This window comes from Apium graveolens, chromosome 6 (genome assembly GCF_009905375.1).
Source record: "Apium graveolens cultivar Ventura chromosome 6, ASM990537v1, whole genome shotgun sequence".
Classification (NCBI taxonomy): Eukaryota; Viridiplantae; Streptophyta; class Magnoliopsida; order Apiales; family Apiaceae; genus Apium; species Apium graveolens.
In genome coordinates, this window is record NC_133652.1 from 84,702,842 (window position 1) to 84,774,930 (window position 72,089).

The 72,089-nt window shown below is 37.2% G+C and overlaps 2 protein-coding genes and 3 non-coding genes across 5 annotated transcripts; 3 read left to right on the plus strand and 2 right to left on the minus strand.

Moving 5' to 3' along the window:
• The first annotated feature begins 2,725 nt into the window (after positions 1–2,725).
• On the plus strand, positions 2,726–2,832 carry LOC141669690 (small nucleolar RNA R71). The gene has a single exon (XR_012553958.1). It is a non-coding gene; the product is annotated as a small nucleolar RNA R71 (small nucleolar RNA).
• A 6,212-nt stretch (positions 2,833–9,044) lies between these two features.
• On the minus strand, positions 9,045–9,151 carry LOC141669809 (small nucleolar RNA R71). Its single transcript, XR_012554067.1, has one exon. It is a non-coding gene; the product is annotated as a small nucleolar RNA R71 (small nucleolar RNA).
• Positions 9,152–21,343: 12,192 nt separating this feature from the next.
• LOC141670194 (small nucleolar RNA R71) lies at positions 21,344–21,450 on the plus strand. Its single transcript, XR_012554436.1, has one exon. It is a non-coding gene; the product is annotated as a small nucleolar RNA R71 (small nucleolar RNA).
• A 10,743-nt stretch (positions 21,451–32,193) lies between these two features.
• On the minus strand, positions 32,194–33,093 carry LOC141665277 (uncharacterized). Its single transcript, XM_074471258.1, has one exon. The coding sequence runs from the start codon at positions 33,091–33,093 to the stop codon at positions 32,194–32,196; it is 900 nt and encodes a 299-aa protein (XP_074327359.1).
• A 3,485-nt stretch (positions 33,094–36,578) lies between these two features.
• On the plus strand, positions 36,579–39,523 carry LOC141667705 (protein CURVATURE THYLAKOID 1A, chloroplastic). Its single transcript, XM_074474305.1, has 5 exons — positions 36,579–36,839; positions 38,190–38,284; positions 38,534–38,641; positions 38,777–38,848; positions 39,295–39,523. Exons 1-5 carry the CDS (start codon positions 36,698–36,700, stop codon positions 39,358–39,360), a joined length of 483 nt encoding a protein of 160 aa, XP_074330406.1. The 5' UTR covers positions 36,579–36,697; the 3' UTR covers positions 39,361–39,523.
• The last annotated feature ends 32,566 nt before the right edge of the window (positions 39,524–72,089 follow it).

A 72,089-nucleotide genomic window follows, 5' to 3' on the forward strand; every position in this document is an offset into this window, starting at 1 on the left:
GACCTTATGCCCAAGGATAATGCCTTCACGCACCATAAAATGACATTTCTCCCAATTAAGCACCAAATTAGTTTCCACGCATCTTTTGAGTACGGCGCGCAGATTATTCAAACATTCATCATATGAGTGTCCAAAGACGGAAAAGTCATCCATGAACACTTCGACGTTATTTCCAATCATGTCAGAGAATATAGCCATCATACATCTCTGAAAGGTGGCCGGGGCGCCACATAACCCAAATGAAACTCTACGAAAAGCAAATGTGCCAAATGGACAAGTGAAGGTAGTCTTTTCCTGATCCTCTGGTGCAATACAAATCTAATTATACCCGGAATAACCATCCAGAAGACAAAAATACTCATGTCCCGCCAATCTGTCAAGCATTTGATCAATGAATGGGAGAGGGAAGTGATCTTTCCTTGTGGCTTTGTTCAATTTTCTATAATCCATGCATACTCTCCATCCTGTAACTGTTCGAGTAGGGATGAGCTCATTCTTTTCATTTGCGACCACAGTGATACCTCCTTTCTTAGGTACACATTGCACAGGGCTCACCCACGAGCTGTCAGAAATAGGATAAATGATGCCTGTATCTAGCCATTTCAGAATTTCTTTCTTCACCACCTCCTTCATGATCGGGTTCAGTCTTCGCTGCTGTTCCACAGTCGGCTTACTACCTTCTTCTAACAGAATTTTATGCATACAATATGAAGGACTTATCCCCTTGATGTTTGCTATGGTCCATCCTATAGCCGATTTGAATTCTCTCAAAATCCTTAAGAGCTTGTCTTCCTCACTACCTGAAAGGTCAGCTGAAATAATAACAGGTAACGTAGATGAATCACCTAAAAAAGCATACCTCAAGTGTTCAGGTAATGGTTTGAGCTCCAAGGTAGGTGCTTCCTCTATTGATGGTTTGAGCTTCCCTTCAGCATTCTTAAGGTCAGAAGTACCAAGAGATTCAAATGGTATGTCGAGCTTTCGCTTCCATGGAGAAGCGTTCAGATATTGTAATTGCTCGTTGCTATCTTCATCATCGCTGTCAAAATCCCCCACTAAGGCCTTTTCTAATGCATCAGATATTAGCATGTGATCGAGTTCCGAAGTAACTGCGGAATCAATCACATCCACTTTTAAGCACTCCTCATCTTCTGTAGGGAATTTCATTGCCTTGAATACGTTGAAGGTCACATCCTGATCTTGGACCCGCATAGTGAGTTCCCCTTTTTGCACATCTATCAAGGTACGGCCAGTAGCCAAGAAAGGCCTCCCCAAGATTATGGGAATCTTCTTATCTTCCTCAAAATCCAGAATAACAAAATCTGCAGGAAAGAAGAGCTTATCCACCTTGACGAGCACATCCTCAACTATGCCCCTTGGGTAAGTAATGGAACGGTCCGCCAATTGTAGCGACATGTATGTGGGTTTTGGATCTGGCAGATCCAGCTTTTTAAAGATCGACAAGGGCATCAGATTAATGCTTGCTCCCAAATTACAAAGGCACTTGTCAAAAGTTAGATTGCCAATGGTACAAGGAATGTTGAAGCTTCCTGGATCTTTCAGTTTTGGTGGTAACTGTTGTTGCAGAACAGCGCTACATTCTTCCGTGAGAGCAACGGTTTCAAGGTCATCCAGTTTCACCTTCCTTGAAAGAATAGTCTTCATAAACTTCGCATAACTAGGCATTTGTTCCAGAGCCTCAGCGAAAGGTATATTGATGTGAAGTTTCTTGAACACCTCCAGAAACTTCCCGAACTGTCTATCCAGCTTTTGTTGCTGCAATCTCTTAGGAAAAGGTGGTGGAGGATAGAGCTGTTTCTCCCCTGTATTAGCCTCAGGCAGAGTGTGTTCAACAGTAGTCTTCCTTGGTTCCGCCACTTTCTCCTTTTGCTTAAATTCTTCATCTCTAACTTCAGCTTCGACTTCTTTTGCCTTTTCAGCATCAGCTACTTTTCCAGACCTTAAGGTAATTTCCTTGACTTGCTCTTTAGCTTCCTTCCTGCCTGGTACTTCCGTGTTACTGGGAAGAGTGCCAGGTTGATGATTGAGCACTGCATTGGCTAATTGACCGATTTGATTTTCCAAGGTCTTGATAGAAACCGCCTGACTCTTGCACAACAGCTTAAGTTCCTCAAAATCAGCACTAGTAGGTGCAGCTGTACTTCCCTGTTGAGGATATGATTGCCTTGTAGCATACTGCTGTGGTTGCTGGAATCCAGGTGGGTTAAACTGTTTACTCACTCCTTGCTGATATGGTGGCTGAATAGCATTCTGATTATTTCCCCAGCTGAAATTTGGATGATTTCTGTTGTTAGGATGATAGGTTGCTGGCACAGGCTGCTGTTGTCGCTGATAATTATTCACATACTGAACAGATTCGTTGACAAGAGAACACTGATCCGTAGCATGAGAACCTGCACAAAGCTCACAAACCATAGCTATTTGATTAACTCCATACGTAGCCAGAGAATCAACCTTCATTGATAGCGCTTGGAGCTGGGCTGCAATAGCGGTGGCTGCATCAACTTCCAGAATACTTGCGACCTTGCCTGACGTCATCCTCTGAGTTGGGTTTTGATGCTCGTTTGCAGCCATTGTCTCTATAAGATTATACGCCTTAGTATAGCTTTTAGCCCATAAGGCTCCTCCAGCTGCTGCATCGAGCATGGGCCGAGATTGGGCCCCCAAACCATTATAAAAACCAGTGATTACCATCCAATCCGGTATTCCATGATGTGGACATTTTCTCAACATTTCCTTGTAGTGTTCCCAAGCCTCGCACATAGATTCTGTAGGTTGCTGCGCAAACTGAGTAAGAGCACTCCTCATAGCAGCAGTCTTTGCCATTGGATAAAACTTCACCAGAAACTTTTGCGCAAGATCTTGCCATGTAGTGATGGACCCAGCTGGTTCAGAATGTAACCAGTCTTTAGCCTTATCCCTCAGTGAGAATGGGAAAAGCCTCAACTTGATAGCCTCATCAGTCACGCCATTATACTTAAAAGTGCTGCAGATCTCGACAAAATTCCTTATGTGCATGTTGGGGTCTTCAGTTGCCGCTCCTCCAAAAGAAACAGAATTCTGCACCATCTGAATAGTGCCCGGCTTGATTTCAAAGGTGTTAGCTTGAATAGCCGGATGAAGGATGCTTGACTGAATGTCATCAATTTTAGGCCGAGAAAAATCCATAAGAGCTGGATCAGCTTGAACAATACGATCTCCCATGTTTACTGGTTCTTTCTGCTCAGTTCCTGAATCCGAATCCTCAAAATCTAACTTCTCCGAAGTATCAAGAACTTCGTCTTTCTCCTCGCTGTATCTAAAGTCCTCTTGCGAGCACGAGAACGAGTTTGCATAAACGCTTGCTAAAGTACCTGAAACACGACCGAAAAGAGTAATTAACTACTACGTCCTAATCACTGAGTCCTAATTACCAATGATGGTAAGTACATAAACTAAACAAATACGCCGAGTCCCCGGCAGCGGCGCCAAAAACTTGTTAGGGCGAAAACACGCGCTAATATTCACGCAAGTATACGCGTTCGCAAGTAATATAGAATACTTTCTAGTTCGTTCCCTCAGAGACTCAGACTAAGTTATTGTCTAATTAAACTCACTCACCAATGTATGATTACTTCTCAATGTTAAGATAACACTTAAAATTGTTGATTAAATATTAACTATAATTAACTACTTAATTAACCACTTAACTAACACTTCAATTTATCAATAATAAAACACTCATGAGATCACAACTTCATTATTACTTCCTTCTATAGCCATTGTTATTACCTTTAGCATGTGACAGTGATGATATTAATCGAATAACACGGAACTGATAAAAGCCAACTTTCATTGTACTAATACCATTCTACCAAACATCCACAATTAAGATAGAAGTTGAATAGTCATCAATTATGTTGAGTTCCTATATGTCTACAGAAATTGACAACACAACGATTTAAGCACAAGTTATTCCTTTTGATTACATAGGGCAAATAAAACTGTTAGAGTTACCCACTAATCATGCACAACGTACATGAACCTATGCTAGCATGGCAAGTTCTAAATCTCAAGATCCACCGTCGCTTCACAAGAGATTAACACCCTATCTTATATGTTCGCGACGCACATAAGACGAATTCGCACAACCAATACTAGATATCATGCAATCATCACACACTAAAGTATTAGACAATTAACTAAAGAATTCCATAATAAATCCGTTGCAACCCCATGATCACGATTAGCCCATAATAGAACTTATCGCCATCATGGGTTCATATGAAATCATGATAAACAAACACAAGAAAATAATAACTAAACTAATTATATTAAAACAGAGTACGTCACAAGAGTAAATAAGTCAAAGCAAGAAAACTAGCATCCAACGTTACAACGAAACAAGAATCACAAGAATATATGCTTCTTCTTCGTTGCAGTGTGCTAAATCGGTCTTCTTCCTTATCTCCTTCGCTTCTTGCGCAAAACACAATCTAAAACATAATCTCCTTCCTTATCTCCTTCGCTTCTCTCTGTGAAAACGTCTCAAATCTACTTATATAATAGTCCCATAAAACTCAGATTACATAGAAGTTGGAAGCCAAACAGAAGTAGAAGTCTAAAATAATTTATCCTTTTCCCCGACCCTGCGCGGCCGCTCAGCATTTCTGCGCGGGCGCGCAAGGCTGCTGCGCGGCCGATCAGCATTGCTGCGCGGGCGCGCAGGACCCTACTGGAAAAAATCCAGGTTTGCTCCGTTTCTTCGCCGTAATCTGCCCGTTCTTTTCCTCTCGCAATGGTGAACACATGCCAAGGCTTATTCTTGATGATTCCTCCTCCGAAATGCAACTAATACCCTGAAATGCATAAACACTAGAAAAACGCATCAAATACACAAAATACTTGATTTCAAGACACCAATTTAAGCCATTTTAAGACGTTCTAAGTGGTATAAAATGCCACTTATCAGAATAATGGGTTTGATTTGGAGAGGGAAATATGGGATGTGGAGAAGGGAAATTCGGGTACAAATTGAATTTGTATTGAAGTCCCCGATTTTCTGCTATTTTCTGCCTTATATTTTTTTCGACTTCAGTGACCCTGCGAGGCCGCCCTACCTGGCAGCACGGGCATGTCGTGCTTCTGGAAAACCAACGTGGCCGCCCCGCTTCTCAACGCGGCGTACCGTGCTATTGACTTTTCAGCGCGGCCGCCCCGCTTCTCAGCGCGGGCGCGCCGTGCTACTGTAGTTGGCACTGAATTTTGCTATTTTCTGATTTTTTTGTGTTTTTCTCCTTTTTTTCCTTCTTCATCTATCTACTAAAGTACAACAAACTTGGGTTGCCTCCCAAGAAGTGTTTGGTTTACGTCGTTAGCTTGACGTAGAATCTCAAGATCAAGTAGACTATAGAACGGCACTAACCACCTCACAGTTTGCCATATCCCCATAGTAGTGCTTCAACCTCTGACCATTCACTTTGAAAGCTAGGCCTGGATCATTCTCAAAAATCTCCACAGCTCCATGCGGAAATACGATTTTGATTATGAAAGGTCCGGACCATCTCAACTTCAATTTTCCAGTAAAGAGACGGAGACGAGAGTTGAACAAAAGAACTTGCTGCCCTGGCACAAATGATTTAAGCACCAGACCCTATCGTGTTACCTCTTGACTTTATCCTTATACATTTTGTTGTTTTCATATCCTTGAAGCCGAAATTCGTCGAGTTCATTCAATTGAAGCATTCTTTTTTTACCAGCTGCATCCAAATCAAGGTTCAACTTCTTCAAAGCCCAATATGCTTTATGCTCGAGCTCTACAAGCAAATGACACCCCTTACCATAAACCAACTGAAATGGCGACATTCCTAATAGAGTCTTATATGCTGTTATATACGCCCAAACAACTTCGTCAAGCTTCAAAGACCAATCCTTCCTTGATGGACACACAACTTTCTCTAGAATATGCTTAATCTCTCTGTTAGACAACTCAGATTGACCATTAGTGTGAGGGTGGTAGGCTGTAGCAATGCGATAATTCATCTTATACCTTTGCATCATAGCAGTGAACTTGCGATTGCAAAAATGTGATCCCTCGTCACTGATTATGACTCTTGGAGTCCCAAATTGTGTGAATATATGCTTATGAAGAAAATTAAGCGCTACTTTCGCATCATTTGTCGGTAAAGCTTTAACTTCAACCCATTTCAACACATAATCGACTGCCAACAAGATATACTGATTATTGCAAGATGAGACAAATAGTCCCATGAAGTCGATTCCCCAAATATCAAAGACTTCAACCTTGAGAAGCACATTAAGAGGCATCTCATCCCTCTTGGACATATTACCCACACGCTGGCATCGATCACAATTCAAAATAAAGTGATACGCATCCTTAAACAATATAGGCCAAAAGAATTCCACTTAAAGGACACGGGTTGTTGTCTTCTCTCCACCATAGTGGCCTTTATAAACAGTCGAATAATAGTCTCACAAGATCCCCCCCTTGTTTCACAGTATGGAATACATCTCTTGATGATTTGGTCAGCTCCTTGCCTAAACAGATATGGTTCATCCCACATGTACCACTTCACCTCATGAAGAAACTTCTTCCTTTGAGCATAAGACAAGTCTGGAGGCATGATATTACTCACAAGGTAGTTCACAAAGTCTGTAAACCATGGTTCTTCTTCTTGTACCCCAAACAGCTGCTCATCGGGAAAAGACTTATTTATTACTTTCTTATCTTGTAAAGTTGCATTTGGGTCTTCCAAACGAGAGAGATTATCAGCGACTTGATTCTCAGTACCTTTGTTGTCCTTGATCTCTAATTCAAATTCCTGAAGCAAAAGAACCCATCTAATTAATCTAGGCTTCGAGTCCTTCTTCGAGACGAGATATCGAATCGCAACGTTGATAAGTGGAATTTTACACCACTCAGAACGTCTTAAAATGGCTTAAATTGGTGTCTTGAAATCAAGTATTTTGTGTATGTGATGCGTTTTTCTAGTGTTTATGCATTTCAGGGTAATAGTTGCATTTCGGGGGAGGAATCATCAAGAATAAGCCTTGGCATGTGTTCACCATTGCGAGAGGAAAGGAATGGGCAGATTACGGCGAAGAAACGGAGCAAGCTTGGAATTTTTCCACTAGGGTCCTGCGCGCCCGCGCAGCAATGCTGAGCGGCCGCGCAGCAGCCTGCGCGCCCGCGCAGATATGCTGAGCGGCCGCGCAAGGTCGGGGAATAAGCTGAATTATTTTAGACTTCTACTTCTGTGTGGCTTCCAACTTCTATGTAATCTGAGTTTTATGGGACTATTATATAGGTAGATTTGAGACGTTTTCATAGAGAGTATTAAGGAGATTATGATTTAGATTGTGTTTTACGCAAGAAGCAAATGAGATAAGGAAGAAGACCGATTTAGCACACCGCAACGAAGAGGAAGCATATATTCTTGTGATTCTTGTTTCGTTGTAACGTTGGATGCTAGTTTTCTTGCTTTGACTTATTTACTCTTGTGACGTACTCTGTTTTAATATAATTAGTGTAGTTATTATTTTCTTGTGTTGTTTGTCATGATTTCATATGAACCCATGATGGCGATAAGTTCTATTATGGGCTAATCGTGATCATGGGGTTACAACGGATTTATTATGGAATTCTTTAGTTAATTGTTTAATACTTTAGTGTGTGATGATTGCATGATATCTAGTATTGGTTGTGCGTATTCGTCTTATGTGCGTCGCGAACATATAAGATAGGGTGTTAGTCTCTTGTGAAGTGATGGTGGATCTTGAGATTTAGAACTTGCCATGCTAGCATAGGTTCATGTACGTTGTGCATGATTAGTGGGTAACTCTAACAGTTTTATTTGCCCTATGTAATCAAAAGAAATAACTCGTGCTTAAATCGTTGTATTGTCAATTTCTGTAGACATATAGGAACTCAACATAATTGATGACTATTCAACTTCTATCTTAATTGTGGATGTTTGGTAGAATGGTATTAGTACAATGAAAGTTGGCTTTTATCAGTTTTGTGTTATTCGATTAATATCATCACTGTCACATGCTAAAGGTAATAACAATGGCTATAGAAGGAAGTAATAATGAAGTTGTGATCTCATGAGTGTTTTATTATTGATAATTTGAAGTGTTAGTTAAGTGGTTAATTAAGTAGTTAATTATAGTTAATATTTAATCAACAAATTTAAGTGTTATTATCTTAACATTGAGAAGTAATCATACATTGGTGAGTGAGTTTAATTAGACAATAATTTAGTCTGAGTCTCTGAGGGAACGAACTAGAAAGTATTCTATATTACTTGCGAACGCGTATACTTGCGTGAATATTAGTGCGTGTTTTCGCCCTAACAAGTTTTTGGCGCCGCTGCCGGGGACTCGGCGTATTTGTTTATTTTATGTGCTTACCATCATTGGTCATTAGGACTCAGTGATTAGGACGTAATAGTTACTTACTCTTTTCGATTGTGTTTCAGGTACTTTAGCAAGCGTTTATGCAAACTCGTTCTCGTGCTCGCAAGAGGACTTTAGATACAGCTGAGGAGACAAACGAAGTTCTTGATATTCCGGAGAAGTTAGATTTTGAGGATTCGGATTCAGGAGCTGAGCAGAAAGAACCAGTAAACATGGGAGATCGTATTATTCAAGCTGATCCATCTCTTATGGATTTTTCTCGGCCTAAAATTGATGATATTCAGTCAAGCATCCTTCATCCGGCTATTCAAGCTAACACCTTTGAAATCAAGCCGGGCACTATTCAGATGGTGCAGAATTCTGTTTCTTTTGGAGGAGCGGCAACTGAAGACCCCAACATGCACATAAGAAATTTTGTCGAGATCTGCAGCACTTTTAGGTATAATGGCGTGACTGATGAGGCTATCAAGTTGAGGCTTTTCCCATTCTCACTGAGGGATAAGGCTAAAGACTGGTTACATTCTGAACCAGCTGGGTCCATCACTACGTGGCAAGATCTTGCGCAAAAGTTTCTGGTGAAGTTTTATCCAATGGCAAAGACTGCTGCTATGAGGAGTGCTCTTACTCAGTTTGCGCAGCAACCTACAGAATCTATGTGCGAGGCTTGGGAACGCTACAAGGAAATGTTGAGAAAATGTACACATCATGGAATGCCGGATTGGATGGTGATCACTGGTTTCTATAATGGTTTGGGGGCCCAATCTCGGCCCATGCTCGATGCAGCAGCTGGAGGAGCCTTATGGGCTAAAAGCTATACTGAGGCGTATAATCTTATAGAGACGATGGCTGCAAATGAGCATCAAAACCCAACTCAGAGGATGACGTCAGGCAAGGTAGCAGGTATTCTGGAAGTTGATGCAGCCACCGCAATTGTAGCCCAGCTCCAAGCGCTATCAATGAAGGTCGATTCTCTGGCTACGTATGGAGTTAATCAAATAGTTATGGTTTGTGAGCTTTGTGCAGGTTCTCATGCTACGGATCAGTGTTCTCTTGTCAACGAATCTGTTCAGTATGTGAATAATTATCAGCGACAACAGCAGCCTGTGCCAGTGACCTATCATCCTAATAACAGAAATCATCCAAATTTCAGCTGGGGGAATAATCAGAATGCGATTCAGCCAACATATCAGCAAGGAGTGAGTAAACAGTTTAACCCACCTGGATTCCAGCAACCACAGCAGTATGCTACAAGGCAATCATATCCTCAACAGGGAAGTGCAGCTGCACCCACTAGTGCTGATTTTGAGGAACTTAAGCTGTTGTGCAAGAGTCAGGCGGTTTCTATCAAGACCTTGGAAAATCAAATCGGTCAATTAGCCAATGCAGTGCTCAATCGTCAACCTGGCACTCTTCCCAGTGACACGGAAGTACCAGGCAGGAAGGAAGCTAAAGAGCAAGTCAAGGCTATTACCTTAAGGTCTGGAAAAGTAGCTGATGCTGAAAAGGCAAAAGAAGTCGAAGCTGAAGTTAGAGATGAAGAATCTAAGCAAAAGGAGAAAGCGGCGGAACCAAGGAAGACTACTGTTGAACACACTCTGCCTGAGGCTAATACAGGGGAGAAACAGCTCTATCCTCCACCACCTTTTCCTAAGAGATTGCAGCAACAAAAGCTGGATAGACAGTTCGGGAAGTTTCTGGAGGTGTTCAAGAAACTTCACATCAATATACCTTTCGCTGAGGCTCTGGAACAAATGCCTAGTTATGCGAAGTTCATGAAGACTATTCTTTCAAGGAAGGTGAAACTGGATGACCTTGAAACCGTTGCTCTCACGGAAGAATGCAGCGCTGTTCTGCAGCAAAAGTTCTCGCCAAAACTGAAAGATCCAGGAAGCTTCACCATTCCTTGCACCATTGGCAATCTAACTTTTGACAAGTGCCTTTGTGATTTGGGAGCAAGCATTAATCTAATGCCTTTGTCGATCTTTAAAAAGCTGGATCTGCCTGATCCAAAACCCACATACATGTCGCTACAATTGGCTGACCGTTCCATTACTTACCCAAGGGGCATAGTTGAGGATGTGCTCGTCAAGGTGGATAAGCTCTTCTTTCCTGCAGATTTCGTTATTCTGGATTTTGAGGAAGATAAGAAGATTCCCATAATCTTGGGGAGGCCTTTCTTGGCTACTGGCCGTACCTTGATAGATGTGCAAAAAGGGGAACTTACTATGCGGGTCCAAGATCAGGATGTGACCTTCAACGTATTCAAGGCAATGAAATTCCCTACAGAAGATGAGGAGTGCTTAAAAGTGGATGTGATTGATTCCGCGGTTACTTCGGAACTCAAGCACATGCTAATGTCTAATGCATTGGAAAAGGCCTTAGTGGGGGAATTTGACAGCGATGATGAAGATAGCAACGAGCAATTACAATATCTGAACGCTTCTCCCTGGAAGCGAAAGCTGGACATACCATTTGAATCTCTTGGTACTTCTGACCTCAAGAATGCTGAAGGGAAGCTCAAACCATCAATAAAGGAAGCACCTACCTTGGAGCTCAAACCATTACCTGAACACTTGAGGTATGCTTTTTTAGGTGATTCATCTACGTTACCTGTTATTATTTCAGCTGACCTTTCAAGTAGTGAGGAAGACAAGCTCTTAAGGATTTTGAGAGAATTCAAATCGGCTATAGGATGGACCATAGCAGACATCAAGGGGATAAGTCCTTCATATTGTATGCATAAAATTCTGTTAGAGGAAGGTAGTAAGCCAACTGTGGAACAGCAGCGAAGACTGAACCCGATCATGAAGGAGGTGGTAAAGAAAGAAATTCTGAAATGGCTAGATGCAGGCATCATTTATCCTATTTCTGATAGCTCGTGGGTGAGCCCCGTACAATGTGTACCTAAGAAAGGAGGTATCACTGTGGTCGCAAATGAAAAGAATGAGCTCATCCCTACTCGAAAAGTTACAGGATGGAGAGTATGCATGAATTATAGGAAATTGAACAAAGCCACAAGGAAGGATCACTTTCCTCTTCCATTTATTGATCAAATGCTTGACAGATTGGCGGGACATGAGTATTTTTGTCTTCTGGATGGTTATTCCGGGTATAATCAGATTTGTATTGCACCAGAGGATCGGGAAAAGACTACCTTCACTTGTCCATTTGGCACATTTGCTTTTCGTAGAGTTTCGATTGGGTTATGTGGCGCCCCGGCCACCTTTCAGAGATGTATGATGGCTATATTCTCTGACATGATTGGAAATAACGTCGAAGTGTTCATGGATGACTTCTCCGTCTTTGGACACTCATATGATGAATGTTTGAATAATCTGCGCGCCGTACTCAAAAGATGCGTGGAAACTAATTTGGTGCTTAATTGGGAGAAATGTCATTTTATGGTGCGTGAAGGCATTATCCTTGGGCATAAGGTCTCTAGCAAGGGTCTGGAGGTGGACAAGGCCAAGGTGGGAGTCATTGAAAATCTTCCCCCACCCAATTCTGTGAAAGGAATCCGTAGTTTTCTTGGTCATGCGGGTTTTTATCGGCGATTCATCAAGGACTTTTCAAAGATATCTAAGCCGTTGTGCAATTTGCTTGAGAAAGATGTGCCTTTCAAATTTGATGATGAATGTTTGGCAGCATTTGAGACTCTCAAGAAGAGTTTGATCACTGCACCAGTTATTACAGCACCAGATTGGACAGAACCGTTTGAGATGATGTGTGATGCGAGTGATTATGCGGTAGGTGCAGTTCTGGGACAGCGCAAGAAAAATATCTTCCATGTGGTCTACTATGCGAGTAAGACTTTAAATGGGGCCCAATTGAACTACACCACTACTGAGAAGGAGCTTTTGGCTATAGTCTTTGGCTTTGAGAAATTTCGATCTTATCTGCTTGGTACGAAAGTAACAGTATTCACTGATCATGCAGCTATTCGCTATCTGGTTTCTAAAAAGGATTCGAAGCCGAGACTCATTCGTTGGGTGCTTTTACTTCAGGAATTTGAGTTAGAGATCAAAGATAGAAAAGGTACTGAGAATCAAGTAGCTGACCATCTCTCTAGGTTGGAGAATCCCGATTCTACTTCACAAGATAGGACGTTAATCAATGAATCTTTTCCGGATGAGCAGTTGTTTGCAATTCAGGAGGAAGAACCATGGTTTGAAGATATTATAAACTATCTCGTCAGCAATATAATGCCTCTTAATTTGACATCCGCTCAAAAGAAGAAGTTTCTGCATGAGGTGAAGTGGTATATGTGGGATGAACCATATTTGTTTAGACAGGGAGCTGACCAGATCATCAGGAGATGTACCCCGTTCTGTGAGACGGAGGGGATATTACGAGACTGCCATTCCACGGTTTATGGTGGACACTATGGAGGTGAGAAGACGGCAGCTCGTATTCTGCAAGCAGGTTTTTTCTGGCCTACTTTGTTCAAGGATGCTCATCAGTTTGTTTTAAGGTGTGATCGTTGCCAAAGAGTGGGAAATTTGTCAAGGAAGGATGAGATGCCATTAAATGTGATGCTTGAAGTTGAGGTCTTTGATGTGTGGGGAATCGATTTCATGGGGCCTTTTATCTCGTCTTGCAATAATCAGTACATCTTGCTGGCAGTCGATTATGTCTCAAAATGGGTCGAAGTTAAAGCTTTACCGACAAATGATACAAAGGTAGTACTAAATTTTCTTCATAAGCAAATTTTCACAAGGTTTGGAATGCCTCGGGTAATCATAAGTGATGAAGGATCGCATTTTTGCAACCGTAAGTTCACTTCTATGATGCAGCGTTATAATGTGAATCATCGAGTAGCTACTGCCTATCATCCGCAAACAAATGGTCAAGCGGAAGTGTCTAACAGAGAGATAAAGCGTATTCTAGAGAAGGTTGTTTGTCCGTCAAGGAAGGATTGGTCTTTAAAGCTCGATGAAGCTGTTTGGGCTTACAGAACAGCATACAAAACTCCACTTGGGATGTCACCGTTTCAGTTGGTGTACGGTAAGGGATGTCATCTACCGGCGGAGCTTGAGCATAAAGCCTACTGGGCATTGAAGAAATTGAACCTGGATTTAGATGCAGCTGGTAAGAAAAGAATGCTTCAGCTTAATGAACTTGATGAATTTCGACTTCAAGCGTACGAGAATAACAAAATGTATAAGGAAAAGGTGAAGAGGTGGCACGATAGGAAGCTACATCCTAAGTTATTTGTGCCAGGGCAACAAGTTCTGTTATTCAACTCTCGGCTCCGACTTTTTCCTGGGAAGTTGAAATCAAGATGGTCTGGACCTTTTATTGTCAAAACTGTGTTTCCATATGGAGCGGTGGAAATTTTTGAGAATGATTCGGACCAAGCATTCAAGGTTAACGGTCAGCGGTTGAAGCACTACTATGGGGACATGGCAAACCGAGAGGTGGTTAGTGCCATTTTGTTGACTACTTGAGAAAGGTACGGAACGTCAAGCTAATGACGAAAAAGAAGCGTTGCGTGGGAGGCAACCCATGAATTGTTGTTACAGGAACCCTTAGAAGTTAATAACCTATCCAAAAACACAAAAAAATCAGAAAACAGGGGCGGAAATTTTTTTTTTCCAGAGACCCTCTGCGCGCCCGCGCAGCTTGCTGCGCGCCCGCGCAGAAATGCTGAGCGGCCGCATAGGGGTCGAGTTCCATAAAATTTTTTACAGTTCAGAAAAAAAAAAAAAACACAAAAACAGTTTTAGCCCATAAACCCACGAATTGTTCCCACTACCCCATCATTTTAGCCCTTAATTCCCAAACCCTAATCTAATCCACACCCTATATATACATACACCTATCCTACATATCTCCCACAAAACTTCCTACACTTAAACCCTCTCACAAACATCAAAAATCAGTTCTTACACACTTTTATTCACGAATCAATGGCACCCAAGAGAGCACGCACTATTGACAGCAGCAGCACAGTTCCTACTGCTGATTCATCGAGGGGTACTGCTGCAAGACCTCGGTTAACTGACAGAGCTGCGGAGGAGGAGTACACTAGGCTGTTGGGGAAGCCGATTCTGAAAGAGAGGGGGTTTTTACCATCAGGGAGGGATGGTGAGTTGTTGCCCATGATTGTAGAGAAGGGGTGGATAGCTTTTTGTGAGTCACCCGAAGCAGTACCGATGAGCGTTGTTCGCGAGTTCTACACGAACGCGAAGGCTGAAAATAATGGGGTTTCTGTAGTCCGTGGGCTAACAGTTGATTATCATCCTGCGGCGATTCGCCGTGTGATCGGACAACGAGAGAGGAAGCCCGAGGAGGAGAACTGGAATGAAAAGACTGCTGAGGATTTTGACTTGGATTTGATTTGTGCGACTCTCTGTCGACCGGGCACAGTTTGGAACCGCAGTCCAGCCAATAATGAGTATCGTCACTTTCCGGCGATCGCCATGAACAGGTATGCCCGTGCATGGAATGCATTTATATGTGCTAATATTTTGCCTTCTTCACATGCACACGAGGTCACAGTTGAGAGAGCACAGCTGTTGTGGGGAATTCTGAATGAGGAATACTATGTGGACCTTGGTGAGTTTATCTACCAAGGAATTCTGAAGTTTTTGAGGGGAGCAAAGCATATGAACATCCCTTATGCATCCACGGTTACGAAGCTATGCCGAGCAGTGGGAGTGAACTGGCCGGCTCATGAGCAGTTGCAGTTGCCAGCAGCTCCGATAGATTCTGGCACTCTGAATGGGATGCAGGAGTGGACCGGTGGTGAGCCTGAGGAGCATGGGCTGGGTTATCGTCTTCCAGGAGGGCGTCCAGCACGAGGTGCTACTATAGCTAGGCCAGGGCATGGTGAGGCTGGTTCGTCGAGAGCTCAGGAGGGTGCTGGGATGGGTGATGCCCAGTATAGGAGGCTTTCACGGCGGATGGATGCCATGTATGAGACGCAGAGCAGGTTTGCTCAGGAGCTCACCCTTGCGTTAGGGACTGCTTTTCGAGGCCTTGGAGCTGATATCCAGTGGCCAGTTTTTGGTGAGGACTCTGCATACCCACCGCCTGATACTCCACCCACTGAGGGTGATGATGATGATGACTCCGAGTAGATATACCCTGTGTTCCTTTCTACTACTTTCACTGAGGACAGTGAAGATTTTTAGTTTGGGGGTGGTAGTTAAGGAATATTGTGTGTGTGTCATTTAGTTGCATATTCATGATAGTTTAGTTCATATAGTTGCATAATTTATGCCATATAGTTTTTTTTTATGAATGTCATGTAGTTCATGCATTTACTATGATCCCTTTTGTAATGATTTATCGACTGAATTGTGATATTGATGCAAGTGTAGTGATAGCATTAAAGTGATATTAAGTTGTGTAGGTTGATATGCATGCTAGAAACAATTATAAGTCCACTAAGTCTTAAAGAAGGCGTAAGGGCTAGATTGTTGTTATGATTTGGTTGTTTTCAAGTTCAATCTATTTATTATGCTTAGAATTCTATTATAGGTTCTTAGTGATAAAGACATGAAAAAAAGAAAAAATTTTGGAGAAAAAAGTATGGAAGTTGTTGCTAGTTGTGGCTAGGCGTCAAATGGCTAGTAGCCGGCTCGCATATGTTGCGAGTAGTCTAGGGTTGAGCAAGATGGAGCGAAACGCACTTGCTCAGAAGTTAAAAAAAAAAAAATTGCATAATTGATCAAGAGTGGGCTCTTTGGTATTCGAGTTATTAAGTTCTTAGGGGACTTTGTGCCTAGTGACCTAAGGCTTTTAGAGTCTGGGATCCGCTAACCTAACGCTCGTTACATGGATACCATTGTATAAGTCTTTTGTGGACCTCACTCATTGCACGGTCAAATAAGCATTTGAGTTGTAAATAAAAAGTACGATTCCGTAGTAAGCTCCAGAGTTCTTGTAGTGTTGTATATCACTTTGTGCCTAGAATTTTTTATTCTTTGTATAATCGTAGGATTGCCTTGAAGATAGTCTAGTCATAGTAATTGGTCTAGTTCCGAAGCATATCTGTTAAACATTTGCACACACCACGTTTCTGGCTGTATGTCCGTTTGCATGAGTTTATTGATCTTTAGTTGTCTAACTGCATTCGTTGAGAGGTAACAATTTGGTTGGTTAATTATAGTAAGGGGGATCGTTGTATTTTCATATAGATTGCATTCATGCATATTTGTATTTGTTTTTGAGTCTGTGACGCTTGAGGACAAGCATCGATTTAAGTTTGGGGGTGTGATAAGTGGCATTTTACACCACTTAGAACGTCTTAAAATGGCTTAAATTGGTGTCTTGAAATCAAGTATTTTGTGTATGTGATGTGTTTTTCTAGTGTTTATGCATTTCAGGGTAATAGTTGCATTTCGGGGGAGGAATCATCAAGAATAAGCCTTGGCATGTGTTCACCATTGCGAGAGGAAAGGAATGGGCAGATTACGGCGAAGAAACGGAGCAAGCTTGGAATTTTTCCAGTAGGGTCCTGCGCGCCCGCGCAGCAATGCTGAGCGGCCGCGCAGCAGCCTGCGCGCCCACGCAGATATGCTGAGCGGCCGCGCAAGGTCGGGGAAAAAGCTGAATTATTTTAGACTTCTACTTCTGTGTGGCTTCCAACTTCTATGTAATCTGAGTTTTATGGGACTATTATATAGGTAGATTTGAGACGTTTTCATAGAGAGTATTAAGGAGATTATGTTTTAGATTGTGTTTTACGCAAAAAGCAAAGGAGATAAGGAAGAAGACCGATTTAGCACACCGCAACGAAGAGGAAGCATATATTCTTGTGATTCTTGTTTCGTTGTAACGTTGGATGCTAATTTTCTTGCTTTGACTTATTTACTCTTGTGACGTACTCTGTTTTAATATAATTAGTGTAGTTATTATTTTCTTGTGTTGTTTGTCATGATTTCATATGAACCCATGATGGCGATAAGTTCTATTATGGGCTAATCGTGATCATGGGGTTACAACGGATTTATTATGGAATTCTTTAGTTAATTGTTTAATACTTTAGTGTGTGATGATTGCATGATATCTAGTATTGGTTGTGCGTATTCGTCTTATGTGCGTCGCGAACATATAAGATAGGGTGTTAATCTCTTGTGAAGCGATGGTGGATCTTGAGATTTAGAACTTGCCATGCTAGCATAGGTTCATGTACGTTGTGCATGATTAGTGGGTAACTCTAACAGTTTTATTTGCCCTATGTAATCAAAAGAAATAACTCGTGCTTAAATCGTTGTGTTGTCAATTTCTGTAGACATATAGGAACTCAACATAATTGATGACTATTCAACTTCTATCTTAATTGTGGATGTTTGGTAGAATGGTATTAGTACAATGAAAGTTGGCTTTTATCAGTTTTGTGTTATTCGATTAATATCATCACTGTCACATGCTAAAGGTAATAACAATGGCTATAGAAGGAAGTAATAATGAAGTTGTGATCTCATGAGTGTTTTATTATTGATAATTTGAAGTGTTAGTTAAGTGGTTAATTAAGTAGTTAATTATAGTTAATATTTAATCAACAATTTTAAGTGTTATTATCTTAACATTGAGAAGTAATCATACATTGGTGAGTGAGTTTAATTAGACAATAATTTAGTCTGAGTCTCTGAGGGAACGAACTAGAAAGTATTCTATATTACTTGCGAAAGCGTATACTTGCGTGAATATTAGTGCGTGTTTTCGCCCTAACAAACGTGATCAGTGAAAACTGTCACCTTCGTCCCAAGCAAATAAGATCGAAACTTCTCAAAATCGTAGACAATGGCCAAAAGTTCTTTCTCAGTAGTAGTATAATTCAGTTGAGCACCATTGAGGGTCTTACTAGTATAGTAGACCATATGAAATATGTTGTTCTTTCTCTGCCCAAGAACTTCTCCAACTGTATAGCCACTTACATCGCACATCATCTCAAAAGGTTCATTCCAATCAGGTGCAGTTATGATAGGTGTCGTGATCAAACTCTTCTTCAAGAACTCAAAAGCAGCTAGGCACTCATCATCAAAATTAAACGGGACATCTTTCTCCAGAAGATTGCACAAGGGTTTAGAGATTTTAGAGAAGTCCTTGATGAACCGCCTATAGAAACCCGCATGACCAAGAAAGCTGCGAACCCCCTTAACAGAAATTGGTGGAGGAAGATTTTCAATGACCCCCACCTTGGCTTTGTCCACCTCAAGACCTTTACTAGAGACCTTGTGGCCAAGAATAATGCCCTGTCGCACCATAAAATGTCATTTTTCCCAGTTGAGAACCGGATTGGTCTCAACACACCTTTTAAGAACGGCGCCAAGATTTTGCAAGTACTCGTCAAAAGGATCGCCAACAGAGAGAAATCGTCCATAAATACCTCCACATTCTGACCAATCATGTCAGAGAAGATAGCCATCATGCATCTTTAAAATATGGCAGGTGCTCCACACAACCCAAAAAAAACTCTTCTGAAGGCGAACGTACCAAATGGACAAGTGAAAGTTATCTTTTTCTGATCTTCTGGGGCAATGCAAATCTGATTATAGCTCGAATAGCCATCCAGAAGACAGTAGTAATCGTGCCCAACCAATCTGCCAAGCATCCGATCAATAAAAAGCATAGGGAAGTGATCCTTTCTCATGGCTTTGTTTAGCTTCCTGTAATCCATGCAAACTCTCCATCCCGTGACTATCCGAGTAGGAATGAGCTCATTCTTCTCATTAGCTACAACAGTGATACCTCCTTTCTTCGGCACACACTGAACCGGAATCACCCAAGAACTGTCAAAAATGGGATAGATGATCCCTGCATCTAGCCCAGTCACTTGAGAATTTCCTTCCTCTTAACTTCTTTCATGATTGGATTAATCCATCTCTGTTGCTCAACAATAGGCTTGCTACCTTCCTCTAGCAGAATTTTATGCATGCAATAAGAAGGGTTGATTCCTTAATATCTGCTATAGTCCATCCAATTGTCGATTTGAACTCTCTCATAATTCTTAAGAGTTTTTCCTTATCACTACCTGAAAGGTCAGACGTAATAATCATAGAAAAAGTAGATGCATCACCTAAAAAAGCATACCTTAAGTGTTCAGGAAATGGTTTAAGCTCAAGTGTAGGAGCTTCCTCAATAGATGGCTTGAGGCGCTTTGGAGATTTGTTCAGCTCCTCCATTCCAAGAGATTCAAAAGGCATATCTATCTTCCGCTTCCAGGGAGAAGCATTCAGATATTGCAACTGCTCCTCACCTTCATCATCTTCGCTATCTAAATTCCCCAACAAGGCCTTTTCTAAGGCATCAAACCTTAGCAATTGATCAAGTTCTGAAGTAACCATAGAATCGACCAACTCCACCTTTAATAAGTCCTCATTTTCCGTAGGGAATTTGATGGCATTGAACACATTAAAAGTTACATCCCGATCCAGCACTCGCATGGTAAGCTCACCCTTTTGTACATCTATCAAGGTTCAGCCAATAGCCAAGAAAGGTCTTCCCAAGATTATGGGAATCTTCTTATCCTCCTCAAAATCAAGAATTATAAAATCAGCAGGAAAGATGAGTTTATCCACCTTGACCAAGACATCCTCCACAATGCCTCGTGGATATGTAATAGAACGGTCGGCCAACTGCAAGGAAATATAAGTCATGTTTGGATCAGGTAAGTCTAACTTCTTGAAGATTGACAAAGGCATCAGATTGATGCTAGCTCCCAAGTCACATAGTCACATAAGCATTGGTCAAATGATATTTTACCAATGATGCAAGGAATAGTGAAGCTTCCAGGATCTTTAAGCTTCGGAGGCAACTTCTGTTGCAGCACAACACTGCATTCCTCCGTGAGAGCAATGGTCTCTAAGTAATCAAGCTTCACTTTTTGAGAAAGTATACCTTTTATAAACTTCGTATAACTAGGAATCTGTTCAAGAGCTTCAGCGAAAGATATGTTGATATGAAGTTTCTTGAACACCTCCAAAAACTTTTCAAACTGCTTATCCAACTTTTTCTTCTATAGCCTCTTAGGAAAGGGAGGTGGAGGATGAATCCGCTTCTCCCCTGTATTACCCTCAGGAGGAGTGTGTTCAACAGTAGTCTTCCTTGGTTCCACTTCAACTTCCTTCTGCACTTCTTCTCCAGCCACAGCTTCTTCATCCGAAACTTGAGAGTGTTCAGGATTTGCAACCTTCCCAGACCTCAATGTAATTGCCTTTAACTACTCCTTAGCTTCCCTCTTTCCTGGCACTTCAGTGTCACTAGGGAGTGTACCAGGTTGACGATTTAGCAAGGTATTGGCAATTTGTCCAATTTGATTTTCCAAGGTCTTGATAGAAACTGCTTAGCTCTTGCACATGAGCTCAACTCCTCCAATTTAGATTTTTCATTAGACTGTTGCAGCTGGAGTTGTTGTCTTGTTGCATATTACGGTTGCTGAAAACCAAGAGGGTTGTACTGCTTTGCTGGATACTGCTGATAAGGTTGTTGAACCGTATTCTGAGAATTGCTCCAACTGAAGTTGGGATGATTGCGGTTGTTAGGATGATAGGTGGCTGACACAGGCTGTTGCGACCTCTGAAAGTTGCTCGTGAACTGAACTGATTCACTAGAAATAGCACACTGCTTCGTCTCATGGGCACCACCACAAAGCTCAAAGAAACTAGTGATCTGATTAACTCCATAATTAGCCAAAGAATCCACCTTCATCGTCAAAGCCTTAAGCTGAGCAGCTTTAGCGGTAGCTGTATCTAACTCCAGAATTCCTGCTACCTTGCCCTGAGATAGTCTCTGAGTAGGATTCGGGTATTCATTAGCAGCCATCAGTTCAATCAATTCATAAGCTTCATCGTAGCTTTTAGCCCACAAGGCTCCTCCTGATGTTGCATCAAGCATGGGTCTAGAAGTAGCACCCAAGCTATTATAAAAATAGTTAATGATCATCCAGTCAGGCATCCCATGGTGAGGACACTTTCTAAGCATCTCTTTTTAATGATCCCAAGCCTCACATAATGATTCTCCAGATTGCTGAGCAAATTGAGTAAGTGCATTTTTGATCGCAGCAGTCTTCGCCATAAGAAAAAATTTAGTTAGGAACTTTTGAACAAGATCCTCCCATTTGGTGATAGACCCTAGTGGTAGAGAATGTAACCAGCACTTCGCTTTATCCCGCAGAGAGAACGGGAAAAGCCTCAACTTAATAGCATCTTCAGAAATTCCATTAAACTTGAAAGTGTCGCATATCTCGATGAAATCTCTGATGTGCATGTTGGGGTCGTCTGTCGGAGAACCCCCAAACTAAACTGAGTTCTGTATCATCTGAATCGTGCTCGACTTGACTCAAAGGTGTTAGCCGAGATGGCTGGTCAAACAATGCTAGACTGAATATCATTAACCTTCGGTTGAGAGTAATCCATCAAAGCCTTCAGATTTGCTTCTGATTCTCCCATTGAAATAAGTTCTTCTTCTTCCTTCTCAACTAATATTTCTTCTTCAACTTTCTCCTCAACTACAACTTCTTCCTCAGCTTGATCCAGTGTTCTCTTACGAGACCGAGAACGCGTATGCATACACGCTTGCTAGAGTACCTGAAACACGACAAGGAATTTAATAAGTAACAATGTCCGAGTCACTGAACTTTAACGACCAATGATGACAAACACATAAACTAAAAATTAACATCGAAGTCCCCGGCAGCGGCACTAAAACTTGTTAAGGCTAGAACAAGCGCTAATATTCACGCAAGTATACGTGATCGCAAGTAATATAAAATTAATTCTAGTTTATTCCCACATGGACTGGTTTAGGTTAATTTTAATCAATGTATTTATGCAACAATGGTATGGTTATTATCCAATGCTAAGACGAATAACAAATTAAGGTTGTTTTAAGTATGTTTAACTAAGAGATTATACTAATAAACATAAACTAAGAGAACAAAGAGAGTTGAATACTATATGACATAACATGGGATTCTAACTTCATTAAATACTTCATTCAATAGCCTTTTTATTATTAACCTTAGCATGCAATGGTGATGACACTAATCAGATAACACGAAACTGATAAACGCCAACTTTCATTTTACGAATACCATACTACCAGACATCCACAAAAGAGATAGAAGCTGAATAGACACCAATTATATTGAGACTCTGTATGTTTACAGGATTTGACAATATAACGGTTTAATGCACAAGTTATCTATCGTGATCACATAGGGCAAGTAAGATGGTTAAAATTACCTACGGATCATGCATTTCAAATACATGAACCTATGCTAGCATGGCAAGTTCTAAACCCCTAAATTAACCTTCGTTTCATTAGAGATTAACACACTATCTTATAAGTTCGCGACGCTCATAAGACGAATAAACACAACTAATACTAGGATATCATACAATCACCACACACTAAGGCATCAAAATAAATTAACTAAATAAATCCATAAATAAATCTGTTACAACCCCACGATAACGATTAGCCCATAATCAGACTCATCATCAACATGGGTTCTGATGAAAGCATGATATAATAAATATAGTCTTTATACTGAATAAATAATAAAATCAAGTATGAAACAAGAGTATAGGTTCACAAGTAAGAATACTAGCATTCAAAGTTACAACTAAAAACAAAAAATCACAAGTATAAACTAGATCCTCTTCGCCTTGGTTGAATTGGGCTCTACGGCCTTCTTACGCCTTCTCCTTAAGCTCCGGTACGTCTTGTTATGAAAAATGAACATAAGTTATGTTTATATAGCAGCCCATGCAGATTAGAAGTCTTCTGGATCAAAATTAGAGTAGAAACAAGATTCTTTAAATTCGACCCGGCGCGGCCGCGCGCTTCACAAGTGCGGGCGCACTGTACTTTTGCAATACTGGCACGGCCGCGCGCTACTACAGCGCGGGCGCGCTGACTCTCTGGAAAAATTTCTGCTTTTTATTTTCTTGCTGGTTTGAGTTGGTCTTTTCACGAGCAATCTTCTTGACACCATCCTAACACCATATTAGCATCAAAACAATGCTAGATCACCTGAATCCCGATATAAGCCTGAAATGCAAAAACACTACAGAACACGTTAAAAACAGCAATTCAAAGCTTTATGGAGCGTTATAAGATGACATAAATGCCACTCAACAATGTTCGGCAATTCCATATCAAGAATCACTATGTGGTGGATATGTATTTGTGGAGTAGTATGTATGTGGGGGTTCGTATCTGAGAATTCAACAATCAATGGTTTAAAAAAAATGAGGCTTGCGACTCAAGATCAATAAGAATCAGGGTTTAGGGTTGAGTCCTTCAAAGTACTTGTAATATAGAAAAAGAACGATTAGGAATACTTGTAATTATACTACAAGGAAGAGTATAAACACTTGTCTTATCAATCCGCTTTTACTTTACTAGCACTGTTAATTGGTTCCCACTCACTGACCACTTGTTTTCCCTTTCTACGTATCGCCTCTTCTATTAAACATCACATGTACTTATCAATACTACTTCTCTTCTCATTCTATTCATTACAAGCTTCTATCTACCCTTCGTTTCACCCAAATCCGACGTACGGATTGAAAGTTAAAGTAAAAATAGTCAAACAATGCACGTACAATTATATTATACAACAATCGAATCATATATAACACATAACACGTAAGATATTCAATCAGAATAATTATTCAAAGACGATTCGGGGTTAAAATGATTTTCCAGATATTTAATACGAATTTTTGAACATTTTTCGAAATTAAAACGGGTATCCGAATCATTTTATAATTAAATAATAGAGTTCGAATACCCGAATCTGACTTTAAAATGATTTAATAATAATTATTGAGTCTTAAAAATAATTTTAAATAATATTTTAAAGCTCAAAACTATATTTCAAAATTTTTTAATCAAAATAAATAATTAAATAATAAATTAAAATTAATTAATAACTAATTAAATTAATTAATCAATTAATATTTAAATTAATTAACTAGTTAAATAATTAATTATTAACTAAAATTAATTAATTAAATAATTAAGATTTATTTTTATATTAAAAATAATTTTTAGAAAATAAATAATGAATTTTGGAATTTTTAAAATAATAAAAAACAATTTTTGGAAATAAATATAAACATAATATCATTTTTATAAGTTTTATAAACAGGAACCTAACATTTGTAAAATTCTGAAACTTCAGTGACTGAATTGCAAAAACAGGTTTTCAGAATTGTTTTTGGAAAAATTTGGATCAAAACCGGGTCAAAATCGACCCGAACGGGTCACCCAAGAACTGCAGTACCCGCCGGAAGAACACCGATTTCGACGAGTCGAATTCATGCAAAATACGAATCGTTTGACACAATTTCATATCTCAATTAATTCCTAAACATAACAACAACTCAGGGACGACCTTATTTCTGGTTTACAACCCCTGGACGGAGTTTCCCGGCGAACTCGCCTTAACGCCCGTGAGCTCGAACGTTTTCTGGCCACCCCGATCCAGACTTCCAACAGAGCAGTTAAATACATGAATTGATTTGTTTTTGGATGATCTAGAAGCTGGTACCATCCAATGAAGCCCATAATCAACAAATCAAAAGTTCCTAAATTTTAATCAAGAACATTCAAAGTATATAAACCCTAATTTAATTAATCCGAGAATCAAACTCAATTTTCTATATGTATTTGAACTCCAAATCAGTCATATAATATACCAACATGATCAGGAAGAAAAGATCTACATGATTCAAACATTAAATCACACAAACAACAATAAGAACAAAAATTCCTATTTTAATCATTAAATAATTTGAAGTAAAACAATTAAATAATAAAATCACCTTGATTTCTACACTGAAAGGGATGATTGATTATGAAAGAATCGATTTGATATATGGCACGCTTGCATCTGAATTCGATAACGCCTTCATTTGTGAGTTTGATTTTCAAGAATGCAGTGTTTTATGGGGTTTTCTCTGTATTTTATCGGTTTTTACTGGTTGATTATGGTTATACGAATAAAATGAAATAAGAAAAGGGATATTTATATTTATGGAATTTTAGTACATGTTGGATCGTGTTGGATCGAGAAATAAGTTACTTAGCCGCTAAGTAACTACAAAAATGATCCGACTGGATAATGTTTTGGATAACTATCAACCTGTTTTGGATAATTATCAAAACTTTTGGATAACTATTAAAACTTTTGGATAATTAACAAGATCGGGCTTCTTATAAACACTTTATACAAAGATAATGTTATCGAAATGATTATCGTATCAAAAATTTTGCGCCAGGACGCGTACGGGTTAAACGGTAATCTGAATTGAAAAAGTCAAAACACTGAAAATGTCTGGAATTATCATATTAGGTTAGGAAGGAGTTTTCCGAAGAGTTTCGGGTTGTAAAAATGTAAAAACGGTTGAAGTTGGACGATTCCCGGTTTTATAAAATAGTTTTGTAATTATTCAGAAAATAGTTAATAAATTCATAAATAAATATAAATTCATTTAACAGTCCAAAAATTACAAGAAAAATACTGTAATTATCTATATTTTATTCTGGACATAATAAAATTAACATACCTATACTTTACCACATATAAACATCCACATATCAATATCAATCATCAGATAATTCACCAAAAATCACATAATAATCATATAATAATTATTTATTGATAAAAATAATTACACATTATGTCCCGGATATTACAAGCCATCTCCTCAAATTGTGATAGCAGGGCCATATTACCTGTCATATGTCTTAATCATCCACTATCTATGATCCATATGACCTTCTTCACTTTTCCCTGCACACAATGAGGATTAGGTGTGTTTAGCAACCCAAGAAGTGTTGGGTACTTTCTTCTTATTAACAGATTTGGTAGAAGTGGAATTTGATGATTCAGAAAGAATAGAGTTCATTGATTGATGTGCATTTTCCTTTTTAGCCGAGGACTCAATACTGACTTCCTTGAGATCTACTCTCAGCTTGTGGTAACTTGTCATTACTTTCATGTTGCAAGGTATGCAATCAAACTTGTCATATAATGAGTTGGGATCATCAGCCTTTGCTTCATTATACTTGCATGCTCCCAATCTTGGCTCACTAACAGCCTTTTTATAAAGGTGAGTTAGATGATTTGTAGATCCATATTTCTGACACTGTTTCCTAAGAGCATCTGCAACAAATACAAAATTATTGCTTTTGTTTATTCCAACCTTCCTATTTCTGTTTTTCTTCATCTTTCCCGCATTCTCAGTCTTAACTTCCTTGATTGGTTTCTTGGAAGTTTGGTTCACCATGGGCTTCTTCCCAGCTTTAGGAGTTGGAGTTGTTTCTGTGCATTTATTCTCATTGTCCTCATCAACAAGTTCTTGCTTTATGATCAAATCTTCTTCACTAAAATTTACTTCACATGCTTTGAACAGTGGTGAATAAACCTTTCTCAGCATAGCTGGGACATCTTCATTTACAGTTGCCATTCCCTTGTCACCTTCAACATTCTTGTTGTTGTTCAATGCATCATAATCCAAGCCAATAGCTATGTTAGCACATAGCTTGTTTTTCTCATGGTACTAACCAACTAGCTGAGATGCATTTCTGAATTATTTTAGTTTCACCTTATTCTTCTCTATCTTTTCTCTTAACACAACTTCTATTTCACTAGCACACTTCAACTTGTTCTTTAGATATTCATTCTCTTGCTCTACTGTCTCAAGCTCCACAAACATTAGCTCAAACTTTTGTTTCTCACTCTCAAGCTTCTTATTAGCTTTTGATAACCTACTGACCTCTTCAGTAGCTGCTACCATGCTAGTATGGATATAGAACATTTCTATGCTCATCTTTTCAACAGTCTCCTTATATTGACTTTCATATAAATCAATAGTGGTAAGAGTTGGTACCTGTATTTTTGATGATGATGACTCTCCTTGCTCCAAGGCCATGAGTGCATAGTTTCCTACTTCCTCATAATCATCATTATCTGAATCATCGCAACTCTTTCCTTCTGCAATATAAACTTTACCATGTTGCTTTCTTAGAAGAGACTCATACTTTCCCTCCAATTCAAGATAGGACTTATCCTTTTTCACCTTCTTAGGCTTCCTGTATTTTGTAGCAAAATGGCCCAATTCATCACAATTGAAGCACCTGATCTTTGACATGTCAACAGATCCTATCTTGTAGCCATTTTTGATGCCAGAGTTGTACAGTGCCTTTGCCTTCCAGTTATTGTCCTTGTTGGATGTTTGTCCCTTATTTTTGAAGAACTTTGGCTTCTTTACTCTAATGTTAGAGAATTTCCTTGCTAAGTAAGCCATGGACTGATCTAACTCATCCAGTTCATCCAAGGTATAGAATTCATCCTCTTCAAGTTCAAGAATAACTTGCTTCTGTGGTTCCTTGTTCTTTTGATCATTACTTGAAACAACTGGAGTCTGGATTTCTTGTTCATCATCGGATGACTGGCTGTCATTAATAACTAGAGCACTTGATCCATCAACAATGTGCCCTTGACCAGCTCTTAAAGTTTTTCTTTGAATCATTTCCAGTTCATATATTTTTAAAATACCATATAAAACCTCCAATGTCATTCTGCTCAAGTCTCTCCCTTCTCTAATAGCTGAGATTTTATGTTCTACATGATGAAAGGGTGAGCAAAAATTTCAAGTTAACCTCCTCAGCTTCATAGTACTTGTCATGAAGCTGCAAGTCATTTATCAGCTTATTAAATTTTTTAAAAACATCAGTTATACTCTCCTTTGGTTTAGCCATGAAACCCTCATACCGAGATACCAAGATCCTCCTTTGATTTGACCTAACTTCCTCTGTTCTGTTCCCTCACATCGAATTTCTATTTTCTCCCAGATCTGTTTGGCTTTGTTACAGTTGATAATGTTATTGTACATTACATTGTTAAGTGACTCTATCATAATTAGTTGCAAGCCACTATCTAGAGAGACTTTCTCATTTTCAATCTCAGAGTACTTTGAGGGATCCTTAGGAGCATAATGATCTGGGATGACCAAATATCCATCTATAAATTCCTCAACTCTATTTATGGGAGTGAAAGGGCCATTCTTGAGAATCTGAACATATAATGGGTTGGCTATCTTTATAAACAACAACATCTTCTTTTTCCATAATGTATAGTTGGCTTTGTCAAAGGCTTGTATCTTGATACCACTTAGCTTCTGCATATTCATTCTTCCAAGATCTTTAATATGTTTTCTTTCATATTTTGCTCTAATACCACTTGTAAGGTAATGAATATAACACAGAGGGTGAATGTGTTTTGGATATTTTTAAGGCTTTTTGAATGTTTGTTACTTGGTTAACAAAGCAGATTAGAAATGCGGTAATATTATGTTGGCTGAAAGTAAACAGTGCACACAATATTTCAAAACTCACTTAATTTTGTATTAAAATCAAGCTAGTATTTTGCTACAAATCCTGGATTCTATGTAATTAAAGAACTCAGCTTCTTCCTTGAGAGAGTTACAAGAAAAACTAGATCTATTTGATATAATTTAAAAGCAAAGGACCAGTGTTTACTTTATAGATTAGTAAATACAGGTTTACATAGCATGCAATAAGATGTACTAAACCATACTTTAAGTTATTTCTAAAGCTTTCCATTTATGGCTTAGTGAATCCTTGCATATTCTGTAGATCTGTGACTTTCATTTGTCAGTTAATCTTGGCCTTTGATCTTGTACTCTTCAATATGCATTTGTAGACTTTCAATCTAAGTGATTAGATCATTTGTTGATTGATAATCTTGAATCTTTTAATTTTTCTGCATTCTATACTTGAGGTTCATATTGAGATCTCCATTTTGATCTATAGAGAACTAACATCTCGATAAGTATAATGGCTTATCGAGATCTCTGAGTTCTCTATAAGTGTCTTTGACTTATCGAGGTCTCTGAGTTCTCTATAAGTGAACTTGGCTTGTCGAGGTCTCCAAATTTATGCATATAGGAATGACTTGTCGATATCTCAAAGATCTCTATATATATTTTGACTTGTAGATATCTCTGAGATCTCTAATGATAATTTGACTTGTCGATATCTCCAATCTTCATGTCTTCATTTTGACTTGTCGATATCTCTGAGTTCTCTAATGCATAAATGACTTGTCGATATCTCAGAGATCTCTATATACATTTTGACTTGTAGATATCTCTGAGATCTCTAATGATAATTAGACTTGTCGATATCTTCATTCTTCATGTCTTCATTTTGCTCGATAAGTCATTCTGGAGTTCTCGAATGACTTTTCTATATGCCTAGATATGTGAGTTGTAGATATCTCGACTTAGAATATTTTTCCTAAAACAGATTTATTCAACTCCAAGTTTCTTCACAATTTCTCCGAGGCATAATCTTCTTGATCTTCTTCTAGAGTTTATTCTTAGGCTTGAGACTGTTTAAAGAAAAATACTGCAGTCTAATCTTTTACATCTTTACAGACTCAAGTAATACAATACAAAATACAAATTTAGATTATCATACAACTAATTCTTAGGGCTTTCAATTTGACTTATTCTTGTTATGATACATGCATGTCTTGCACAACATTTATAATATAAAAAATAACTATATTCACTTTTACATCCGTTATACTCATTTTATACATTAAATATTAATCAGTACTGACACTTATCCATTTTTACTAATTTTTTTTACTAAAATTATATTTTTCTTTTAATTTTCGTGTCACACCTACTATGCATATTAATTAACGGGACAGAGGAAGTATTATTTTAGAGAGGTTAGTAATTTATAAAGTATTAATTTATGAAAAGTTAACTGTATTTAGTAAATAGTCAATACGCATCCCCATGTTAATAGTAGTGGTAATAACAGTAATAGTAATATTTTTTAAGTTATAATAATCTTGTAATTACTTGAAAATACGAGGATTGATTAAGAACGCATAAAAGTGCAAGCATCTTTTCCAGCGCGGAAAGCACTCTTTGACCGACGCATCATCTTTGAATATACTCACCTCCTTTTTTCCAATCCCAACCGTTAATTAAACGGACGATAGATCCAATGTTTCATATACGTCATGACATGTGTACAATCCGGGATCGTTAAGGCAAAAAAAAATCATCAACAAAATCAGACACTGGGTCCCACCAGCACCAATATTTTGAAATATCGAATTGCTTTCATCCAACGACTGATACTTAGCCACGACTGTTACACAAATACATCCAACAACGTAGATAAAATTTTATAATTAAAAAATGACAAGCCAACCTAGTGGTCCGCGGGGACCATAATGACGTGTTAACTGCAAGCTAATGACCGGGTCCCACCTCATTTTTGGATGGTGAACAGTCCGGCTCATCATTATCAGAAGACTTTTGTACACCGGTCCCACGTGTCCTCGTGAACTCATATGGGTGAGCCTACGTATAAATCTTATATGAATTATTTATTTATTTTTATTACAACATGTATTTGAATTTAATAATTAATATTTGAAGGAAAATTTGTTAGTACGTGTTTGCAAATTGTTGATTACTTGTGTGCTAATATGCCATAATACACGAATATTTCTATTTCTATTTGTAGATATTTAATCCAATATATAATATGTTTTTACTGATAAGATTAGTTATACAAATAAAATATTAATGCATACTTTCACTTAATATTTTAAATATTTAAGCATGGCATCTACCCTAAATAAAAAATAATTGGATACATCAAACTCATTTCCTCACGCTTAATTTAGAATCTGGTTTTCATACTAAATTAAAAAAATGATACTCGATGCAGAAACGACTTTTCTAACATAGGTACACTAAAACTTGAATGAATAAATATTTAATAAATGAATAATCTTCTCAATGTAATAAAGATAATATATTTTAATTTTAACAAGAAAATAATCTCGTAAAATAATTAAAAAATTTGATCCCTAATTTATTTATTTTTATGGAGGTTAAACAGTATATCTTCTTTTTCAATCCACTTCAATAGTACTATTCAAAAACTCAAAATTGAAATGCAGCATGAAATCTTAGTTTGGAGTATAGATTTTTTTTTCTTGACATGTACTAGGCCTAATAAGTACAGGTTCGTTATCCAATCCTAGGAATAGTTTGGGCTTCTCGTATTTGCTATTTTATTTTGGTAAATGGCCTGAAACTATCAAGTGGGTAGCCCGGAAAATCCTTGGGCAATGCTCGTGCCTGTTTAGCAGATACAAGAACTTAAGTTCGATATTTATATTTTGTTACCATACCATACTAAAGATAATTTCAGTGTCACTTTTTTTTTCTAGAGGAGCCAGATGGATTTGCGGACACACATTTATGGGGCTAAAACTGGCTACATCGGTTGCTAACTTGCTAGTATACTTTTAATCCATTTTTCAAGTGGCAAATCTGGTTTCGATAAAATTGATTGCAGAACTCGTCATAAGAATGATGCATCATAGTCTAATCAAATGCTCAAATATGCTTCTTCCTTTTCTTTTTTAAGCAAAACAATAACATAACGCGATGCTAATAGTACATCTATTATATTTGGATATTAATCCTACATTGCTAGCTGCAAAATCTCCCAAAATTCATCTTTTTAATGCATGTACAAATAACTTGATGTTTTTGTATCATTTTTTGAGAGTTCTGACTTATGAAGGTAGTGCAGGATTTACTAATTTTTATCTCAAACTAACAAATACTGGTATGATAAAATTGGAGCATGAAATGAAAAACGTAACAAGTAAAGAAAACAAATATAGATAGATATAAGAAATAATTTACAAAATGATGTTAATCAAGGAAGATAATCATTTTCAAGAATAGGTTGAGTTCTGATCCCACCAGCTGTTGGCATTTTACTTCTTCCAACCCAAACTGAATCCAAAGCCTCGCTCCTTTTCGATTGTAATTGCATACTCTTAACTTTCTTCTTTCTAGCACAATTACACAGCAAAATCCCCACCAGGATCCCCATAAATAACAATCCAATTCCCACTCCTATTCCAATTGCCCACCATTTATTTGTCTGCTTCTTCCAAAAGGACGTCGATCTCCTGTCAACAATGGCAAAATGGCCTTGACCACGAACGTGACATAAATTTGATGAAGTCACATTACTAAATACAATATTCCCATTTGGACGAAATCTAACACATCTCTTGGTTAATTTCTCACCTTTCTTGAGTGAAATACTCTGGAATCGGACTAAAATTTTATTATTTCCCTCAAGCTTAAGTTTCTGAATTGAACTGCGATTTGCTGGTGTGTTTCTGTCAGCACTATAAGTAGTAAAGCCTATAACAGGGGTTAAAAATCTATGATTCGGAAGACTGTAGTAATACGATGACAAATTGCCGAGATTATGAAAGACAATATCTAGTCTTTTTACAGATGGCCTTATTCTAGTTTTCGGTGGGATGTGAATCAGACTATAATTTATTCCTCTAGCCCAAATATTTGTGGTTTCGATCTGCACATATGAAATTTCCAGACCTGAATAATTAGAATGGAGAGAAATATTATACAATGTACCTGTACAGGGCAATTTTACCACCTTTTGTGCATAATCATGCAAAAACTTGTCTAAAGAACAAGGATCATGATCACTCTGTTTTTTGGCCAATGTCCCTCTGATGATCAAAAATGGTGTCAACGATACGTAAAACATCATCCAAATGATGTTTCTTGACCCCATTAGCACTAATTTATTGGCCCTCTTGGTGTCTTCATGCAGAAAATATAATCAGTGTGTTGAATTGTCATATGATCATATTCGGCAAAAAACAGGTTTATCAAAACACTGCGAGACAAATATACAACAATTCTATGATGCTCGGAGATAATTGGGTTTCCTGATAAACCAACAAAATTTTGGATGATTGTTAACTCAACAAGAACATGTATTATTGAATAAATAAGAGATTTGTTAGCTAATGTATAATAATGAAATGACTAATGAGTAAGGGATGTTTGGAAATGTGGAATAGTTCAACCAAAGTTGATAAAATTGTGTCAATATTTTTTGGTACTTTGAAGATTCGGTAGAGATAATGAAAGAAGAGGGTGGTGGTGGTGATGCTATGCATGTAGTGGTTCTCTTTCTAATTCACACCTAATTACACGGATTTCTTTAGTTGTCTAACTTACACATGGTGCCCGAGCTTTAATATTTTAAACAAAATTAAATTAGAGCAATTAAATATAATATTGGATTAGTTACGATGTGAATATGCCTAGGTTTGTTTACAACTTTTATATAATTTTACTAAAATAACCTTAAAAGGCACAAGGGTATATCTTTACATGAAAATTTTGGTCCATATTCCAAAAATTTAGACAATTTTTTTTTGAAATTCAAGTTTAAATTTATATACTAATTTTAGTTTGACCGTTCCGAAATTATTTGAACTTGGAACTATTCAAAAAACTAAATCTAATTATAATTAAAAATTGATCAAAATCGAACAATAAATTATCTCTACTGAATATGACTGAAAAGGACCTAAAATATATCTGAATTATAAAAAATTAATAAATTAAATTTTAGTTTAATCATTATAATTTGAACGAGGCATAACTCATTTTTTTCACTTTTAAATTAATAATTATCTATTTATAAGCAAAATTTGTATTTAAGACAAAGTTCTGTAAAAGTATAACACAAGTATTCAATCAAATATGATACATTTTCACCGTTAATATATTTAATAACAAGACATTTTTAAATTTTCATAATTTTAAAAAATGATTCAAAAATAATAAAATTTTATCCAATTTTAATATAAATTTCATCCGAGTTAAATTCAAATCTACTTAATTTTGACCTGATCCTAAACTTTATCTAATTATATGATAAGTGAAGGTTAGTTTATTTCGATATAAAATTGATCAAATAATCCCAGTTATCAGTTCAGATATATCCAAGAAATTTGAAAATTATCTATAGCCTGTGGGGCAAGAAAATACGGAAGTATCAATTATACTTCATTGCCCTAAAAAAGGCTTTATGACATTTCAAACATTTCATTTTTTCAGGAGCGGTATCTTTTTATTTTGTTTACAAATTCAAAAATTATATGTACATCATTTAAGTAATTTTTTCTTTCCAGAACAAAAAAGAAAATAAATCTTCAGCATATATTGAATTGTATAAAAAAATTCTTTAAAATAAAATGGGATGAAAGAACGAAAGAAAATATTTGATTTGTCTGTCTTTAACGTTTCTAAAGTACTTAAAACTCATATCGTAACTTGACAAAAAAAACTCGTATCGTAAAATTGGTACTAGAAGATTAGATTTTGAAACATCACAATGTACAAGGAATCAAGCAGCAGCAGTGGCGTTATTTTGTTGGCATATATGGAATGGTCCAAACAAATGGGTATTAGAGCGTATCAATATGTCAGTGTATGGCACTAAGGCTACAACAACAAAGTTATTGGAAGACCGGAAGAATGCGTAACAGGAAGAAAGTAAGCAGAGTCGAGGACAGAGAACGGGTAGTAAGGTGTGGTATAAACCACTCATGGGGTGGGTTAAGATTAATATGGATGTTGCAGTCATACCTGGTACTCATCAGATTGGAACTGGAGCAGTGATAAGGGATGAAGACGGTCGTTTTCTGCATGCGAGATGCATGGATATTGCAGGTGAATGGAGTGTTAAGGAGGCCGAAGCTCGTAGCCTCAGAGATGCTGTTGGCTAGACGGTGGCACTGGGATTTAAGAAGTGCATTTTCGAGCTTGACTCAAAGACTGTAGCGGATGCTTGTAATGGTGGTTATGGTAGATCAAACTCTTGTTCCATTATAGCGGAGTGTGTTGAAGATTTTAAGCACCTTGATGAGGTTAGAGTGCAATTTACTTGTAAATCGGCGAACGTAGCGGCTCATACGTTAGCTAGAACCTCTATTCTTATGTCAGGTTTTCATGAATGGAAGGGGAATGCCCGTGAATTCATTAGTGATGTATTGAACTTTGATTTACTTTAAGTAATGCAAGTGCTTTTGATTTAAAAAAAGATTAACATTTGAAGTTTTGAAAAATACGAAATTTGTTAGTATTTTTAATTGCAAAAACAAATTTTTTAATTTTTATTTGCATATATATGTGTGTATATATATATTGAAAAATACTACTTTACACATAAATGCAATAAAAAAATTTCAATTATTTTTAAAATAACCGCAAAAGAAGTTTAATTTTGTTGCGAACAATATTTTTGAAAAAAATAGAAATTAGTAAAATTACTATAAACAATAAAAAAATTATAACCGAAATGATAAATTTGTATTCAACCCAATTTCAAAATTTACAATATAACTAAAAACCATAAAAAATTAAAATATCCTCACTTTTAAGTGTTCTAAAAATCGGTCGATTAACCGATTAATCGGAGTTCGGACCGATCTCGTCTCGATTAATAAAAAATTGGGTCAAGGTATTTTTTTTAAAAAAATCGGTCAAAAGTCGGGCGATTCGGTAAAAAACCGGTTGGTCAATGAGTGAAATTTAATAAAAAACTATTTTTTAAAAAATTGAAATTTAAAATAACAATTAATATTTAATAATAATTTATTGATTTATATTGACTATCACATGCACCTAAATCCTAATATCTAATAACTCAATAAATTTCTTCAATTATATTACTCTTATTTCTCTTAAAAAATTACTAACTCAATTTGATTCATTCATTTCAAAATCTTATATAGCTTATTTGTCATGTAATTAATTTTAACTCATAACGAATTTATTTATATATAAGAGGTACTAACTTTATATCTGTTAATCAGTGAACATTAATTATTATGTATAAAATATAAAATATCTATCAAACAAAATATGTTTAAACCACTTAAATATCAAATATAAATTATTTATAAATCTTGTGAAAGCTAAATGAGATTTAAATAAAATTATATATTATTATTTATTTGATTAAACTGCTTACAATTATTGCTCTATTTAATCAATTTGATTAATCACTGAAAAATAATTTCATCGAATAATAACGATTTCTGAATTTTACACTACCTGATATAAAAATTGTAGTCATGTGATAATATTCCAAGTTAAATGGAGTATATTCTGGTAAGTATACATTTTGAGTGTATGATAAAGAAAATCTGAATTAGGATTTTGAAGATAGGGAATCCACCAATCATTTTCCATCCACTAAAACAACACACAAACCCAAAACAATATTAGAAAAAGGGGTCTGTAAACCCAAACTCTTTCTTGCTTACACCTCTCACCACAGCTCATTCTACATTTGTTTGGCGACCAATCCATCTAAAATGGCGACGGCGACGGCGACTTCAATGGCAACCACCGCCGTATTTACTCCTCAGTTACCTACCACCCATTGTTCTGCTTTGCCTTATCTCCCACTTCGTTTCTCCAACTCACCCTTTTCACCTTCACTTAAGCTGTCTTCAGGTATAAAGTTTCTATCTTTATGATCTTTGCTTCATTTCTTGACACCCCTTTTGTTTATTTTTGGTTTAATTGTTGTTTGAGTTGTAAAGTTTTAATTTGAGACTGTTTTTGCTTACTTTCTTGATTTTTGGTAGCTGTTGACCTTAGTTTTGTAATGTACTATTAAATTTTTACTTTTTTTTAATTGAAAAATACTAAGAAAGCTTGGTTTGGTTGTGAGGATATTAACTAGCATACTTATTGTTTAGTGCTAAATTTAGCTTGATTGTGAAATCGAGTAAGTGGAAGTTGACGGTGATACTTATTTTGGATTTATACTATTAGTAATTAGTTGTTGTGATAGTTGAAGATAGTGTGGAAATACAAAGCTACTTTGGAACTGGAATGCTGCTTTTATTTTGGTGTTATGTACTGTTTAATTCTTTACATTTGTGTTTTGTCTTGATTGCAGTTACGATATAATTTATTCTGAAAACAGGATTTACCATGCTAACATGTCTATCTTTGTGCTTTTAATTTGTTGCTTCCTCTTAGATCTCTCTATTTTTTCGATAAAGATAGATTTGGAAAGCTGTCTTATCTGTGTTCTGATTCGGTGAAGTTTGTTAGTTGATCGTAAAAGGAATGAGGTTTAGATGAAACAATTTTTTGCTGGGGTTTTTTTTTTTTTGGGGGGGGGGGGGGGTTGGAAAATTTTAAACCTTTTCTGTAGTTCTAGATTTCTGGTCTCAACAAATATATATATGATGACAAGAAACAAAATGCATTAAAAAAGAAGTTTAGGTTCTGGATATTTATAGTTATTAATTGATTATGCACATATATGTTTATAAGCTACACTCCTCGGCTGTACCATAAAGTACGAGCCTTTGTCATGAGGTAAGACCAAATATGGAACGCCTCTGCTTGTGATGCCAAATTGCCTATAGCTGTTCTTTATTTTATATTTCATTCTTTTTTCTTCGTCTTACTTTTATTTTTCTAAAGAGGGCCAATTCCATGTTTCCAAAGCTCAGAAATATTTTTCCCTCCTATTCATTACTACTGCAACTGACTGAGAATTTTCTTGAGAATTAGTTAGAAATGTGTGCTAATACAAAGGTACTTGAATTTGATTTTTACCCTGTCCGTGGGATACCATAACATGCCATTGTATCGTATCTATAAAAGGTCTTTTTCAATACATTGAACTCGTATTAGTTTACTATCAAATGTCTGATGATCCAATAGCATGTTGGTTGAGTATCACAATTAGAGCATATTAACATATTATATTAGATTTCACTGGTATTTAGTTTTGCTATTGTTTGCAAGTTTAGTAAGTTCTTTGTATTTTCTTATAATTATCAGCCTCAAAGAGATATGCTGGTTTCCAAATCAAGGCTACATCACAGGAGAGCTCTCCCGATGATGGTGGAGAGATACTCACAGATCTAAAGGAAAAGGTAAATTGAAACCAACCCATCAAGGAGGTTCTTGTTAGTCCCTTCTACTGTTCTAGTTTTCATTTTAAGGATTGTTTCTATTCGATCATCTCCCTATATATCTCCCTATATATATAGGTATAGGGAGATGATCAAATAGAAACAATTCTTAAATGAAAACTAGAAACTAATTTAAGCCCTTATATTTATATATTCTGTCTGCATCTCTAAATCCAACTAACAAGTTGTACACACCATTGCGGTCAATAGTGGGATGCAGTTGAAAACAAGTCAACAGTGCTTCTCTATGGAGGTGGGGCAATCGTCGGTGTCTGGCTATCTGCTACACTTGTTGGTGCAATCAACTCCATTCCTTTGGTAAGTGATAGATGCTAATTTTTTTCCCGTCAGTCCAAGTAACAGTATTACTTCTAGTAGGATTTAGATTCTTTGTTAGGTTTTTCTCTGTGGTCTAATTTGATTATAATCCTCTTTATTGTTGATGTTAACTAGCTTCCGAAGATTTTGGAGTTGGTAGGACTTGGATATACAGGATGGTTTGTGTACCGATACCTTCTCTTCAAGGTACACTAGAATAATCAGTGAATACCGGATATTATTGGTTCTTTCCTTTCAACTCTGTATTAGTTAGTACATGACATGATTTGCACAATCTTGCTTTTAACAGTAGTGTGTAAATAAATTGGACTGCCATTTATAAGGGCAGAATTGATAACTCTGAATTATTTTTTTGTCATTACTAAATTGTCAGATGCATTTGAATGCAAGCTTTCAGAATCTTGTTAATTTGGCAAACAGAAAATCTTTCTTCTACTGTCTTTCTCGAAGATTTTGTATCACAGTTGATTTTTTTCTTTCCCGCTTTGTTTAATGACCTTATGTAGTAGATTTTGTATGCATGTCAGTTGTGCATGATTTAGAATGCGATGTTGTGAATAATAGATCTGTGATTTTCATGTGGCTTGCCTTTAAGTTGACATTTTCCTCTTATTAACGTTCTCTTCTCCCAGTCAAGTAGAAAAGAGCTAGCAACGGATATCGAGTCATTGAAGAAGAAGATTGCAGGAACGGAGTAGTAATCATTTGCTCCGAAGTCATCCAATGTCCATTGTTTTGTTGAGTTAAATTGTATTTGTGAATTCCTGTATTACATGTCTTGTAAAATAGTGTAGTTTAGGTTCTTGATACATTCCTACTACTGTTTGTGCATCTTTTAATAAATAAATTGCATTTTGTTTACATTAACCAAATGGTCCTCCAATGCCAATTTCTGAACAGCTACTACTTTTTCCAGAGGAACTGGAGCATTAGTAACTTTCCTACATTACATAGAAAATAAGGAGAAGTCAGAGACTCGAGGGTCTAGAATGGAAGAGGCAGGTTCAGGATGGACTTGAGGAGAAGTCAAAGACTCGAAGGTCTAAAAAAGACATGATAAAAAAAATGAATCCATCTAGTCTTAATTTAAAATGGACAAAACTTAAAAAATAAAAAAAGCATTCATTGGTTGGCATGGGAAAATATAAGTATGGCCAAGTGTCAAGGTAGATTGGGATTCTGAAATCGTCAATAGGTTTAATTTGGCCTTGCTAGGGAAGCATTGTTGGAATTTTATCATTAATCGAAACTCCCTTATTGCATGATTATATGAAGCGAACTCCCTTGTTGCATACAGAGGCGGAACCACAGGGGGCTGCTGGGATCATCTGCCCACCCAAACTTCTCTGTGGTGTCCTGTAATAAATCAGCAAAACTAGAAATTTTGTTTTTTTATACTTTGTGTCCATCCAAATTTTCACCTCATATTATATACTCTTCTACATATTTTTGAATACAGCTTATTTTGATCTTTAAAAATTAAGTTGGAGATATATACATATATAGAGGATATACTATTTTTATACTTTCAAAATTAAGGAGAAAGGAAAAGATAAGTTCAATAGATCTTGTTGAGGGCATTTGATTTTAAAGTTCATACAAGATAATCTACCATTTTTATAATTGTCTGCTAAACAACTTTGTTGTAACATTAATTTTAATAATTTTTTTAAAAAATTGCCTCAAATTCGTCCCTCCTATGTTCATTTTCTGGTTCCGCCACTGATTGCATATGAAGCCGATAATTTTTCAGATAAGCATTTTCTGCATGCATCATGCGAGGGGTGGCAGTTTTATATCGTCTGAAATTTGGAAAGCTAAAGAAGAGTTGAAGAAAGGCATCATGTGGGTGGTGGGTGATGGAAAAGACATTGATGCGTATGGAGACCAGTGGTTACGAGATAAACTAGACTTCCGAGTCAATATTGATCACACTAATGTGCACCGGATTGACAAAGTGGCTACTTTGCCTCTAATCTAAGAATTGGGATGTTCAAAAGTTACGGAGTTCGTTTCACAACTGCGATGCTTGAGCCATTTTGGCAATTCGCATTCCTCAAAGTACGAGTGAAGGACAGGGTGGCTTGGATGCACTCAATTAATGGCAAGTATAGCGTCAAAACATGATATCAATGCTGGTGATAGGTCATAAGTAATCGGGTCCAAAAGAAAATTACAAAAATCCTAGGAAAGGACATCCCAGACCCAAAATGGGATGGTCCCCGGGATACGTGACGGGCGGTTAAAATGTCAACTGTCCCATATTACCAGAAATGAAACAACACCATCATAGCCATCCATGTGTGTAAATCTCAAGGCACCCCAACTGCAAAAGGACAGCTGGACCCTACTAGCAATCTAAACCATCCAATTATTCACCAACCAAAAATCATCAAGTGCTAGGATGAAGAGGTACAAACCCCTAAAACCCTAAATTTGGGAGCATATAAAAGGCCCAAAAAAAGGGGTTTAGGGGTTGAAAAATATCTACTGGCTCTAGACACATATACACACTCCACTGCTATATTTTTTGAATAGCTCCTTCTTCTTCTCCTTCAAGAAACCCCATTTTTATTCTCACACCGGAGTTGCCGCGGGGACACGACCCCCCCTCCGGTTTTGTTTTGCAGAAGCCTTTACATAGCAGTTTAACCACGCAACACTTGCCAGTGTATTGGGCTCGAGTTCATAGAGAGAGAGGAGAAGACCGGGGAAGAAACAGAGTTATCATTGGCGCTAGAAGGAGAGCTCGAACATCTGACTCGGTGGTGACACACTCAGTCGTGCCATTCTACCCAAAACCCGGAAAGATTTATACCCCAGCAAGGCTAACACCCCTACTTCCTCTTGGATTTATTTTTCATACTATGCATACCTTAAAAACATACATATCATTGTATTTGTGGCATTTTTGCCTATTTTATTCTGAAAAATGACCAAGAAAAAGAGTAAGACAGTAATCTCTGGAACGATTCAACCCAGAAAAATGACCAAGAAAAAGAGTAAGACAACAATCTCTGGAACGATTCAACCCACCGTCGTCCCACCCAGGGATGAAGAGATGGAAGAGATAGAAGAGGAGCCCCCATAACTCGTGCTTCATCGCAACAGCTCCAACCAGGAGACCAGAGAGTAACCATTGATAAAGCGGCCCACAAGTATGCTGAAACCTCTGCGAATCCTTGGGGAAGCATGAGGCAAAACTGAAAATAAAGACACACAGAGTTTATGTCTCCTCAGACTCCGAGCCCGAAAAAGAATCCAAACAAGAGCAGATGGCCCGGGCTCTCTGGGACCTCAAGAGTAAAGTCGAGGGAGACATGGAAGTTGGAGCAGCAGCAGCCACCCCCTTCACCAGAAGACTGGAGTCCACTTCCAGAGAATCTGGCCTTAAGCACTTCAACTTCGACTCGTTCGACGGGCTTGCAGACCCGGAGGAACACCTAAACTACTTTGAGCAGATCTCGAATATCTATGATTACAATGACCTCACTAGATGCCATTTCTTCGCATCGACGTTGAAGGAGGGGCTCAGAAATGGTTCAGCAGAATACCATCCTGTAGCATCGACTCTTGGAAAGATTACCAAGAGATGTTTTTGAATAAATTCCGGGAAAACCGCATGAATGAGCTACAGATGTGCCATTTGGAAATCATCCAGCAAAGGAGCAGAGAGACGCCCCCCGAGTTTATCAAGAGATCTCAAGAAGCGGTCAACCAACTCTCAAACCTAGAAGAAAAAGAGGCCGTTAATATCTTCAGGAGAAACCTCCACCCAGTTTCTTGTGAGGGCTATGTCAAGCACCTAATTCACAGAGAGCCCAAAAACCTTGCCTCATCCTATGCACTAGCCTCAAAATTCATCAAGGAAAACGATTTCCTCACATTTATAAAAATGAACAGAAAAATCTGTGACGATGATGAGTCCCCAGAGCGACGTTCTTCGTACAGAGAAGATAAGAGGTTCAAGGTAGACATACAGTCCAACTACATCCATCAGTCCCAGGGAACCCCACCCCGGGATAACTACCCCAGACCCCAGAGAATGAGAGAAAACCAAGGCCCAAGAAAAAGCCCAAGACAGAGCCCGAATACACTCCCCTCATGGCACCCTCATAGAACAGAGCACGGGACAAGCACTGTGGATACCACAAGGATCATGGCCATACTACCGAGAACTGCTTCTCCTTCAAGATGTTTATTGAAGATCAGATCAAGAAGGGGAACATAAACCAATACCTGCAAAGAAGACTAAATGACAAAGACAAAGCCCCGAACAGCGACAAACATGTGATCAATGGGATATTTGGAGGAGCCGCTTCTCCGTCTCGGAGCCCTGACATAGACAGTGACATCATGATGATCCAACCCTTCGAAGATGAACCTATATGTTTCTCCCATGCCGACTACGAGGGCCTGGATCCCGGACACAACCAAGCTTTGGTGGTGACTCTTGATATCGCTAACAACGAGGTAAAAAGAATCTTGGTTGATAATGGCTCATCTGCTAACATTGTTTTCGAGTACACACTTAACATGATGAAACTTAGCCATCTTCGAATAGACCCCTGTCTTGAAGACCCGCTCTACAGATTCGGGAACAACATGATTCCGATACGTGGTATAATCTACCTTCCCGTGGTCTTCGGGAATTGTTAGGAACATGTTGTCAACTTGATGATAAGTTAAACAAAACACCTTAGTAGATTCAACTTAGTGAATTTTGTAGCACTAGACGGATGATCAAATATAGTCCCGACGGATGATTTAATATAGTCCCAACGAATGATAATTTGACATCCACCGGGTGAGTAGCTTATGTAATAAATAAGTAATGTAGCACATTTCTACAAACAAATTTGTGTAGATTCTGTAGGAGCATATGATTATGTTGACTACTAGTAGATATGCAGAATAGGTTGATTTCTTGTAAATATAAGATGTCTTGTAATTCTGTATAAGTGAAATGGAGTCAAGTGACAAATAGCTACCCGACGGATGATCAACAAAGCTACCCGACGGATGACAAACATGTACCCGACGGATGATCAAATTCAAATATCTGTTGACAGTGACAATATAGTCACATGCGTTGGGTGTTTGCAAAAAGAATGTGGCAGCCTGTTTAGCAGGGATTTGAGAACAAAGAAGCATTACCATATCCATGCTATTATGAAGATATTCAAAGATGCTGGAATAGAGTTGTGAAGAAGCATGAAGTTAGACTAGATACGTTTTGTTTTATTATCTTGCCTTATTGTCATGTAAACTTGGTGATATATAAACCAAGTATAGCTAGTAGAACAATTAACTAAGCACACACATTTTTAGAGAAACATTTTCAAACTGTATTCTGTAGCATTTCTCTATAAGTTTAGTTGTTCAAACTTGTAAGCAGCTATAAGCTATTCAAGCTTCACAGAGTTCTCATTTGACATATATATATATATATATATATATATATATGGTGGATACTTTCAAATCCACCAGAAAGTTTTAAAAGCTTGTGTTTTTTTACTTTGTGTTTTGATTTATATAACTACATCATTCCGCAATCTGCAAATCAAACACTTATATATCTGTCGAATTAGAACTGTTTTAAAATCTTGAAAAAGTAGCCAGAATTACATTTAACCCCCTTCTATAATTCTTGTTGTATTGTTAGGGAATAACAATTGGTATCAGAGCAAGCTCTTGAAGTACAAAGAGTGTAAAGATCACAACAAATAGCAAGATGAACAAGAAGGATGTTGGAGTCAAAATTCCATTTCTGGACAAAGATAATTATCACCACTGGAAGGTGAAAATGCACCTACATCTTCTTTCCCAAGATGAGGCCTATGTGGATTGCATAGAGAAAGGTCATCATGTACCAATGAGAGTTGTAACCGGAAATGAACCATCTGTTCCCAAGCCTAGGCATGAATGGTCAGATCCTGATATAGAGCAAGTCAAGAAAGACAAGAAGGCCATGAATATATTGTTCAATGGAGTTGATGGTGATATGTTTGATAACATCATTAACTGCAAAACAACCAAAGAGGTTTGGGACACAATCCAGATTATTTGTGATGTTACTGAGCAAGTAAGGGAGAATAAGATGCAGCTACTAATTCAGCAATATGAGCACTTCCACTGTGAAGAAAGTGAGTCTCTCACTGACATTTTTAGTAGATTTCAAAAGCTACTAAATGCTCTGAAGTTGCATGGAAGATTCTATCAAACAAAAGACACTAACCTCAAGTTCCTTAGATCTCTTCCAAAAGAGTAGAAGCCAATGACAGTCTCATTTAGAAATTCTCAGGATTACAAGGAGTTCACCTTGGAGAGATTGTATGGCATCCTAAAAACTTAGAGGCTTCAAATAGAGCAAGATGAGAGGATGGATAAAGGAAGGAAGAAAGGAGGGTCCATAGCACTGGTTACTGAGTTAGAGAAAGAGAAAGAGATGAAGGTGGAAGCTGTTGAGTCTACATCAAAGTTCTGTGAAAGCAAGGACAAAGGGCTGGTAGCTGAAAATAAAGATCATTTGAGCCAAGATGACATGGATGCTATTGATGAACATCTAGCATTCTGTTAGTCCCTTAACAATATAGCAAGAATTACAGAAGGGGGGTTGAATGGAATTCTTGAACCTTTTTCTTAAAATAAAAATGTTCAAACTCGAATACAAATATAAGTGTTTTGATTAGCACAATGCGGAATAAAAACTTAAGTGAATCAAAATATAAGTAATTAAAAACAAGAGTCTTTAAAAACTTTCTGGTGGATTTAAACAATTCCACCAGAGATATATATTATATCGAGAGAACTCTGTGTGCAAGAATGCTCACAGCTGCTTACAAATTTGAACTACTGAGAATTAAGAGAAATGCTAATAATTCTGCTTACAAATGTTTCTTACTTTTTGTATCTCAGATCTAAGTTTCTATTTGCTACTTCTTGGTTTATATAATACCAAGATTACAAAGTCAAAATACAGGATCATTATAAAAACTATCGGGTCTAATGCTTTGTTACTTTGTTCTCTATTACCCAGTTAATAGGCTTCATCATTCCATTTGCATACATCTCGACGCATGTGACCAGTTGTCACTGTCAACTGATGTTTGAATTCTTTGTCCGTTGGGTACATGATCATCCGTCGACTTTATAATCATCCGTTGATAGCCATTTGATCATCCGTTGATGGCTTCATTGATCATCCGTCGACTGCTATATAAAACATCCGTTGATAGCCATTTGATCATCCGTCGATGGCTTTGTTAATCATCCGTCGGTAACTATTTTGGCACTTGACTTCAATTCATTTATGCAGAATTACAAGACATCATCTATGTACAATTAATCAACATATTCTGTATATCTAGTTAAAGTCAACATGACTTATATGCTACTACAGAATCTATACAAAGGTGTATGCAGAAATGTGCTACAAACTCATTATTACAAAAGCTACTCACTCGATGGATAATAAGTCATCATCCGTCGGGACTATAATGAGTTATCCGTCGGGACTATAATTATTATCCGTCGAGTGATACATTATGTCACTAAGTAAAATCTACTTAGGTGTTTTGTTTATGAAATCATCAAGTACACAACATATGCATAACAATCTCCCCCAATTTATGTCTACTGGAATTGTAGCCATAAATTAAGAGATACTTGATGATAACAAAATATCCTAAACATATAGCTTTAAAGAAAAGTAGATAATACTGAAAGTGCTTCAATTAATCAAAATATGCAAAGTTTAGCTCACAGTCATTTCAAGATGCTCCTCTAGCCTGAGCAGATTTTTCTAGTTTCTTGAAGGTCTGGATCTTCTTCCAAGCTTTCTGTTATTTTCATCAATCTGATTTTGGAGCTGCCTGTGGAATTCCAGTTCATCAGATTCTGAGAGATTTAGCTTTTCTTGCATTTCCAAGAGAGTCTCATTGCTGGAGATGCTCAGTTGGTCTTCTAATCTGAAGAATCTTCTCACACCTTTGTCATCCATGAACTCCATCAGCCAGTAGGGCCTTAGATGCACTCTTCTCCCTGTGTAAGGGATGATTAGAGTTTTTGGGAGTGCATCTTTAGCTCTAACACTCCTTAGTTCTTCAATCTTCTTCAAACTAGTCTTCTTGCAGTGACATTGAACCCAAAGTTCTTCTTGAAGGTTGAATAAACTTTAATCAGTATAACTTGGCTCTCTTGAAGAATCCTGTGAAGTGGCCACTGAATCTCCTTTCCTCCTTTGTACTTGAACACTAACCTTTCGGGTAGGTTTCTGTATGCATCAATCCCCCTCACTTCATCTAGTTCATCCAGATAGAGGTTTAGATCAGAAAATTCTTTGATGTCACAAAAGTACAAGTAGTCTCCCTTATTGACTTTGGGCTGAGCTTTGACTACATATTTGGATTTGAGGGGTAACAGTTTTACTTTCTTGACTGCCCTTGACTTTGTCCTTTTTGGCTTGCTAAGGATTGGTAGACTGAAGTCAGGAATTGGTATGTTGTCCCATTCTATTGGCTCATCCTTGGGCACAATAGGTTCACCATGAATATTCCTGTAGGGATCCACTACCCTTATATCTTCAAATACCATAGAGGGCTTTGATGCTTGAGTTATAGCTGGTATGGATTCCTTAGGAAATTGATCTCCCAATTCCTTGTCAACAATATCCAGTTTCCTTTTTGTTCTTTTAGCCAATTCTTTCTTCCTTGGGGATTTCGTCTGTTCTTCAACTTGCTTCCTTGATTCCGTAACTTCAGATGGTTGAGAGGGAATTTGTTATGATGAATTCACATCCTGTAGCTTGGCCAAGATAGCAATCTGCTCTTTTTTTGTTTAGTCTTCTTTGCATCTAAAGCAGCTTGCTTCTTTTAGTGCTTTAATCTGGTTCTTTCTTCTCTCTTTGCTTGAGCAAATTGAGGATGTCCAGCTACCACACAAATTTCCTTCCCATTTCTGAATATCTTAGCAATCCTCTTTTTAGAAGTTGAATCAGTTGGATCTTTATAGAAAACAATTGATCTTGACAGAAGCTTCTTCTCATCAGGCTTGGGTGTCTCATACACAGTGTCCAAGGGGTTCTTCAAGGATGATTTTGAATAGTTTGCCCTTGGTTTAAGAATCATTTCAGCCTTTGGAGACTTGATGCAGGAAGATTGTCCTCTTTCCAGATAGTTCATGCTCATCTCATTCACACTAATTTGCTTGACTTGAGAATGATGAATGGCTGATTTAACTGGCTCCTTGACAAGTTGGAACTTCTTCTATATCTCCTCATCAATCTTTTCCCAATTGACTAAACTCAACTTTTCTTTCTAAGTAGCTTTCAAGTTGGCTGCTGCTGCTTGAATCAGATCTATACCATCTGCAACTGGTGGCTTTGAGACAGTAATTGAAGGCAGAATTACTTTACTGATTTGTATATGAAGTTTCTCCCCCTCACTTGGTCCTTTCTCCCCCTTTTTGTTATCATCAAGTTGAGGAGTCAAGCCTTGTGCTTTAGCCAGTTGCATGAGAAGACTGGTCTGAGACTGTTGATTTTGAAGAATGGTGACCACAGAGTTTTCAATACCTTGAACTCTGTTTTCCAATTTGGTCAGTCTCTTTTCAGCATTTGATTCTTTTCTCAGTCTCAGTAATAGATCTTGCATGGTACCATATGGCATGACTGAATCCAGCTTCTCAGAATTGTAGGTCTTCAAGTCAGCTATATCCTTTTTGAGTTCATCCACACTCAGATTCTGTCTTAACTGCTGTAGCTTCATGAGATGTAGAGAATCTAGGTGAGCTTGAAGAATAGCCTTGGTACCAGCATTTGAGCTCTTCTGAATGGCCTGTTGGATAGACATGATTTGTTTGACCAAGGAGACATTAAATTGTCCTGGTGTAGACTCCTTTGTCAAGGCCCATTCAGGTAAATCTGGAATAGAACTTGGGCCTTCATCTCCCCCTAAGTTCATGCTTCCATCAAATGAAATAGAGTCATCATCATTAGAATTTACTCCAAATTCTTCAGATGGCTCACCAGCTGTAGGAGGAATTAAATTGACAGCAGCTTTATCCCTTTGTAGAGATTCTGAAGTATGCACCAGATTCAAAGTCTTTTCTGTCTCCTCATTGCCTTGAGCAGCCAACAGTTGATAGGCTGACACAGGATGAGTAAAAGTGTCAGCATCCAAGGAAGTGTTATCAATTACAGCTTTGTAATGTTGCTGAAATTGTCTTTCCTTTTCAGCATCATCCACAATCATAGACTCATGAGCAATGGCTGGATCCACCCTTATACCCTCTGTACCTGTTTTTCTCTCATGTTCTCTCTTTTGTTGTATCAGGGTCTCACCCTGGCTCCCCACCCTCACACCCTCACCTTCACCTACTAAGGTGGGACTCCTCTCACTCCTTTTGCCAATCCTGAAGAAATGGATTGTAGATTTTCACTCATTTCCTCTCCTTTTGCCTGTGAGCAACCCAGCCTCTCATTCAAGACACTCTCCTCTCTCAATCCTAAGAGTGACTGTACAACCACTAAATCTTCTGTACTTGAAATAATTGAAGTTTGAAGTTGTGCAGAGATACTCGACGGATGAGTGATATCCATCGAGTGAGTGGTAATGCTATCCGACAGATAACTGCTGTTAGGCTTATCCGTCGGGATACAATCACTACTCGACGGATGAGCAATGTCCGTCGAGAGAGTAGAAATGAATGAGTTGAGAAGAGAAACTATTGTTGACTCTGTGCTGATTGAGGATATTTTAGGCACAGATGACACAACAGTTTCTGAAAGAATTGGCAAGTGAGCCAACAAATCATCTAAAAGATGATGCTCACTTGCACTGAATTTTGGCTTCCCCAACAGAGTTAAAGAAGGGGAATCAGGAATTGAAGTGTTTATCATATCCACTTCCAGAGAGTTTGTTGGTGAGTATGGTGTATGAGGTGCTTCTATAACTAGAGATTTTGGCTGTGACTCCACATTTATTGGAGCCACATCAAACTGAATTTGAGAGAGTGCAGGGACTATGTCTTTAGCACCAGTTTGCACTGTTTGTGTGCCCGGTGCATCCCCAGAGATTTTAGATTTCTTCTTTCTTGTATAAGTTTGGGGTGAGCTTATGTCCCTAACCCTCTTGGCCTGTGCTCTTGGTTGAGAGCTTTGTTCAATAACTACATCCTTTTGGGAGGATGTAGCTAGAAGTGAGCTTTTGTCCTTTTTAAGCACTGCAGTTTGTTGGGAAACTGCAGTGTGGCTAGGCTGGGTTTCACTCAACTCTCCAATCTTATTCTTGGGGTTTCTTTGATGTTCACCCCTTCCCTCACCTAACTTACCCTCCTTCACACTCCCCTCTTTGGCTTTAGTGGATTTTTCAACTGGTATCTTTTGAGAGATACCAGAGGGGGTTTTCTTTGATTTGGATTTGGAAATAGTAGTAGGTTTGGCAGCTTTGGTAGGCAACTGTTTGGTCATTGGTAAAGTTTCCATAGCTACTCCTGAACTCAAAGAAATTATGGAGGTTGGAATAGTTGTAGGGATGGATGAACTTACCTCACTTACCTGAGGTGCCTGCATTACAGGAAAGTAGAACATTGGCACATCCTTATGATGATTGGCCCTGTTCAAATCTGCAATGAGTCTTCTCTCTTGAACCCAACAAACCAGTTTGTTGTTTGGGTTCTCAAGCACAATCTCTTCACAGAGGTGGTTAGCCAATAACATGAAAAATCTAGCATAATATACATTTTTACCTCTTTTAGCTAATTCACCCAATTTAAAACCTAACTCAAACAAGACAAGTGATAGGAATATGTCCTAAGTCCAATCATGAATTAGGATTTAGGAATAACTTCATGTGTAATCTGTTTTGATTTCATTGATATTAATAAAAGACTTGTTTTATTTTTATTACGGGCTCTATCTATTTAAGTGTTTAAATAAGAAATACCATAGTTTAGAGTAAAGTTTTTTATGGATTATGATGAGATCATAATAGTGAGACCTAAAAGATGATAACTCTAAACTTAAATAGTTCCTGGTCGTAGGATTACTAACTGGTAATTAATAATACGCAGAGATCGGTAAATACTATGCTTGCTTCATTATGAAGGATGTCTGTTCTCATAGACATTTGTGTGGTGACACTATAGCTAGTATGTAGGTGCTTATTATAGAATAAGTTCACTGAACATGACTCGCACAGCTGAACAACTGATGGAGTTCACTCACGTGTCAGCAGTTGTTCACATAGTGATAGTTGTACAAGTATCCTTAGACTTGAGGTCATCATAGTCATCTTGTGTACACTGAACTATGCTTTGGTTTAGTTCTTAGTCTGCAGGGACAATTATTAGGGCTCTACTGGGTATAGGAATTTGTACACGAAGATAGTGTATGATCAATAAAGGATCTACCCCTTCCAATGAAGGAAGCGAATATTCAAGGCTGATCCACTTATGCTAGTTCAGGAATCTCTGGCCAGAGTGAATGAAATTAGAAAGGAATTTCTAATTTGCATAGAACTACGCATAGTAAATGGTAAGCAAGTGATTAAATTAAATAGGCTTGACACGAGATCCATGCCTTGTATTTAATCGGGACATTGTAGGGTAGAAGGAGTTTATTGTACGGTAACTATTCACTGAATAGGTTCTTGGTATTCTAAGCAGTGAATTCATATTATCTGGATAGTCGCGATATGCTGAGAAGTATCCCTCACGATGTAGAATAAATGTGATTAATTAATTAATCATATTTAATAAATTAGAGAATTTATATAAATAATGATAAAATAGTTTTATTATTATTTATTTCTACTACCGGCTTAATATTGAACCTACAGGGTCACACCATAAAAAGAGAATGATTTAATGGTAGAGGAATTAATTAATAATGGCTAATAATTATTTATTTGTGAAATGAATAATTAATTGGCAAATTTAATAATTGATTAAATGAGATTTAATTGATTATAAATTAATTAAGAAAAGTTCTTAATATTATTAATTAAGGATTTAATTTTTGGAAATTAAATCAAGAGAGAGAATTATTTCTAAAGTGTTTAGAAAAAGGATTAATAATTAAAAGGTGTTTTAATTATTAATGAGAATAATAAATGGGATAATAATATATTTATGGGAAAATTTCAGCTGAAAATTTTGCCTATAAATATACTATTATAGACCCTATTTTTATTTGAACCCAAAAACCCAAAAGTTTTATAAAATCCAATTCTCTCCACCTCCTCCTCCTCCTTAACGTCGTTTTCTTGGTGGATACCGGTGGAGTGCTTCACGTTTGAGGAGCAGCTGCTAAGGATCTCCGAACGTTGCTTTTGGATCGCATATTAAAGGTTAGTAATCGATCCCCTATGTTTTTACCACGATTTATATGCTTTTATTTGGATTTTATGTGTGTAAAAGTGTTTTGCCATGCCCCCCGCTGCGATTAAAATCCAACAATGGTATCACAGCCTAGGTTGTATGCATATAGATCTGTGGTAAAAATTTTAGAATTTTATGTGCTTGTATGAATTAATTATGATTTTTAAAAGTTATATCATGGATTAATTTTGTCTGATGAGAAATCGTTTCTCAGAATAATTTTGAATGTTGATCTGGGTTCTACAAGTGTTGTAGATCGTCTGGGTATTTTTTTCATAATTTTAGGATGTATAGATTTTTTATTATGAATTTTTGAAGTTTTTGCAATTAAAATTCGTAATTAAATAATCAAATATATATATATATATAAATTGTAAGTATATGTATATATATATATATCTGCTGCATCTGCTGTGTTGATACTGCTGCACGGAAGTAAAGAACAGTCAGGTCTGACATGCACGGCGTTCGAGAGAATCTGTCTGGCGGCTGCTGCAACAAAAAAAAGGGTGTCACGAATTCCGGGAATGCGTTACACCCTGTGGCGCATTCACGGAATGCGTTACACCTTTTAATTGGTTAAAAGGGTTGTAACGCATCACCGGAATGCGTTACAGGGTTTGTAACGCGTTCCTGTAATGCGTTACAGCCCGACTGTTTACATTAAAATTGATTTTCTGGGAGTTTCGTAACTCCGTTTTAGGCGTGCAATATACCGTTGGATTCGTTTTTCCGAGACGGATCTAATGGAGTGATCAATTTTAGTTTATATAAAAGTTTTGAACTGTTTATATTTCCATGAAGTGTTTTAAAGCTGTTTTTGACTGTTTTAATTGCTTTTAAATGCTTCATGTGATACATAGATGTAACACCCCCAAATCCGGGGTCGGGGATCCGGGTTGTCACGAGTTCCATTTCCCTTAATAGCACCCACTCTTAATAAATAATCAACTACTCTGTACTGTGACCCCACAATAAACACACACACCACAAGTTATAGTCTCAGAGATGAATATCCAAAAATAATCACAAGTCGTTTTATTCCACAATTATATGCCAATATACCTTAAACAGGTTTCTGAATAAATTTACATTTCTTTGCCATTATTACAATTCATAAATATACATAATCTGATACATCAAAAGTTGAAAGCCTAGCCTATTGGTAGTTCCTACCTCAGCTACAGCGACATCAACGCCTATAGGAAGCTGCGGAACGTTTCCTATCCGCTCGCGAATTGGGAGCTTGGTCCTGTTCATCTTGTCTATCTGATGTTGTGTGATGAAAGAAGAAAGCAAGGGTGAGCAGCAAGCCCACCAAAATAATATGTATAATGATTAAAATTATATGAGCCTTCTCATAGTACTCATGAAGGTCTTGGTCAAAAGAAATGAACCAAGATGATATCTTAATGCGATGAAGTCGCAAAATATTCAGTATATATATACATATATACTTTTCAAAATATTGGAAGTCCTCTTCCATGCATAATACACACAGAGTTCCAGTGTATAACTGTATAAAAATATCGTTGCAAGGTGATCTCATATATCTAACCTTGTCTCAACATTTTTCTGAAAATCTTTGTCATGCATAAGATAATCATTTACTAGATATAAGTTTAAAAGATGAAGTTACAAGATACTCCAATATAATTATATCTTTTCCAAATACTACTTGAACTACCACCATTCAAGTTATAATTAGTTTCCAAAGTTCATCACATAGATGAGACTACAAGACCAGATTTGAATAGATTAAATCTTTAAAATATCATCAAAATAAAATGAAGTTACGAGATACTTCATTTGATGCAAACATCATTTTGAAAACTTGACCCTGCCAACACTCAACAATCGCCCAACCGTAGCCTTTCTATCGAAGTGCTCTGGGTAGTGTTGCAGAAATATCCAATTGGATGATGAACTCATTACGGGAGTTTGCCGCGCCAGGAAGACCACTTACGATGATCAGTCGTAGTAGTGCAACCCCACCATTTTCTACATGTAGAGGAGAACCTGTCGGATTTACTTGTCAACCGAACACTGAACTCCTAAGGAATGGACCGCCTTAGCGGAACTTCCAGGCCATTTGGGCCAATATAATAAGGCTGGGCCGGCGCCACTCGACCACTTACGCCACTCCTAGTTCAGATAAAATCCATGACTCTGAAACGTAAAGCTCGTTCCCCCTTTCCCCAAGTAGAAACTTGTTGATACGGCTCCACCAAGAAGTCGTATCTAGTTGGAAAGGAAAACTCACCGATATTTCCCAGGAGATGCCTGTTAATGGATTAACTTATTTCAAGAATTTTACTTCCCGAGTGTTGGGTAAGTAATCAATTCATTTATCAAAACAGCAACCTTGTTGCGAATATAAAACACACCACAGAGCCGGATCCCTCAGGTTTTGAGCGAGTATTTAAATCCCCTTCGAAAGGAGGATCTTAAATATAAAAATGAGTTTTGGGATCCGCTCTAACTTTTAAAAATCATTTTGAAAACTCGCAAAACATTTTTAAGAATGTTTGGAGTGATGCTGATTTAACAAGGTAAATCAGTCCCAATATATTAGAAAATATCTAAATATTATTATTTAAATAATATTCCCATAAAGAATAATCTTTATAAAAATAATTAAAGTAGAAGTTTTAAAACTTATACTTGAAATGAATTTTAAATAACCAAAGATATACCTATACGAAAGTACTATCTTTATTTGAATAATCAAAAGTGAGTTTGATTATAGACACCTTATTCTTTAATAAAATAAAGAATATATCTCAGCAAATAATCGGAGTCATAGATCCTCAAATGAATATTCAAATAATATTCAATAAATAAAATAAGCCGAGTCATAAGCCCTCGAATGAATATTCGAAATAATATTCAATAAATAAATAAGCTGAGTCATAAGCCCTCGAATGAATATTATAAATAATATTCATTAAATAAAATAAAGGAGTCATACATCCTCAAATGAATATCCAAGTAATATTCAATAAATAATATAAAGGAGTCATAAGTCCTCGAATGAATATTCAAGATAATATTCATTAATAAAATCAAGTTATCGAATAAACCTTATTCGATTAATAGTTTTGAAAACTATAAACATATATATATATATAAATATATATATATATATAAAATCTACTCGGGATCCTCGACTCCCGGTTTTAGAAAATGTTTTCACCTTTGGGTCCCTATACTAAGGGTATATGCAAATTACTGCTATTCTCTAGCATAGGTATTATCAACTGAACCAACAGATATATTTGGCAAGAATACGAAACAGGCATGCATATATATACCATATCAGCATGCTTCAATATATCGCAACATTTGCTAATTAACCAACATGCATCTATCGCAAGATAATGCATATACATATATACATCACAACAACAGTATAACGGATAGAAAACTTGCCTGAGCGACTTGGGGTGAAAAAAAAGCTCGGAACGAGTCTGGTAACCTATAAACAACAAGTAAGTTGGAATTAAACCAAAGTCACTTGTAAATCTATACTTTAACTAACTTAGACTCTAACGCTTGTTTTGCGCTTACTGATTTGCTTAAGTCACTCGGGTACCCTCGGCTCCACCATTTTTAATAATTTAACCTTTACGAGTTTTAAGGCGATTCCTTCGCGAGTGTCTTACCAACTGCCTAACACACTTACCATAAATGTTTCATACATTAATTAACCCTTTTTGGTCTTTAACCTATGTTTCAAAGTAAAGCGAGGGGAAAAGTTTCGTTCGCGAAACGCCGTTACTTGAAACGGTCGTTTCTCCTAAACCGTACATCGGAATCAAACGAACTACATATCAAAACGAAGCTCGTAACATGAACTATCTAAACATGGCAATGGTGAAAATATAGCAGGGTGTTCTCGGGTCCAAATGTTATGAACAAAAGCAGTCTAAAGTAAATCGGACATTACGACGGCTATGTTTACGCGATTACCAATGTTTAAACTACTCCAATTAACCACCAACCAACTCATAACCATCAATACAACAAAAATTTACCTAAACCATACCACATCAGTCCATAATCTCCAAGGTTTTCAACTCAAACAACCACAATCAAGACCTATGAACTATAATCAAGCTTCAATTACCAAAATACTTCCAAATCAAACCAAACTACTAATAATCACAATCCATGCTTCTCATTTCACAAAACCAACCATTAAGCTTACTAACAAATAAAGTAAAGGCTAGGGTTTGAAGTTTATACCTTTCTTGGGAGGTGTTAAGTTGCTAGGAAGCCTTAGGGAGCCTCCTACAAGCTTGATCTTTCCAAAGAAATCAAGAACACAAAGTTAGGCTTTGAAGTTTCTAAAAGTCCGATTTAAAGAACTGTAAAAATGATGGTCTTACCATGATTATTTGGACGAGACTTGTGAACAAGAGTTGTAGGCCATCTCAATACCTTTCCAATGAGCTATAGAACACAATATTTGAGTGAGAAATGAAGGAGATACAGCAGTTTTAGTGTGCTGGTTCTGTTTTGGCCGAGAGCATGAAGAACAATGCCTTGGTTTCTTTTTGATTTTGATGAAAAATGATTTGCTTGGCTTGGTTGGTTTGATTTTTGTGTTTGTTTTAGTAAATTACCTAGTTGCCCTTGATTTTGTGTGGTTAAAAAGCCACCACATCTCCTTCCTTCCCATGTCATGCTTGTGTCATCCTCATGATGTCATCCTCCCCTCCTTGTCCTCTTCTCATTGGTTGGGTGACATCATCCTCTCTAATCCCTTTGATTAACTTCCTAATTGTTTGCCTAATGACCGCTGATCTGTTATACAGTTCGCTTAACTTTCGTTTTCGTTTATCGTTTGAGGGATCATACCCGGGATCTTATTACTTAGGTTCCCTTAACCTTTCTCAATACATTATATTCCTTTTTATGATCCTCTATTACAATGCTTTAATTTAAATCATTTTATCCTGTTACCTTATACTCAATTCTTTCCGTATCTATTGGATTTCCGGGAAAAATCAAAGTGTTCGGATTTGGATTCTGACGATCTTTACATACACTTATATCCCATATAAAGTACTAATAAAATCTCAGAATATCCATATCAGAACCCCTACATAGTGTGGCATGAAAAGTTTTCTCATTCAGCTAAAACACTATTCACAAGGGTTACAAAAAGTTCAAAATTTTGGGAGTTATTACAGTCTCCCCTCCTTAAAAGGATTCCGTCCCGGAATCAGATAGAAAACAGTTGGGGATGCTTTTCTAGCATTGTGCCTTCTAACTCTCTAGTCAATTTCCCACATTATGGTTCTACCACCAAACTCTGACTAGTTTGATAACCCTTCTCCTAAGCACTTGTCCCTTTTCGATCTATAACCCTTTCTGGTTGCTCCCTATAGGTTATGTCTGGTCGCATGCCTATGCGCTCATATGCCCCTATTTATCTGGCATCCGAATTACATTTTCTTAACATTGATACGTGGAACACATTATGAACTTGCTACATATTCGGGGGTAGGGCTAGCTCATATGCTATCTTCCCAATATGTCTTAATATATCCAAGGGTCCAACAATTCGTGGACTTAGCTTCCCTTTCTTTCCGAACCTCATCCTTCCTTTCCAAGGGAATACCTATAATAATACTAGGTCCCCCACTTCCTATTCCTTGTCCTTTCGTGTCAAATCAACATACTTCATGTTCCCATCTTGGGCTACTACCAGCCGTCCTCTGATTAAAATCTATTATATCCTTGATCCTTTGGACTACTGCGGGTCCGAACATCTTGCGCTCTACAACTTCATCCTAACATAAGGGAGATCGACATTGTCTTCCCTCAAGGATCTCATAAGGAGATATCTCAATACTGACATGTGATCTATTATCGTAAGAAAACTCAATCCGTGTTAAGTGATCATTCCAAATTCTTTCAAGTCTATCGCATGGAATTTTATCACAGCTTCTAGCACTATAGCTTTGGCGTCTCAATACCCATTCTTTTTTAGTTCGTAATCGCTACTACCTTCCGTTCCTAATATTATACTGGTTATACTTTTGCTCGTTAGCGTTCTATAACCTTTTAATAACCACGTCAACCTTAGTATCACGAATGTATTTCCATTCCAAATACTACCACAACTTTATTACTCCTTTTTTAGCTGTTTCTATTTCCCAAAGTTTGATCAATCATATAGAAGTAAATGAATTTGTTGAGAGATCACTATGATCATGAACACTTGTTATATCGCTTAGTTAGTACAGAAGGTGGCCAGCCTTTAGTACTTGACAAGCAATTTAAACAATAGATGGTATCATACTAGGCTTCTATCACACAGATAGATAGTCATTCGGCAATACCTCCCCTTTCTGGAAGGGTTGTTCTTCTCAGCTTACATGAAATGAAAAGAAGAGAAAAAAACGAATTGAAGAGAATTGTATATATGAAAAATATACTGCCACAAAATATCTGGCTTGGAACCTACCTCTGAACTATAGAGGTTTGTCATAGGAGAACAAAACATATATGTATTTATATCAGCATCAAGTATTATAACATCGTATTTCCCATGCCTAAATATTTCTATTTCGTCCATCATTCTATGGACCCATGCTCTTCCTCGAGCTTATACACAATCACCTTTGAAACTCCCTCGATATCGAAAATCGAATCTGGGATCTCATTCTAGACATCATCGTTACTAGAATTCTATGCTTGCACCGTAACCTTCCTCGTATAATAATATGACTCTCTATTGATAAGAAAGAATAAATATTCAATAGGTAGATACTCTACTTAATTAGTCTATCAATGTTCTATCAATGATAACTTATACACTACCATGACCCGATTAGTGGTACTCAATCTCAACACCCATTACAATACAACTCTCACGGTTGTAATCAACTCATTACTCGCGGAATCATTACTGCATTACTATGGTCCAACACTGACCTACTGTCGTCATTCACCTTTCCATAAAATCTTAATATCTAACCATACGGAGTCCATACATGTCGTATCAAATCCTTCTAAGGAGGTAACATAATCACCATTCATGATTCATGAAGAACACTCCTGATCCTGACATACATACATGACATGAAGCAGATAAAAGTGCAGAAGAGTTTCAATCAAAGCAACGATAGCAGGTTAATACCATTCTTAATCATACGCCCTAAATAGAAGACTTAACTCAAGGGTTCATCTAGTCCTTTTTGAAACATGGTCCTGGCTTATCTCAAGATAGGACCTTCTAAGATAGATAGCCCGTTCATGGCGATTACACGAATTAAACCTTTACCAACTACTATTACGGTTGGGTATTGCACAGTCATCAGGAGGAATGTCAATCTTCCAAACCATAATACAACCTTCACAGTTTTAACCATCATCACTGTATTCTTTTGGCACAAGTGCCTATAATTATCCTCTTATCTTTAAAGTGTCGGCCACCTCTTTAGCCTTTCCTGATCGTAAAATTTCCTTACAGTCAATGTCATTTTAACCACCTCCAAATAAATTTTCTACCTTATTTCAATCACAGCTTATGTGAAAATGCTTTCCTTAAAATCTGATGAGTAAAAAAAAAATCACCATTTTTTTTTCTATAAGTTATTGCCTCAGTCTTTAGAGGTTAATCACTGTCATGACTGACTCTCAATCATAATTAGAACATCTTTTATCTTAAGTCCTAATTGCCCTGAACAATTTCGACCATTACTGGTTCGATCCATACTTTCTCGTGGTTTAACACGTGCCCCACTTGGCAACATTATAATTATGTCATATTTCCTTTATCAACATTTTTATTCTTGAGAATTTCGAATATTTCCTTTCTCCTTGTAAAACCTCTAAGGTTATCCTTTAATCGTTCCTCCTGTATTCCCTATATACAGGGCATATCAAAATACCACTTACTAATACTAGAACCATTGTCTATATACTTCTGAAGAATTTCTCCACTGATCCTTAAAGGTTATTATTACCTTAATCCTTTCCAATTCATACTGTCAAAACTCATACTATCCCTATTAAGGGTGAAATTCCAACCTTTATGCATTCCCCGAGGATTCATTTTAAGTTACCGATGTTCTATCCTTAATTCCACCTTTAAAAGGTACATGCATCCTTCCATGGATAAATCAAGTCATATATCCCTGATAAGGGTATCTTATTCAATCATTCCCACCTCGATAGTATATGCCTAATTTCACAATAACATCTGTATTCAAAATGAGGTCAATCAATATGGCCTCCAAAAGATAAGAACGGTTATCCGCTTTTCTTGCCTGATTCAGTAATGATAATAGGGATGTTCTAGAAGATGTTTGTCGTGTTCAACGTGAACCTTTTAGTTCTAACTACTCATTTACCTCTTTTATTTATCTCAACAGTCATCTCAATGTTGGGATATCTTTCATACCTGGCGTCTCCCTTTCTGGGTATCAAGCCACCGGTCTTACACTTCACATTCTTGAAGGTCACTTCCTTCATCCAATTTTCCTAATTTCTTACTTCCTTGTCTCCTCAGTCTATCCGCGTCTCATTATTTATCCTTCGAACTATCTCAATGTTTCCTCGAATCCTCCCAACTTAAAGGGGATAAAATATATGCATCTCTTATGCCTTCAACCGTCAACTTTAACTCATGGTGAATCACCCTCATCCTGACGATCATATACTTTTCTATTTCTATTAATATGAGTCTTTAGGGTTTCCTCATACCCAACTCCCTTATCATTCCTCAAACTCTGTTGCCTTTATATTCCTTTCCACTTCAATTCCTTTTTATTTTCCTTTCTCTTATCATTATTTCATGAACCAACACAACATAAGCATTGATTTCAAATATCCCGTCATTCTGGATTCGCGTCTTCAGAACGAATCTTAACAACTTTTACAGCTTAGATTCATAATTCATCATACTCGTCTGCCTTTGTTCTGGCTCTAAAGCTTTTACACTATCTCCATAACCTTGGGAAGTACTTTCCTTAATACAATTGACTGAACTTAAATCAGTTTATTATAATCTCTTGCTCCGTGCCTTCCTTGGCCTTTTACCAGCGGGTGGTCTCTCTCTTAGGAGGGTAAGTGACAAAAACAGTCTTTTGTGATTCGTCAATCATTCAGAATCTCAAATGATTCCTCTATTTCCTTTAGCCAGGCTCTTGCCTCGACTGGGTCAACCTGTTCCTTGGAACTCTGAGAGCTTAGAGACTTACAGGTCCTGAAAGAATTTCCTATCGCATTGTTTCCTCAAGGTGGTGGTTGGGGATAATAGTCTAAGTTCTGTCTAGACAGGTCCATGAATTGCCGTATAGGAGTACCGTCTCGGGTCTCCTTTCCTTACTCGACTTTCTGTTTCCTTAGTATGAAATGTTTCATCCTACTCCCCATAATTGGGGTCATCTTTTAATTTAAAATCCTCATTTTCCACTCTATTATGTCATGGGTTCCTTCTATCTTGATGGCGACCTCCCTGACTATCACGTTCAGGGTTTGCTCTAAATCTTATTCCTCAAACTATGGCTCTCATCTAAGTTCTCATCCTTACGCTCTTGAACTTTCGGAACCCAAATTCTATAGGAATACCTCATTATTCCCTTATCACCTTTCTCGGTATTAATCTCATATTTATTTGTTGGCTCTCTGCCTTCATTCATCACCTTTCTCTGGCACCGTATGCTCTTTTCCAATAATTCGGTCTCTATTGCAATCTCAAACAGCTTTTCGGTACCGGCTCCGGTTACCTTCACTACTATTTCCAAAATCTCTTATAAACTCTCCCAAAGACATTATCATCTTGAGAATCTCTTTTTTACTAAGGGCATCGGCCACCACATTGGCTTTCCCCGAATGATAAAGAATCTCCTAATCATTATTCTTGATTAGCTCTAACTGCCTCCTCTGGCATATGTTGAGCTCTTTCTACGTGAAAATGTACTAGAGCACTTATGGCTTAGGTAATTCTCGCACTTCTCTCCATACAAGTAGTGCCTCCAATCTTTAGGGTAAAACTATTGCCACGAGCCTAAGCTCATGGGCGGGGATATCGAATTTCATATTACCTTAATTGTCTTGACGCGTACGCGATTACCTTGCTGTGCTGTATGAGAAGCACCCTAATTCCTTATGCGAAGCGTCACTACACTTCACAAAATCTCATTTTCCATCCGGCAACGCCAACATAGGGAACGTCACCAACCTTTGCTTCGGTTCTTAAAAGTTGTTCTCGCATTTCACTGTCCATTCGAACTTCTCAGTCTTACGAGTAAGCCGCGTTAAAGGGGCTACTATCTTTACAAACTTGAACGAACCTCCGGTAGTGACCGGCCAATCCTACCTCTGGGAGTTGCCCTAACCATGGTCATCAATTCATCAGTGGTCCTTTATTCATTCTTATCAGGATCCTCCACGAGATCCTCCTCAGCAACAATCCCATCTAGGACAATATCCTCAACCGCTACATCCTCAATATCAACATCATCCGGTCCTGCATTAGGACACTCTATCGGATCCACAATCCGATCTCCAATTAGTAATAAAACATCATCGCGCTGTTGCTCCTCAACCTCAGGGTTCGGAGTCCCGCTACTCTATACGATAACGAACTACGCTTCTATCGCTACATTTATAAGGGTTCCCATAAGGGTTTTAACTGTCAGTACTACGTTAGGTAGTCCGACTATGAACTTGGCAAGAGTTCTTATTATCTTAGTGAACTTATTATCTTAACGTCCCATCATCTCTGAGGTTTATAACGCTTAGCTCTGATACCATTTCTGTAACACCCCCAAATCCGGGGTCGGGGATCCGGGTTGTCACGAGTTCCATTTCCCTTAATAACACCCACTCTTAATAAATAATCAACTACTCTGTACTGTGACCCCACAATAAACACACACACCACAAGTTATAGTCTCAGAGATGAATATCCAAAAATAATCACAAGTCGTTTTATTCCACAATTATATGCCAATACACCTTAAACAGGTTTCTGAATAAATTTACATTTCTTTGCCATTATTACAATTCATAAATATACATAATCTGATACATCAAAAGTTGAAAGCCTAGCCTATTGGTAGTTCCTACCTCAGCTACAGCGACATCAACGCCTATAGGAAGCTGCGGAACGTTTCCTATCCGCTCGCGAATTGGGAGCTTGGTCATGTTCATCTTGTCTATCTGATGTTGTGTGATGAAAGAAGAAAGCAAGGGTGAGCAGCAAGCCCACCAAAATAATATGTATAATGATTAACAATATATGAGCCTTCTCATAGTACTCATGAAGGTCTTGGTCAAAAGAAATGAACCAAGATGATATCTTAATGTGATGAAGTCGCAAAATATTCAGTATATATATACATATATACTTTTCAAAATATTGGAAGTCCTCTTCCATGCATAATACATACAGAGTTCCAGTGTATAACTGTATAAAAATATCGTTGCAAGGTGATCTCATATATCTAACCTTGTCTCAACATTTTTCTGAAAATCTTTGTCATGCATAAGATAATCATTTACTAGATATAAGTTTAAAAGATGAAGTTACAAGATACTCCAATATACTTATATCTTTTCCAAATACTACTTGAACTACCACCATTCAAGTTATAATTAGTTTCCAAAGTTCATCACATAGATGAGACTACAAGACCAGATTTGAATAGATTAAATCTTTAAAATATCATCAAAATAAAATGAAGTTACGAGATACTTCATTTGATGCAAACATCATTTTGAAAACTTGACCCTGCCAACACTCAACAATCGCCCAACCGTAGCCTTTCTATCGAAGTGCTCTGGGTAGTGTTGCAGAAATATCCAATTGGATGATGAACTCATTACGGGAGTTTGCCGCGCCAGGAAGACCACTTACGATGATCAGTCGTATTAGTGCAACCCCACCATTTTCTACATGTAGAGGAGAACCTGTCGGATTTACTTGTCAACCGAACACTGAACTCCTAAGGAATGGACCGCCTTAGCGGAACTTCCAGGCCATTTGGGCCAATATAATAAGGCTGGGCCGGCGCCACTCGACCACTTACGCCACTCCTAGTTCAGATGAAATCCATGACTCTGAAACGTAAAGCTCGTTCCCCCTTTCCCCAAGTAGAAACTTGTTGATACGGCTCCACCAAGAAGTCGTATCTAGTTGGAAAGGAAAACTCACCGATATTTCCCAGGCGATGCCTGTTAATGGATTAACTTGTTTCAAGAATTTTACTTCCCGAGTGTTGGGTAAGTAATCAATTCATTTATCAAAACAGCAACATTGTTACGAATATAAAACACACCACAAAGCCGGATCCCTCAGGTTTTGAGCGAGTATTTAAATCCCCTTCGAAAGGAGGATCTTAAATATAAAAATGAGTTTTGGGATCCGGTCTAACTTTTAAAAATCATTTTGAAGACTCGCAAAATATTTTTAAGAATGTTTGGAGTGATGCTGATTTAACAAGGTAAATCAGTCCCAATATATTAGAAAATATCTGAATATTATTATTTAAATAATATTCCCATAAAGAATAATCTTTATAAAAATAATTGAAGTAGAAGTTTTAAAACTTATACTTGAAATGAATATTAAATAACCAAAGATATACCTATACGAAAGTACTATCTTTATTTAAATAATCAAAAGTGAGTTTGATTATCGACACCTTATTCTTTAATAAAATAAAGAATATATCTCAGCAAATAATCGGAGTCATAGATCCTCAAATGAATATTCAAATAATATTCAATAAATAAAATAAGCTGAGTCATAAGCCCTCGAATGAATATTCGAAATAATATTCAATAAATAAATAAGCTGAGTCATAAGCCCTCGAATGAATATTATAAATAATATTCATTAAATAAAATAAAGGAGTCATACATCCTCAAATGAATATCCAAGTAATATTCAATAAATAATATAAAGGAGTCATAAGTCCTCGAATGAATATTCAAGATAATATTCATTAATAAAATCAAGTTATCGAATAAACCTTATTCGATTAATAGTTTTGAAAACTATAAACATATATATAGATATATATATATATATAAAATCTACTCGGGATCCTCGACTCCCGGTTTTAGAAAATGTTTTCACCTTTGGGTCCCTATACTAAGGGTATATGCAAATTACTGCTATTCTCTAGCATAGGTATTATCAACTGAACCAACAGATATATTTGGCAAGAATACGAAACAGGCATGCATATATATACCATATCAGCATGCTTCAATATATCGCAACATTTGCTAATTAACCAACATGCATCTATCGCAAGATAATGCATATACATATATACATCACAACAACAGTATAACGGATAGAAAACTTGCCTGAGCGACTTGGGGTGAAAAAAAAGCTCGGAACGAGTCTGGTAACCTATAAACAACAAGTAAGTTGGAATTAAACCAAAGTCACTTGTAAATCTATACTTTAACTAACTTAGACTCTAACGCTTGTTTTGCGCTTACTGATTTGCTTAAGTCACTCGGGTACCCTCGGCTCCACCATTTTTAATAATTTAACCTTTACGAGTTTTAAGGCGATTCCTTCGCGAGTGTCTTACCAACTGCCTAACACACTTACCATAAATGTTTCATACATTAGTTAACCCTTTTTGGTCATTAACCTATGTTTCAAAGTAAAGCGAGGGGAAAAGTTTCGTTCGCGAAACGTCGTTACTTGAAACGGTCGTTTCTCCTAAACCGTACATCGAAATCAAACGAACTATATATGAAAACGAAGCTCGTAACATGAACTATCTAAACATGGAAATGGTTAAAATCTAGCAGGGTGTTCTCGGGTCCAAATGTTATGAACAAAAGCAGTCTAAAGTAAATCGGACATTACGACGGCTATATTTACGCAATTACCAATGTTTAAACTACTCCAATTAACCACCAACCAACTCATAACCATCAATACAACAAAACTTTACCTAAACCATACCACATCAGTCCATAATCTCCAAGGTTTTCAACTCAAACAACCACAATCAAGACCTATGAACTATAATCAAGCTTCAATTACCAAAACACTTCCAAATCAAACAAAACTACTAATAATCACAATCCATGCTTCTCATTTCACAAAACCAACCATTAAGCTTACTAACAAATAAAGTAAAGGCTAGGGTTTGAAGTTTATACCTTCCTTGGGAGGTGTTAAGTTGCTAGGAAGCCTTAGGGAGCCTCCTACAAGCTTGATCTTTCCAAAGAAATCAAGAACACAAAGTTAGGCTTTGAAGTTTCTAAAAGTCCGATTTAAAGAACTGTAAAAATAATGGTCTTACCATGATTATTTGGACGAGACTTGTGAACAAGAGTTGTAGGCCATCTCAATACCTTTCCAATGAGCTATAGAACACAATATTTGAGTGAGAAATGAAGGAGATACAGCAGTTTTAGTGTGCTGGTTCTGTTTTGGCCGAGAGCATGAAGAACAATGCCTTGGTTTCTTTTTGATTTTGATGAAAAATGATTTGCTTGGCTTGGTTGGTTTGATTTTTGTGTTTGTTTTAGTAAATTACCTAGTTGCCCTTGATTTTGTGTGGTTAAAAAGCCACCACATCTCCTTCCTTCCCATGTCATGCTTGTGTCATCCTCATGATGTCATCCTCCCCTCCTTGTCCTCTTCTCATTGGTTGGGTGACATCATCCTCTCTAATCCATTTGATTAACTTCCTAATTGTTTGCCTAATGACCGCTGATCTGTTATACAGTTCGCTTAACTTTCGTTTTCGTTTATCGTTTGAGGGATCATACCCGGGATCTTATTACTTAGGTTCCCTTAACCTTTCTCAATACATTATATTCCTTTTTATGATCCTCTATTACAATCCTTTAATTTAAATCATTTTATCCTGTTACCTTATACTCAATTCTTTCCGTATCTATTGGATTTCCGGGAAAAATCAAAGTGTTCGGATTTGGATTCTGACGATCTTTACATACACTTATATCCCATATAAAGTACTAATAAAATCTCAGAATATCCATATCAGAACCCCTACATAGTGTGGCATGAAAAGTTTTCTCATTCAGCTAAAACACTATTCACAAGGGTTACAAAAAGTTCAAAATTTTGGGAGTTATTACAATAGAGATGTATAATGCTTAGACTAATGTGCTAGATGATATAACATGCCTACCTTGATGTTTATTCATGTTTATATATGTGATATATGCTTAGTTTATCATGCGATGATAGATTTAGGTGAACTTAAATGAACATAAGGCGTTTGTTAGACAACCTAGTATAGAGAAATTGTTTCATAACCTTAATAATAATATTATGAATACAATCATGAGATTCTTGTGTTAATGAAACACGTAATTGAATATGAATTTTCGATATGAGAGAAAGGATGATTCTGTCAACAACAGATTTTTATCTGTAAGAAAGGGTTATTAAGTGACGCCTCTTGACAATGCTCCACCCGATCTGGGAATAATCTGATTATTGATTATTGATTTGAAATATTTAATTTAAAAGGAAGAATCTCTTTATAATATGATTATGATTGTAACGTAATATAATCCCTCTAAAATTAAATAATATCAAGTAGTAATTGGCCAATGACACAACGGGCTTGTGTCGGTCATAGCCTTCCAACATGATAGAAAAGTAGTTCTTATTTTTGAATCATTGTCGTTTCGTGCCACAGCTGAGGGCTTTGATTTCGAAATAAGAAATACTTGTCTATTACATAGAGATGTGTACATTGAATAAGAATCTAAAGGTCGTTACGTGCCACAGCCGTGGGCCTTTGGGGACTGTTTCAATTGTACGGAATGTTGGGTTAGACTTGACTTAGAATATTGAGTTTGTCGTGCCACAGCCGTGACTCAATTATTCAAGAGGCTAAAGTTTGATTAGGGAATAACATTAGATGTAATTGACAAGAGTTGTCTGCCTATTGAACATTACATGGCGTTTCGTGCCACAACCGGGGTTGTGTAATGGAATGTAGGATCCCTATTCCCACTAGCATTATAAATTAATTGATTAAATGAGATTTAATTGATTATAAATTAATTAAGAAAAGTTCTTAATATTATTAATTAAGGATTTAATTTTTGGAAATTAAATCAAGAGAGACAATTATTTCTAAAGTGTTTAGAAAAAGGATTAATAATTAAAAGGTGTTTTAATTATTAATGAGAATAATAAATGGGATAATAATAATAATATTTATGGGAAAATTTCAGCTGAAAATTTTGCCTATAAATATACTATTATAGACCCTATTTTTATTTGAATCCAAAAACCCAAAAGTTTTATAAAACCCAATTCTCTCCACCACCTCCTCCTCCTCCTCCTTAACGTCGTTTTCTTGGTGGATACCGGTGGAGTGCTTCACGTTTGAGGAGCAGCTGGTAAGGATCTCCGAACGTTGCTTTTGGATCGCATATTAAAGGTTAGTAATCGATCCCCTATGTTTTTACCACGATTTATATGCTTTTATTTGTATTTTATGTGTGTAAAAGTGTTTTGCCATGCCCCCGCTGCGATTAAAATCCAACAACAAGGTCACTGAAATTATAAAATTTATCTGTAACTAGCATGTATAGCATGTTAAGCATGGAAATATTCATTGAATCAAAATTACTGACTTTTCCTGAGAAAACCTTAGTAACTACATCACACATGAAACTCCACTCCTTCCTAAGACCCATTCTCCTAATATCACTCAGTTTAGAAGTAGGAAGTGCATTATGCATGGAATTAAGCATATTGATAATATCAGTGTCATTGTGTGGTGAAGTCACATTGTTATCAGGAATTTTGAAACATACTTTTATCACATCACTATTGATACAGAATTCGTTATCTTTGATGGTTAGAGTGATGGTCTTGTTAGTAGAGTTGTAGATTGAAGTGGTCCACATCTCTTCAGCAACTTCACAGAAGATTGTGCGTGATTCCAGCATGGCGTAATTGAGCTTGCAATTCTTCACAAAGTCCATCATCTTGTGGTAGTCCTCTGATTGCTGAATACCCTTATTGACCAATGCAGTGAAATTGTTCTTCTTATAAATGAACCCAATTTGAGACATAATCTTTACTACAGGTGCCATTGTTAGAGAATGAAAGCTTGAAGAGAAGGAGAATAATTGCTTGAGAGAGAATGAAATTAGAGCAGTTGAATTTGAGAATGATAAAAGAAAACAATTGCAATGAAATAAGCTTTTATACTCTCTCAAAAATAACTGATAAAAATAATAAAATAAAGTAAATTAACCAATAGAAATTGCCTAAAATAGCCGTTTAAAAATAAACTGTAAAAATTCCACTTATTATCCGTCGTGTAATGATTACAAACTGTAAGTATACTCGATGGATAATGTACAGGAAATTAACGGCTCAGATTAAGACAATTCGACGTATGAGGATAAACTGTTATCCGTCGAGACATAAGATATTCCAGAAAAGTAATTGATTTTTATTAGCAAATAGTGTGTCGACGGATGACCAAACTCGATGGATAAGGGTCATCCGTCGAGATGTAAACTTTGACTTAGCCAAAATTTCATCCAAGACTGAAAAATTAATTAAATTTCTGGCTACATTTCAACTTGTAAAATAACTCAAATAGATTTAAGAGTAATTAAGCATAACTAACTCACTTACCAACCTTGAAAAAGTGGATTCCTCCAGTGGCTTGGTAAAGATATCTGCAAGTTGCTTCTCACTTGGAACAAAATGTAGTTCCACAGTACCATTAATTACATGTTCCCTTATGAAATGGTACTTGATATCTATGTGCTTTGTCCTTAAATGTTGCACTGGATTTTTAGTGATGGCAATTGCACTTGTGTTATCACAGAAAATTGGAATCCTCTCAACTTGCAAACCATAGTCCAGCAATTGATTTTTCATGCATAAAATCTGTGCACAGCAACTGCCAGCAGCAATATATTCAGCTTCAGCTGTAGAAGTAGAAACTGAATTTTGCTTTTTACTGAACCAGGACACAAGCTTGTTTCCTAGAAATTGACAGGTTCCTGTTGTACTCTTTCTATCAATTCTACAACCTGCATAATCTGCATCTGAATAACCAGTTAGATCAAAACCAGAATCTCTAGGGTACCAAATGCCAAGGTTTGGTGTTCCCTTGAGATATCTGAAAATTCTCTTAATAGCTATCAAGTGAGATTCTCTAGGATCAGCCTGAAATCTAGCACATAAACATGTAGCAAATATTATATCTGGCCTACTAGCTGTTAAGTACAGAAGTGAGCCAACCATGCCTCTATAACTTGAAATATCCACAGACTTTTCAGTAGTGTTTAATTCAAGCTTAGTTGCAGTGGCCATGAGAGTTTTTGCAGATGTGCAATCCATTAGATCAAACTTCTTTAAAAGATCAAAAATATATTTAGTTTGACTAATGAATATTCCATCACTAACTTGCTTAACTTGTAAACCAAGAAAGTAAGTTAGTTCTCCCATCATACTCATTTCATACTTACTTTGCATCAATTTGGCAAACTTTTTGCAAAGTTTCTCATCTGTTGAGCCAAAAATAATATCATTTACATAAATTTGAACAAGTATACTGGAGCCATTAACATTTCTGAAAAATAAAGTTTTATATACAGTACCTCTTGTGAAGTGATTTTCCAAAAGGAATTTGATAGAGTGTCATACCAGGCTCTAGGTGCTTGCTTCAGTCCATAAAGTGCTTTCAAAAGATAATAGACATGTTCTGGAAAATTTGGATCTTCAAAACCAGGAGGTTGACTGACATATACTTCTTCCTCCAAATCTCCATTTAGAAATGCACTTTTGACATCCATTTGATAGACTTTGAAATTGGCATGGGCTGCATAGGCTAAGAAGATTCTGATGGGTTCAAGTCTTGCAACAGGAGCAAATGTTTCATCAAAATCAATTCCTTCTTGCTGACAATAGCCCTTAGCAACCAATCTAGCTTTGTTCCTGACTACTATGCCATTTTCATCCATCTTGTTTCTGAATACCCACTTGGTGTCTATTGGATTCTTTCCTTTAGGCTTGGGTACCAGCTTTCATACATTATTCCTTTCAAATTAGTTTAGCTCCTCCTGTATAGCTAAAATCCAATCAGGATCCAATAAAGCTTCTTCTACCTTCTTTGGTTCTTCCTTTGACAAAAAGCTGCTGTATAGACATTCTTACCGAGTTGCTCTTCTTGTTTGAACTCTAGAAGAAACATCACCAATGATAAGCTCAAAGGGGTGATCTTTTGTCCATTTCCTTTGTTGAGGTAGATTAGCTCTAGATGAAGAGACCTCATTGTCGTCTTGATGTGTGATTGAGTTTTGATTGCTAGAAACTCCCCCTGGGTTTGTGGATCTTTGATTTAGGAAAGGGGAACTTTCTATTGGTGATCTGTCTTGACATCCTGCACCTTTTGATAACCCGGCGGATGGTGAATTTTGAGTACCGACGGATGAAACAGGTTGTCTCCCGACGGATAACGCAGATTGCCTTCTGACGGATGAAGCATTATGCAACTCGACAGATGTTGAGTTTTGTGCTTCATTGGTAGTAGATTTGTCTGCATTATCCTTAGAAACTGTTTCTTGATCACTTTCATCATCACTGTCATCACTAACCATCTCCACATTGTCGAATTTGAGGCTCTCATGGTAATCTCCATCTTTCAGTCCTTCAATCTTTTTATCATCAAACACAACATGTATAGATTCCACAACAATGTTGGTTCTTAGATTGTAGACCCTATATGCTTTACCAACAGCATATCCAACAAAAATTCCTTCATCTGCTTTAGCATCAAACTTCCCATTTTGATCAGTTTGATTTCTCAGGATATAGCATTTGCAGCCAAAGACATGAAGAAAGTTTAGAGTTGGCTTCTTGTTCTTGAACAATTGATAGGGAGTCATGCATCTTGCTTGATTAACCAGAGAAATGTTCTGAGTGTAGCATGCAGAATTTACAGCTTCAGCCCAGAAATATGTTGGTAGTTTAGATTCTTCAAGCATTGTCCTTGCAGCTTCAATAAGTGATATGTTCTTCCTTTCCACTACT

Excerpts from the sequence above, each read along its gene's own strand:
- LOC141665277 (XM_074471258.1), bottom strand. The coding sequence starts at position 33,093 with ATGGGGTCAAGAAACATCATTTGGATGATGTTTTACGTATCGTTGACA.
- LOC141667705 (XM_074474305.1), top strand. The coding sequence starts at position 36,698 with ATGGCGACGGCGACGGCGACTTCAATGGCAACCACCGCCGTATTTACT. Across the intron at positions 38,285-38,533 it reads TCACAGATCTAAAGGAAAAG|TGGGATGCAGTTGAAAACAA; the intron begins GTAAATTGAAAC and ends TGCGGTCAATAG. Across the intron at positions 38,849-39,294 it reads ACCGATACCTTCTCTTCAAG|TCAAGTAGAAAAGAGCTAGC; the intron begins GTACACTAGAAT and ends CTCTTCTCCCAG.